At 42.7% G+C, this 72,089-nt stretch overlaps 1 protein-coding gene across 3 annotated transcripts; it reads left to right on the top strand.

The window, feature by feature from the left end:
• The first annotated feature begins 33,144 nt into the window (after positions 1–33,144).
• OPRK1 (opioid receptor kappa 1) lies at positions 33,145–63,768 on the top strand. 3 transcript variants are annotated; one of them, XM_023248439.2, is made up of 4 exons: positions 33,145–33,293; positions 33,606–33,895; positions 48,875–49,227; positions 60,021–63,768. In XM_023248439.2, exons 2-4 carry the CDS (start codon positions 33,639–33,641, stop codon positions 60,551–60,553), a joined length of 1,143 nt encoding a protein of 380 aa, XP_023104207.1. In that variant the 5' UTR covers positions 33,145–33,293; positions 33,606–33,638; the 3' UTR covers positions 60,554–63,768. The 3 variants fall into 3 exon arrangements, with proteins under 3 accessions (XP_023104207.1, XP_044905809.1, XP_019678219.1); XM_045049874.1 differs by lacking the exon at positions 33,145–33,293 and having other exon boundaries at positions 33,566–33,895; XM_019822660.3 differs by lacking the exons at positions 33,145–33,293; positions 33,606–33,895 and adding an exon at positions 42,180–43,602.
• The last annotated feature ends 8,321 nt before the right edge of the window (positions 63,769–72,089 follow it).

Below are 72,089 nucleotides of genomic sequence, written 5' to 3'. Positions count from 1 at the left end.
CAGAGTCAGCTCTTAATGTGTATGAGACATTATGCCAAAGTCTAAAGATAGAGGAACAAGGCCTAGATGGTCTTTTCAGGACATCATATTCTAGATCAGAGGCCATAGAATTGGCACAGATTTGACCGAAGATGAACATTATGTTAGCCCACACAGAGTTGGACTCCCAAATTTTAAATGTGGCAAATCGTTTCACATGAAGCTAACGTATAGTTTCCAGCCTTAAAAAGTCAGAATATACAGCAACTCTAAGCCCACATTATACATGATGACCATCAGCTGGGTAGTGCTGCTCCTTTAGAAGGTATGAACCCTCACTTAATTCTACTTGGCTCACACAGTCATGCTGTGTGTGACACTGAAGTCTGAGACATGTGGTCAAGTTGAAAGAGGAAAAAATGTAGACCCGTTGGTAATTACACTGTGTGAGAAAGACTGTAATAGATGCATTTACACAGAGCCATGGAATATGGTGTGCGTGTGGACAGGTGGGGGGTGTTTTGGAGGAGTATTTCTGTAAACATTTTAATGACATCTTATGTTAAGTGGCGTTTGTTTATGAGATTGATTTCCTGGTCATCTACAATATCTTAAGAATAAAACCTCATAGCAGACTATGAACTCGATCAAGCAGGATTTAGGCACCTGCCCCTTCAGGTTGCCAACCTATAGTTCCATTCACTGTCTACTGAGTATGTACCAGGCCCCATCCACTCATTTACACACTGGATTCTGAGTTTATCCTGGGGATTGGCTTCAGTGGCCTTCTCCTCTCCGCCCAAGTATCTCTCCATGGCCTTACTTAGGTCTTACTTAGGCTCACTCTTTAAGTTCAGGTAATGATTTTACCTGTTGTTACCTTCTCAGAGTTCTACAAAGTATTCACAGGGGGCCCTCCAAGTCTGAAATGCCTGCATGACTGAAAAGAATAGAGTCTTACCCATAAAATGCTCTTCATTATGACTAGTTGATATTTGAGAGCAGGTGCCCATTAAGTTATGTCCCACGGACTTGGATGTTCATCTTACTTTTGAGATAAGCCTTGACTGAGTACTTGGGAAGCATGATAGATGAATTGAGGAAGAGAGAAAGGAAAGAAGTCGAATAACTAGACTACACAGTGCTCTAGGTTGCTCCGGGTCACCCTGGGGCAGGGGGACAGCAAGACACATGTGACTGTGCAGCTGTGATCACGAGGAAAGGAACATGTGGGAAGAAGGAATTCCCAATTTCTTTTTTTTTTAATTTTTTTTCAACGTTTATTTATTTTTTTTGGGACAGAGAGAGACAGAGCATGAATGGGGGAGGGGCAGAGACAGAGGGAGACACAGAATCGGAAACAGGCTCCAGGCTCCGAGCCATCAGCCCAGAGCCCGACGCCGGGCTCGAACTCCCGGACCGCGAGATCGTGACCTGGCTGAAGTCGGACGCTTAACCGACTGCGCCACCCAGGCGCCCCAGGAATTCCCAATTTCTAATGGAACTCTAACTGCCGTGGCTCCGCTCTCCTTGCATTTAACAGAAGTGATCGTCTGCACATCCGAGAAATACGGTGGCGTGCAAGGTGACAGAGCCAATGGCTCCGTGTGTTTCTGTGTCCTCAAAAAACCTGAAATAATGAACTCTGAGGCTTCAATCCAGAAATACAAAAGGTCCCAGGAAAACAAAAGCCAAAGCATTTTCTTATTTTCCTTTAACACCAACCAGATTAAGCAAAACAAATGAATTTTGGAAATAATGGTCTATACTGTCTAAATTTATTTTGATTAAAGAAAAACGCATTGCCTCAGAAACCTGAGGGCTCTAGATGGATTGTCCATATTGGTTAAAATCATTATATTGTTGCCGATCCTTCATTTCATCATGCCTGGTTGAAAAAAGCCATGTCACACACAGCTACCTATTTAGTCCCGTTTCCCTTTTCTTTGGGATTTAGAACTTTTCTGCAATGAGTCTATTTTATGCCACCATTAAAAGAAGAAAAAAAATCACAGTCAAGGAAAGGACAGTACTTAATTTCCTGCATAGGCAGGTGGTGTTAAATGCCAAAGATGAAGGGCCCGGCAGGAATCAGCTTTAGACTTGAAATTTAATATCTCTATCAATTTATTAGTTACCTTGAAAAGCTGGTATATTACCTCCCAATTCAAAAATTGCAATGACAAAGGATACTCAATTGGCAATGGGACAACCAGTTTGAAAGCAAAAGTGGCAAAAATTGGTAGGCGTATCCAGAGAGGGAAAAAAGGTTTACACAGCATAAAGAGGTGAGAATGAATTCTAGATCCCCACTGTTTAGAAAAGTTAAAGACAAACATATGAGTTTACAACTTCACTCATTGTAATGTCCCCAAATAATGATGAATAAATATATTTTTTTCAAGAAGATAGGGAGGTAAGCATCCTGAGATGTGGGTTCTTTCTACTGCCCCTGATCCACCCAATGAATAATTGGGATGCTTTAGTTACCGGTCCTGAATTCCATCCTAGAAAGTCACTACTCTTGGGGCCCCGGCGCTGGCTCAGTTGACAGAGCATGAGACTCTTGATCTTGGAGTCATGAGTTTGAGCCTCACATTGAGGGTAGAGCTTACTTGCAAAAAATAAGAATGGACAAGCCTTAAAAAAAAAAAAAGTAATTACTCTCTCGTTTGTTATGATGATTGCTGTGCCAGAGATATTGTAACTGAAACCTTAAGAAATATTGCTGAGGGACGCCTGGTGGCTCAGTCGGTTAAGCATCCGACTTCGGCTCAGGTCTGATCTCACCGTTTGTGAGTTCGAGCTCCCGCTCGCTCTGCCCCTCCCTCCCTCGCACTTCGTGTCTCTCTCTCTCTTGGAAATAAACAAACGTGAAAAAAAAATTTTTTTTAAAGAAATATTGCTGAAAGTGAATGATCACCAAACCCCGCAATGCACATCACTCGGGATGGGGGGGAGGGGAATGGAAGAGAGAGAGAGAGAGAGAGAGAGAGAGAGAGAATTCATGGCAACAGCCTTAGCTCAGGTTATTTCCCCAAAGCCAAGCCCGGGACAAGGGCTTGTATCTTTGGAAGCTTGCACCCAGCCCTTGAGGAATGGATTTGTGCTGCGCAGTTTTATCAGTAAGCGTGTTCTCCAGATCAACAGGCGTGAGGGAGCGGCCGTAGTGGATTTGGACCAAGGGAGAAATTGAACTGTGATGTCCCGCCAACAGAGGCCTCGGCCAATCCCCCGGGGGGCTCTGAACCTGAGATGGCCTTGCTCCAAATCAGGGAAGGGCTCTAGACCCTCGTACTCCAATACTGACCAGTCACTGGGGGGTGAACGCACCCCAGGAGCGCGGTCCAGCCTGGAGTAATGCAGCTGGTAATGTCGGTGAAGAACAATTCTCAGAGAGCCAACGGCAAACAGTGCTTCCGAGGCCTGCGACCTGCCTTCACCCTCACGGGAGGGCTGGGCAGAGCTCCGCAGCGATGACAGCTTGCTTGAAGGTAGACTGCTCTGGAAAGTGATCACGAGGAGAGAGACGGGGGTGGGAGCTGGGAAGAATAAAGCGCGGAGGAGGCATTAGGGCATCATGGGGCCGGTCACGGCTGTGGGCGACTAAGGCTCCTGCTCAGAACACCCCCAGAGAACCTCGTGGGACGCACAGAAATGTCCACCTGAGACATGAAACATGCACATTTCTCTCCATGGGCTTCATTCCCCACTGGACGAGCTGCTGCACACTATTAACGGCCTCCCACTTCTGGATTTGTGCTTGTGCCGGAGTCGCTGAACAGACTCCTGCTGGACTCCCCCATCACAGTAGCTAAAACTTGATGGTGGAAGGCAAGGGCCACGGGGCGTAATTGGGGTGACGTGCTCTCAGGCCACACCTGATGGCAGCTGGTGGCCAGAGCGGGAGCCAGAGGGAAAGGATGGGCTGAGAACGGTATCCGATTGAGAGTAAATCATAGTCTTTCCCCTTCCCAATAGCTACCTGACGTGGGATCTTCAGTCTTCCTGGCTTATTTGGCAAACTCCTAACTGGGAATCGATGCTTCCTGGCTTTATGTCTGGCTGCATTTTGCCACGTGTCACCACCGGGAGTAATGTGCCATATTTGGGCGAGCGGGATAAAAACCTTCGTAACTCTGTCGAACCACAATCTGAGAGCTTTAAGCGGTTTTCTCTTTAGAGCAAAGCCGAACGTATTAAGGTTTTTAGGTTGGTTTTTATACTAAAGAGTTTGTTAGTACGTGTGTCCTCATTTAGTCAGCATCCTCAAGGAAGTATGCAGTACACGCACGTGGATGTTCCAAGTAATTCCTAGCAATTTCTAGAACCTGAAGAAGGCATGTCATATTAGAGAACGTAATGAAATTTACCTTGTTTATAGTAGAGTGAACTAATGCCCACACGGAATCAGTCACCCTGATGATGGCACGCTGTTCATTTGCGGCTGGACCGAGTGGAAGCCAAGTTCATGACTGCAGTTTAGGACCTCTTCCGCCTAGTACTTCACTCCCTCCCATACTACATGTTTCCCACAGTTTTACTCCTAACCACGGCAAAGCAAATTACTTGGTTCCTAGACTTTTAAAGCAGAATATACTGAACATAATCTATCTGTTATGTACAACGTTAATCTCGTTGCAAGGCGGTGAACTAAGTATGAGCTGCTCTTTCCTCTCTAAACGAAATCCTAGAAATGATGCTTGTTTTGTAGAAAGTAAATACAAAGCTTTGCTCAGAAATGGGAGTTTTTATCCGAAAGACAGAAGGAGACTTTTGTCTCTGAAAGACGACTGTGGGTAGGGCTAGCCGTGGAGGGAGACAGCGGCCGAGGATGTGTAAGAGAACAGAGTCTAACCACAGGGATGGAGTGTCACTGAGCGAGGGTCAGGCCCGGGGTCCACAGAACAGAGAGTGGACTAAGGCCATCGACCCTCTGAGGCAGGCGATTAGTCAGGGCACCAAAACGAGAGCCGGTGGATTATTCAACACCAGCCCACTCACTCAGCCCAGCTTCCCAATCGGCTGCAACAGAACTGTTACCTCCAAGAAGCAACAGAATTTAAGGCAGAGGGACAGGGCAGTGCCTCGGGCCAGAAGAAAGCCGCCAGTGGGCAAATAAAGGAGCTCACAGACCAATTTGCCAAATGGGTTGCCCGTAGCTCTGGACTGAGAAATACTTTCTTTTTTCTGGAGACTTTGTACCCCGGAACATGCCCGGATATATCTTTGGGATTTAAATTATGTACTTTTGAGGTGCAGACAGTCGCAAGCTAAAGGTGAAATTAAACCACGCTTAGAAGGGTAGTATCCAGGTTACGTGTAGAAGAAAAAGCTTGCGTGGTGAAAATACTCTCCGTTCAGTCTTCTTCAAGATTCTCCTCAGCTAAGTTCCGCTGGGAGAGCCCCGCGGTCAAAATTGCAGAATTTTGCCAAATTTGCAAAATTGCAGGACCATAGGTTCTAAGGAGCGCAGGCATTGGAATTATCAGGTAGAGAGCGCTGGAAAAAGGAGTGCTTAAACTGCTTAACGCACTGGAGGAAGAAATACGAATATTAGCAAGAAAAGATACTGTCAAAGAAGAAAAGGCAGATTTGGAAAATGACAGGACAAAAACTTTACAAGGGAAAAAAACCATCCTGGAAATTAAATACTCAGTGGTTACAATTGAATACTCAGTGGTTCGTTAAACAGATTAGATATAACTTAAAGATAAAGAAGTGATTTGAAAGTACTTATAATAAGAGAGAAGGAACTTAGAAGAAGAGATGAGGAGGTGGAAAATGTGTCTGAGAAGATATGAGACAGAATAACAAAATGCGTTCTCATCGACACTCAACATTCCAAGAGGGGGAAAAAAAAGAGAGAAAGTGAAGAGGGGACATTTATGGCTGAGAAGTTTAAAAACTTGAGGGAAGGCCTACAAACTGATTGTCAAGGGGGGCACAGAATATTCTCAGTGGGGTAAATTTTTCTTCCCCACGAATAAAAGCCTCAGACAGTTGTCTTTACAGAGCTGAAAGAGGAAAGACGGATCTGACAAGGGCCTAAAGAGGAAAGGCAGACTGCCCCAGAGGAATGATGTTTAGACCAGGGAAATGGAGTCAGAAACAAGTAATAACACTTGCAAGGGGCTCAGAGAAGACAGCCGTCACTCTACAGCTATGAGGTCGGCCTAACTTTTGTTGCCGAATTAGTACAAAATAAAGATGTTTTCAAGTAAACAAAAGTTGGAGGCATTCATAACCAGTAGCCTCAGTGAAGAGAACTTTTGAAGGAATTTGAGGAAGAAAGACAATGGTCCACAAGAGAAGGTCTGGCGTACCAAAAGATTCCTTCCAGTGTAGACAATATAATCAATAATATTCCATATGGTGACAGGTACTAACCAGACTTACTGCGGGGGGCTATTTCATAATGTATAAAATATCAAATCACCATGATGTACCCCCCCCCCCCAATGAATAGGATACTGCATGCCAGTCATACTTCAATTAAAAACAAGATACCTTTGGAACCAATAAATGGTTACCAAAGAAAGTGATGATGTTTTCTTTGGGGTGATTAACATACAACTAGAATGCTGAGGGTAACTTACATAAGTTACAATGGCGTGGCCATATTGAATGGGATCTAGTCTGTTTCCCCATCTGAGCTGAGAGAGAGAGGTGGATTTACTCTAGAATTCAAATGGCCACTTAGCCCTCTCACCATCATCCTACTCTGTGCCTGGGAAGGGGACCCGCGTGGACTGATCTACGGGCTCCCTCACCCGTTAGATTTCAGTTAGTGTGAAGGTGACAGAGGAGTGAAGTAGGAGTATCTGTTTCCTCCTCCGAGTTGGGTCACGAGTGGGCTGTATCCCTTTTCCAAAGACAGAGTCTGTTGGACAGACTTCTTTTAACACTCTTATAGCCACACCTACTGTTTCCTGGAAATGAGTCTGGAAACCGCTCTCCCTGCCTTGCCCTTTGAAGCCCACTTGTGCTAACGACCACTCGCTGTTCCTTGCAAAACCCCGCTAAACCCTACTATACCTAGGGAAAAATCCCTTGAGTCGCCCTGAAATGATTAATTCCCTGCAAGCACCCTTTATATAGCATGCTAACATTATATGAGTGACTGCTGAGTAAGTACGAAAACAGGATATAACTTGCGAAAGAATAGAAAAATAAAATTTTAGTGACCGAGTCAATCTAAAAGAAGAAACAAGACAGAAGAAAATATTTTAAAATCTGGAACTATAGAAAGACAAATAAAATGATAGCATTAAATTCAAATATATCAATAATCACAAACGTATAAATAGACTAACCTCAAAATGAGAAGACATAGAATGTTGTATTGGATAGAAAAATAAAATACAACCCAATATATTCTTACAAGACATACACCTATAATTCTTACAAGACATACACCTGTGGATACAACCACCCAGGCTTGCATCCCGGGGACATACTTCCTGGCCATCATTAAGGGAAAATGAGCCCAAGAAGGAAGCCGTGGCCTTTGGGTGAAGTGACACAGAAGAGTGCAAGGTACCAAGGTGACTGAGATTGGGGAGGGGGAGGCGCAGATTGATGAGGGTGAGCCACGGAGAAGAAGCCACAAAATATGAGTGGAAACTCATCTCAGGTCCTTGGGTAACTTGTAGCTGTGTGAGAACACAGGAGAAAGCAGCTGCTGGGAGGCCGAGAGCTAAGTGGAGGCTCTGAAGGGCATGTGTTCCTGGGAAGACATTGAGACATTCAGCTGAGAGTGGAGAGATTTTGGGGGGAGATATCCCAGACCTTCAGAACCCCCGGGAAGAGACGACACCGTATGGGAAAGGATAGCATACTAGGAGTAAGGGCTACACCTTAGGAATAAGCACAAAACTACATTTAAAAAGATTCTTTTAGGGGCGCCTGGGTGGCACAGTCGGTTAAGCGTCCAACTTCAGCCAGGTCACGATCTCGCGGTCCGGGAGTTCGAGCCCTGCGTCGGGCTCTGGGCTGATGGCTCAGAGCCTGGAGCCTGTTTCCGATTCTGTGTCTCCCTCTCTCTCTGCCCCTCCCCCGTTCATGCTGTCTCTCTCTGTCCCCAAAATAAATAAATGTTGAAAAAAAAATTAAAAAAAATTAAAAAGATTCTTTTAAATTTGAGGATTTAACGTTGGCATAACGTTACATTAGTTTCAGGTGTACAAGTCAGTGGTTGGATAAGTTTATACGTGACACTATGTTCACCACGGGCATAGCTACCATCTGTCCCATTACATCGACATTACGATATCACTGACTATATTCTTGATGCTGTGCCTTTTATTCCTGTGACTCACTCATTCCACATGTGGAGGCCTGTCTCTTCCACTCCCCATCACCCTTTCAGACCATCCCTTCACTTCCCTCCACTCTGGAAACCACCAGCTTGCTCTCTGTATTTATACGTCTCATTCTGTTTTTTTGTCTATTCCCTTTTTTTGGTTTGTTTTTTGGTTCCAATTACCAATGGAATCATATGGGATTTGTCTTCTCAGTGTGACTGATTTCACTTAGCATAATACCCTGATCGTAAGTATACTCACTGGGCTGAAGAAAAGAGTTGGCGAACTCAGTGAGACCTTCAACATGAAACAACATTTGAACTATCTTAGCCTGACAGGATATAGATAATCTGCCAGCAACTGACCTGCCTGTCGGAACAGAACCCACACTCTTTAGGAGACGATAGCATAATCCCCGGCTTCCACAATGTCTCATCTGAAATGCCCAACATTCAATTATTAGATATTTAAATAAGCAGGAAAAGGATCAATAATCAGAATAGAATTCTGTCAGTAGAAGGATACAAGATATGATCTAGATTTTTGAAATAACAGATGGGCTCTAATATAACAATTATTACTATGTTAAAGGGGAAAAAAAGCTGAACCAAAACAGTGGATTAAAGAGGAGTATTTCAACAAGGAATTAGAAATCATAAGTAAATCCAATGAGCTTGACAGAACAATAGCAGACTGGATGCAGCAGAAGATAGCATCAGTAAACAGGAAGAGAGCTTATTGATATATCCAAAAGGAAGCAAAAAAGAAGGCAAACAAACCAACAAAGAAACCAAAAAACAGGGCAGAGTACGCAGAAGAGATAGTGGGGTATGATCTAAAGGTGTAACGTCTGTGTAATTGAAGTCCTAGAAGGAGGGGCAGGAAAAATGGAGGAGAAGAACATTTGAAGAAATAATGGCTGGAAAATTTCTAAATCTCATGAAAAGTCCAGAGAAACACAGAAAGTCCTGAAAATAGAGCAGGAAGAAGAGTCTAAGCAGTAAGTTTCTAGTGTAGTGTTTCATGTTACAAATGCTCAATGTCTATTCGATGTACCCATAGAAAAGAGCTCAGACATGGGAATATCTCCATGAATCACCCAACCAAAACATTTTCCATGAACCAGCCAACCAAAACATTCTCCGTGAATCACCCAACCAAAACGTTCTCCATGAATCACCCAACCAAAACGTTCTTCGTGAATTACCCAACCAAAACATTCTGCATGAATCACCCAACCAAAAGGATTTTATGTGGAATTTTTCCTAGAAGCCAATCACGCTCCTGCCAGAGTGACACAAGCTCTATGCACACCTTCTCTTGTGTCTAATCCTATGGTTCTGCATTACCATTTAAATGTCAACAAGTCCTAAATGTATCTCTCTAGTTGCTCCCTTCAGTGATTAATAGAATTTTGTTTCTAACCGAATAAAACACTTTCATCTGGATGCTGACGAGTAATCTGTAAGTTAACATGTCCAAAGCATCATTAATGACAGTTCAGCTCTGAAGCTTCCCCACATTAGTCAATGGCACCCCAGGCATTCAAAACAAAAATCTAGAAACTACTCTTGATGTCTTCCTTTCCCTCATCCCCCACCATTTGTTCCATTAGCATTTTTTGTGAAGTTGTAAATAATCTTCAAATTCCTTCATTGTCTGTTTCCACCACTAGCCCACAGTCCTTACCACCATCATCTCCCCCTGGACCACTAAAATGTCTTCTCGGTTTGCCTCCTTACATCACTCTTGTTTCCCCGTATCCAGAATGTATTGCAAATGCAGCAATATGAGTGATACGTTTGGAATAAAAATGTCAGCTCATGCCACCCCCTGGATGTCAGTGTCATGCTTTCGCTCCATGCTACAAGTTGTTTATGTGGAATTTCTCCTGTGCAAGACGTTCTACCTTCTCAGGAATCAAGCACGCACTTGAGAAGTTTCACGTATTTGAAAGAGAAACTAAAATAAATCCTGAATTTATAGCTAAATTTATATTGATGTCTCTTCCAGAAAAACAAGTGCCAAGATGGGAAGAAAATGACTAAAATGAGTGTCTGCCATGTGAATCTCAAAAGTTGAGCTGGACGTGTTCCAAGCAACATTGGCGTCTGTGTCTTCAGACGAGCCTTTTCCAGGAAGCTGTGCACTTCACGACAGGCTTGTCGAGGCCCAGAGACACTGAGAGTCCCACTGTAACTCTTGTTGGGATAACATTAATTTACAGGCAATACAATTCTCATAATTGAATTCTGGTATGAGTGACGTAATGTTTAACTTGCCTTTATAAAAGAAACTATTCATCAGATCAGAATTTGACACAGCGTCATTCGTAATTTCTATAAAAATGTAAAACAAACCATTGTGACTATGGTTTGTTACCTGTCACCCCCTGGGTGGCATAAACGAACTGAAACGCAGTCTTACGTTTCAGAGCGAAACAGTGCTGCCTTGGCGGAGGGAATCTCTGAACTTGGATGTGAAATGTTATTATCCAGGTTCTGTAGACATCAGATAAGTGTGCTAGCATCTGAGAGACGATAAATTCTGAGTACATGAGAGCCCAAGGGCTTGTTCTGTGAGACGGTGGCCCTAGAATTGTAAAATCTGAACTTCTGGCGATAGGAAAACCCCCGACGGAGCTGTAGGGGGAACAACATTCTGGAATTTCTTTTTCTTTCATAACAATAAAAGCACACAAGTAACGGACTTCCTGAGAAGTATTTAACAGAATGATTTTCACAACCTGATTCGTAATTGAGAGAAATAATTGGACAAATTTAGATGGATGTCAGAAAAATGGCTACCTTTCAACGTACCTTTGATGCTTCTAATCTCTTGAATGCCTGGTATGGTTACAAGTTGAAGCACAGTTTCTTGAAGACAAACGTGGTTCAAGGGTTTAAGTTAAGTGGTTGCATGGTCCCTACGCCTAAATGTTTATTAGTAGCAGGACCCATTTTTCAGGATAGGTGAAGAATGTTCTGTTACTTAACGCAGATTGTTATTTTTAAGTACTTTGTCAGCGCATGTAACTGTTGCGGTTTGATTGAAATACCAAAATGGAAAGAGTGTCAGTCATCTAGGTGGGGTTCCAGAAACTTCACATTTGTGACCCACAATCCGGCACTCAGCTTTGAGATTCCAGAAACATATTCTTGAGGATTCAGTCTCAGACACCCACTCATAACCAAACTCATAGGACACTGGCCAATAAAAAATTAAATGGACTGTTTTATAATAAGATATTCAATTGTAATGTGGATGGTACTTTTCTTCTAAGTTATCTGTGTCTGTGTTTCCTATATAATGAGAAAGTTTGCTCAGTGCATAGAAAACAAATCCAAAGGATGTGGCTGCTTATGCTATGATGGCCTAATGCGCTCTAATCCACAATAGGGACGTACATCCAAGCTGACGAGGTATTGCGTTAACTAACTAGCATGTGCTAACACCTGAAAGTTTTGTCTCTTTTGTTCCTGATTTTTCCGTTATCCCATACAAACTACTCCTAGCCTTTTGAGACTTTCTTCCTTTAACTATTGGAGATAACCTCACCGTGAAGCCCCTCTGTTACAGAGATCGTCATAGTCATAAGATACAGTATACCTTCTTCTAGGGAAGACGTTGGAGATATTCTGTCTCTTTTCATCATGGTACTTTTGTTTTAAAAATACTTTAATTTAGATGTAACTCACATTAACATAAAATTCAATCATTCAATATGTGCAATGCAATGTTTTCAGTCTATTTCCCGAGTTGTGCAACCATAACCACAATGTTAGAACATCTTCATGACCTCAGAAAGAAACCCCATTTCACTGACAGTCATTCATTATTACCCCCTGCCCCCAGGCCTAGGCAACCACTGACATACTTTCTGTCTATAGATTTGCCTATTCTGGACATTTCATATAGATGGAACCATGCAATATGTGGTCTTTTGTAATGGGCTTCTTTTATTTAGCATAATCTTTTCAGAGCTCATCTATAGTATTACGTTTCCTTTTCTCTGAATATTGCTTCATAGTGTAAATCTATGACATGTTATTCATCAACTCATCTGTTGGTGGATATTATGATTGCTTCCATTTGGCGGCTATTATGAATAATACTGCCATGAACATTCTTATGTTTTGGTGTGAACATATGCTTTTATTTCTCCGGGAAATACCCAGGAGTGGAATGTCTGGGTTATATGGTAGCTCTGTGTCCAATATTTTAAGGAATTCTTAAAATGTTATCCAAAGTGGATGCACCATTTTACATTCCCACCAGCAATGTATGAGGAGTCCAACTTCTCTCCATCTCCTCCAATACTTGTTGTTGGCTAATTTTTTAACTATAGCCATTCTAGTGAGCATAAAATACTATTTCCTTACCATTTTGATTTGCATTTTCTTGATCATTAATGAAGTTGAGCATCTTTTCATGTGTGTTTTGGTCATTTGTTTATCTTCTTTGGAGACTTGCCTACTTAGATCTTATGTCCATTTTATAACTGGTTGATGGTGGTGACAATGATTATTATTGAGTTGTAAGAGTTCTTTATATAGTCTGGGTACGTCTCTTATCAAATATATAATTTGCAAATAGTTTCTCCAGTTTTTTGGCTTCTTTGTTTCGCTTTCTTGATGATATCATTGCAGGACAAATGTTTATAGTTTTGATGAAGTGTAATTATTCTATTTTTTCTTTAGTCACTCGTGTTTTTGGTTTCATGTCTAGGACATCATTGCTTCACCCAAGGTCGTGAAGATCTACTCCTATATTTTCTTCTAAGATATGTATAATCTTTGTTCTTATATTTGGCGGTCTGAGCAACTTTAAGTTAATTTTTGGTACATGGGGCAGAGGCCCAACTTCATGCTTTGGCATGTAGATATCTAGCTGTTAGAGCACCATTTGTTGAAAGGACTATTCATTCTCCCCTGACTAATGACTGGTCTTTGTACCTTTGTTGCAAATGAAATGACCATAGATGCACGGGTTTGTTTCCATTTTCTTATTCTATTTCATTGGTCTGTATGTCTACCCTTATGTCAGCACTACACTGTCTTGATTACTGCAGAGTTATAGTAAACTTTTAAATTGGGAAGTGTGAGTTCTCCAATTTGATCTTTTTTCACGTTGTTTTGATTATTTTGCGTCCATTGTATTTCTTTATGAATTTTTCAGATCAACTTGTCACTTTTTTTCAAAAAAGTTAGCTGAGATTTTGATAAAGATTGCCTTGAATCTGGAGATCAACTTATGGAGTGTTAGTATTTCCATGTTAAGTCTTCTGATCCATAAATATGAGATACCTTTACACTTATCAAATATCCTTTAATCTTAATTTTCTACAATGTTCCATAGTTTTCAGAATACAAGTCTTGCATTTCTTTTGTAAAATTTATTCTCAAATCTTTATTCTTTTTGATGCCATTGTAAGTGGATACAGATGCAAAAATCCTCAAGGAAATATTAGCAAACCAAATCCAACAATACATTAAAAAAATCATTCGCCATAGTCAAATGGAATTTATTCCTGGGGTGCAAGAGTCATTCAATATTTGCAAATCAATCAGTGTGATTCAGCACATCAACAAGAGAAAGGATAAAAACCAAGTGATCATTTCAATAGGTTCAGAAAAACATTTGACAAAGTACAGCATCCACTCATGATAAAAATCATCAACCCAGTAGGTTTAGAGGGAACACACGTGAACACAATAAAGGCCATATATGAAAACCCCACATCTAACGTCATCCTCAATGGGGAAAAAACTGAGATCCTTTCCCTTAAGGTCAGGAACAAGACAAGGATGTCCACTCTCACCATTTTTATTCAACATAGTACTGGAAGTCCTAGCCACAATCAAACAATCGGACAAGAAGAAGGAATAAAAGGCATACAAATCATTAAGAAGAAGTAGAACTTTCACTAATTGCAGATGACATAGTACTACCTATAGAATACCCTAAATACTCCAGCAAAAAATCTACCAGAACTGATAAATAAATTCAGTAAGGTCATAGTATACAAAACCAACGTACAGAAATTGGTAGCATTTGTACACACTAATAACGAAGCAGCCTTAAGAGAAATTCACAAAAGAATCTTATTTATAATTGCACCAAAAATAATTACATGCCAGGAATAAACTTGCCCAAGGACGTGAAAAACCTGTACTCGGAAAAAACTATAAAACATTGATGAAAGAAATTGAAGGCCACACAAAGAGATGGGAAGGTAGTTCATACTCATGGATTGGGAGAACACATAGTGTTAAAATGTCCATCCTACCCAAAGCAATCTACAGATATAATGCAATTCCTATCAAGATACCACAGCGTTTTTCACAGAACCAGAGCAAACAATCCGACAATTTGTAAATGGAATTGCTTTCTCAATTTTATTTTATGATTATTCAATAGTATTTATATTGCGCTTGTATTCCGCAACTTTGCTGAACTCATTTATTAGTTCCAGCATTTCTTTTTTTTTCGTGGACGTTATGGAGTTTTCTGTGTACTTGATATCATCTTCAAATAGAGATTATTTTACCTCTTCCAGTCTGGAAATATTTTATTTCATTTCTATGCTTATGGCTTTGACCACTGCCTCTGATACAATATTATCTGGAAGTGGTAAGCATGCGTCTCCATTTTCTGTTCCTGATCTTACAGGGAAAGCACTCCGTCTTTCAATATTAAATTCGGTGCAAGCAATCAGTTTTCCACTGATGAATGGTATCAGTTGAGGAGGTTCCTCTATTCTTACTCTGTTGGACGTTTTTGTCATGATAGGGTGTTGGATTTTGTCAAATGTTTTTCTACATCTTATGAAATAATCATATAACTTTGCAATTATTCTACTTACATGGTGAATTACATTGGCTGGTTTTTGAATGTTAAAACAACCTTGTATTCTTGCGATAAATCCCACCTGGTTGTGGTACACAATTCTTTTTTATATGTTGCTGGATTCTGTTAGGGTTTTTTTTTTTTGAAGCTTTTTGCCTCTACATTCATAGGGGATACTGACTGTGGTTTTCTTTTCTTGTGATGTCCTCATCAACTTTGCTTTAGTTACTACTGGCCTTATAGAAGAGTTTGGTTTTCCCTCCTCAAGTATTTTTGAAAGATTTTGTAAAGAATTGGTGTTTCTTCTTTGTTAAACGTTTCATAGAATTCACCAGCAAAGCCATCTGGGTGTGGGGCTTTCCTTTGAGGACGTTTTTAACTTACTGATTCATTTTCTATGTTATAGATATATGCTAATGTTCTATTTTGTCTTGAGTCAGTTTTGGTCAAATGTGCCTTTTTATACATTTATTCATATCATTTAAGTTATCTTATTTGTTGTAATACACTTTTACTAGTACTCTCTTCAATCTTTTTCATTTCTATAAGACCATTAATGATATTCTCTCTTTTATTTCTGATTAGGTGTTTTGAATTTTCTTTTCTTGGCCTGACAGTTTCAAGGTTTGTCAGTTTTCATCTTTTCGAAGAACCAACTTTCTTGACTTTCTCTATGGTTTTTAAAGTATCTATTTCACTTATTTTATCTCTAATCTTTATTATTTCTTTCCTTCTGCTAATTTGGGGTGTAGTTTGCTCTTCTTTTTCTAATTCCAAAGGTGCGTGTTTGGACTATCGATTTGAGATTTTCTTCTTTTTCAACAAATACCTTTAGAGGGATGTAATTTACTTCCATTTTTGTTGGAGACCTACTTTGTATGATTCAACTATGGTGGGGAGTTGAGGAATGGACTCCACTGCCTGGCTTCTTCCATCTTCACGATAAAGTATTTATGCAAGAAGGAGCCATAGAAAATGGGACCTGTTGAGTTTTGCGGGATGCTCAACCAGTTACAGCTAGCTCGCTGCAAGCACCCGGATCTGGGAGACCTAGGACCTGCCACTCAACTGCCACGTGTGCTGGGCCAGCCCTTTCACAAGGCAGACCCTGTGTATGTGTGTGCAAAGAAGGTCGGAGAAAAGGAGTACATGAAGAGGAAGGGGGGCGGCATCTCTAGTCCGATTGCTGGAGCTTCCTGATGTTTCAGAAAATGTTTTCTGGTTTATATCTTTAAACTATCCCATAAGATTGTTTTGTTTTTCTTCTTCAGTTAATTATACATTTTTACGTTTCTTCTCTGTTTGTTATTTCCTCCCAATCTCCTTTCAAATATATTTTCTTTTCATTTTTCCCTTATTGATTATTCACTATGACTGATTTTTATTTTTCTAGAGTTGTAGGAAGGACTTATGATGAAAGGCTGACATTCTCTGCTCCCAAATTCAGAGTCTCTACCAAGAGACAGACTTGTACAATCTGGAATGATGATATCCTTTGGTCTGAAGTGATCAATATAGGAAAATATCTAGGTAAATTTTTTGGACTTAAAAAAATAATGAAAAATTCTGTGGGGAGTTGGGACAAATGATCAAGTCTTTATAGGAGTTAACACAATTAAGCTGACTTCGCCTCTCCCTGGCAATAGTTAAAGGCATAGACAGTGAAATAATATTTACAAAATATTCAAGGAAAGAAAGTGTGAAGCAAGAATATTATATGTAGTCAAACTGCCTTTCATATGTAATGGCAAAGACAAATTTATTTGAATATTTAAAGCTTATAGAATAAAATTTTATAAAATCGTAATCATAAACACAACCACTTGGTTTTTAGAAACATTGTTAAGGATTGAACTGTGTCCCCACAAATTTATGTGTAGAAGCTATAATCCTCAAAGTGATTGTATTTGAAGATGGGTTTTTTAAGCAGAAAAAAGTTGAACGAGGTCATAAGTGTGGGACCCAATTCCAGTAGGACTGGTGTCCTTATAGGAAGAGGAAAAGGCACCAGAGCTTTCTCTCTCTGTACACATGCTCACAGAAAAGGTCATGTGAGGACATGGCAATAAGGCAGCCATCTGTGAACCAAGAGAGTTCTTCCCAGAACCCAACCCTGCTGTACCTTGACCCTGCATGCCCAGCCTCCAGAACTGTGAGAAAATAAATTTCTATTGTTTACACTCCCCGGTCTGTGGTATACTGTTATGGCATCTCTAGCTAATACAAACACATAATCCACTCTAAGTAATAGAAGAATTACACATAAAAAACAAGGACACATTTCTCAAGATCCACATATGAATGAAAACATGATATCTGTCCTTCTCTGACTTATTTTGCTCACATAATACCTTCTGATTCCATCCATGTTGCTGCAAATGGCAGGATTTCATTCTTTCTCATTGCCAAGTAGTATTCCATTGTATATATAAACCACATCTTCTTTATCCATTCATCAGTCGATGGACATTTAGGCTCTTTCCATAATTTGGCTATTGTTGAGAGTGCTGCTATAAACATTGGGATACACATGCCCCTATGCATCAGCACTCCAGTATCCCTTGGGTAAACTCATGCAGAGAACAAACTGAGGGTGGATGGGGGAGGGGTAGGGGAGAGGTGAAATGGGTGATGGGCATTGAGGAGGGCACTCGTTGGGATGAGCACTCGATGTTGTATGTAAGCCGATTTGACAATAAATTATATTAAAAAAATAAAAAATAAACAAAATGACCTCAACAACAACAGCAAACAAACAAAGACAAGAAAAAGAAAGAAGCCTATGCTATGAAAAGTTATAAGAAAAAACTACAGAAAGCAAAAAATTTAACACAAAATAATCTGAGATAATTAAGGCCAAACATATCTGTGAAGTGAATAAACATACATGAGCTGAATTCACTTATAAATGTACAAAAGATTTTCAAATTGACTTAAAAGTCAAACCTCAGGTCTGTGTGATGTGTAAGGGACATTCCTAAACTGAAGTGATTCAGAAGAGTTACAAATAAAATGATGAAAAATTACACTGGACAAAGGCAAAGGAAAAAAAGAAACCAGGGGTAGTGATGTGCTAACACATAGGATTCAATCATCAAATCAGTTACATGAATCCAACAATTGACCCCGTGTCGAATAGACTAGTGATTTTAAAGAGATGAGCCATCAAATATCACAGTTGTAGCATCGAGGTGTCCAGGAGATTAGCACACTCTCCAGATCCCTCCTTCTTATCCCGGACATACTCTATGGTCTGCTCAAAAGATAAAATCTCTAAGTAGGCATGTGATCACCTTACGCGCATAGGAGGGAGCACTTAAGTTCCGAAACACCTTCCCTTTCAGATGTACCCAATTTGTGTGTCATTTTCCAGGAAGCCATGGCTCATGCATCCAAAGATTCTGCATTTATCTGCCACAAACAATCCTAGGCCAGGAACATCGTGCTGAAAGCATTTAATAAACAAGGGTGTTTACCCAAGCTGTTTCCATTAGTTTATTTTCTACGGCATCTATTATGGCACGGTTACAAGTACTTAGATGGCCATCTGACTCCATATGACACAGGGGAGTCCTCCAAATCCTATAACTGAAGAGACATGAATTACAGGCCAACTGCTTAACTTCTTCTTTCCTGGATGTTAATGTCAGACAACATGAAATACAGGACAGAAAGAACAACATTAATGTTAGTAAGTTAAATTTGCAAGGAAGGCAGAATAGTGGTAAATAGCCATGAATAGCAGCACATCAGAAATACGGAAGTAACGTCCATGAAACAGAAATTACAAAAACACAAGGAGAAAAAGAAAGAAACACACTTGTGGCAAGGAAGTTTAATTCACCTTTCACATAATACATCAGGATGATAGTGAAGAAATCAGACTATAAAAGACAAAAACCACACGGTTATTAAGCACCTCTGATTGACTTTTTAAAGCCTGTATTTTTAAATTGGAGAATTTTTTTTGTTTCAAAAGTTCGAGGAACATTCACATTTACCTTCCACTAAGTCACAGAAACAAATTACAATATATTCCAACAAGGAGAAAAAGGAAGAAAGAAGAAAAAGTTCAGACAACCCTTATTCAACTTTTTACATTTTTTTTTAATTTTTTTAAACTTTTTTTAAATTTATTTTTGAGACAGAGAGAGACAGAGCATGAACGGGGGAGGGGCAGAGAGAGAGGGAGACACAGAATCGGAAACAGGCTCCAGACTCTGAGCCATCAGCCCAGAGCCCGACCTGGGGCTCGAACTCATAGACCGCGAGATCGTGACCTGAGCCGAAGTCGGACGCTCAACCGACGGAGCCACCCAGGCGCCCCTCAACTTTTTACATTTTAATGATGGCAATACGTAACAATTATTTAGGTAAGTAGTAAAATTTCTTTGAATTCCACCTTGATATGTGTCACCAAAAAATCAAATAAGTTTCTGGAGCAAAGTCATTTTACATAATACTTGTACATTCCTTAAATTTTATTCCTGATATAGCTAGGCAGATCCATTTAAGTTGGGCAAAGAGTAGGAGACAAAAGTGAATCCTACACTGCATGTTTTCTGGGATTCTTTTGGCAATCCTTTGGATGCAAGGAGACTGTAGTTTTAAATTTAGTTATTTTCTATTAAGGTAGAATTGACAAGTAAAATTTTAAGCTATTTAAAATACAGTTGGATAATTTGATATACATAGACAGGGTGCCTGGTGGCTCAGTGGGGGTTAAGTGTCTGACTTTGGCTCAGGTCATGATCTCACAGTTCCTGAGTTTGAGCCTTGCATCGGGCTCTGTGCCAGTAGCTTAGAGCCTGGATCTGGCTTTGGATTCTGTCTCCCTCTCTCTCTGCTCTCTCTCTCTCTCTCTCTCTCTCTCTCTCAAAAATAAGCATTAAAAAAATTGGGTATTGGGGTGCCCGGGTGGATCAGTCGGTTGAGTGTTCAAATTCGGCTCAGGTCATGATTTCGTGGCTCCTGGGTTCAAGCCCTGAGTCGGGCTCTGTGCTGACAGCTCGGAGCCTGCCGATTCTGTGTCTTCCTCTCTCTCTGCCCCTCCCCCGCTCACGCTCTGCCTCTCTCTCTTTCAAAAATAAATCAACGTTAAAAAAATAAAAAAAAAATTGGGTATACGCATGCATTGTGCAAGGACCCCACCACATCGATTTAACACATCCATCACCTCTTTGTGTGTAGAAACATTTAAGTTCTCTCTTTGCAAGTTGCAGTTCTAAATTCAGTTAACCATATAGTCTTCACGTTCCATCCTCAGATCTCATTCATCTCATAACTGAAAATGTGTACCTGTTGCCAAAACTCCCTACTTCCCCATCTCTCAGCATTTGGCAACTGCTTTTCTACTCTCTGTTTCCATGAAGTCAACTTTTTTTTTTTCTTCTAAACTTTACACTTTAGTGTCACTATAGAGTGTTTGGCTTTTATGTCTGGCTTATTTCACTTAGCACCATGCTTCCACACTGTCATAAATGGCAGGGCTTCCTTCTTTCTTTAAAAAAAATTTTTTTTTAACGTTTATTTATTTTTGAGACAGACACAGAGCATGAACAGGGGAGGGGCAGAGAGAGAGGGAGACACAGAATCGGAAACAGGCTCCAGGCTCTGAGCGGTCAGCACAGAGCCCGACGCGGGGCTCGAACCCACGGACCGCGAGATCGTGACCTGAGCCGAAGTCGGGCACTTAACCGACTGAGCCACCCAGGCGCCCCTAGGGCTTCCTTCTTTCTTAAGGCTGAATAATATTTCACATTTTCTGTATTCCTTTATCCACTAATGGACACTAAAAGTTATTTCTATTCTTTGCCTATTGTAAGTAATGCTGCCTTGAACTTATCAGTACATATATCTCTTCAAGATGATGGTTTTGTTTCTTTGGATATATACCCAGAACTGGGATTTCTGGATCATACGGAAGTTCTATTTTTAATTTCTTGAAGAACCTCCATACTGTTTACCACAGAGTTTACCAGAAACAAATTACTCTCCTTGTAGATATTTTTAAGTTTTGTCCTTTAACCTTCACACTAGAGTTATAGACCATTTACCTACCTCCAGTACAATATTAGAGGGCTCTGAATTTAACTATATATTTAGCTTTATCATAAGTGAGATTTATACTTTCATAATATGTTTTCATAATATGTCCTTGCATTTCAGCACGAAGAACTACCTTTAACAGTTTTTTGTGATGCTAATGGATTCTTTTAGCTTTCTTTGAAGCTAAAAGACTATTCCTTTTAGCTTAATTTAATTTTAATTTGTCTTAATTTAAAAGACAATCCCTTCAGCAATTGAAGGACAACTTTGCCAGGTGGAGCATTCTTGGATGGCAGGTTTTTTGGTTTTGGGTTTTTGGTTTTCGTTTTTTCCTTTCAGCACTTTGAATACATTATCCCACTTCTGCTGGTCTGCAAAGTTTCTGCTAAAAAATCTTATAGTCTTACGGGCCTTCCCTTGTTTGTAAAAGTTGCGTTTTCTCTTGCTGCTTTTAAGATTCTCTCCTTGCCTTTAATTTTTGACAATTTAATTATAATGTGTTTTGATGTGAGTGTCTCCAGAGTCATCTTGTTTAAAACTTTCTGGAATTTCTTTAGCTGGGTGCTTGTTCCCATCCCCAGGTTAGAAAAATTTTCTTTCATTATTTCTTTGAATAAGCTTTCTGCCCTTTTTCTCTCTTTTTGCCTTCTTATAATGTGTATTTGACCACTTCATATTATCCCTTTATCTTTATTCTTTTTTAATTTTTGCTTTTTTAATTGGATGAATGCCACTGCCCTGTCTTCATGTTGGCTGACCCTTTCTTCATTAGATCTAGTCTGATATTTAACTTCTATATTGCATTTTTCAGTTTAATTGCTGTATTCTTTAGCTTTGTGGTTTTTGTTTGGTATGTTTTAATATTTTTTATCTCTGTTGAAATTCCCACTTTGTTCATGCCTTGTTCACACTCTGGGGTGTCTGCGTAGCCTTTCTTGGGGCATCCAATGGTAAGGCAGAAAGCACCTGTTCAGAGATCAAAGAGCCCCTCCGTTCCTGGGAAACCAGTTGTCTTCCAAAGTAACAGCTGGTCAATTCCTCAATGGACAGTGCCTTGGTAAATTTGCCCTCATATCCTTGCTTGCTAAGTTGTGCATAATTAGTTACGGTTATCCTGAATTAAAAGCTCCTGGCCTTCTTGCTGTCCCTTGAAACTCATGTTTTTATACATCAAGTGAAGCCACAAGATCCTTATTGAGCTTATTCAAATAATTATATGGCCATGAAAGGTAGGGAGTCTCAAAAATAAATGAATTCAGTGGCAGGTGAGAATCAGCTATAAGTTAAATTATTTCATCTCAGTTGACCAAAGTAAGGTCTACAAAACTGTTACGGATTGCAATCAGATTAAAGTCATCAATAAGAGGGATGCAAGTTAACGTTTAACAGCCGGCTCTCTGGTAAACACTACCAAAACCCTCATTTGTAACATTTGCCAGGTTCTGAGGTGTAACTATTCCTATCATTGTTGATTTCAGCTAAAAATGTGAAGCTACTAGAAAAATAAAAAAAATAAAAAATAAATAAAAAGAAAAATGTGATGCTACTGAACATGAAGTTGGGAATAGCTAGGCAGCAGTGACCCATTATACAGTCCCCCCCCCCTACTGATACAACAGCCATAGCCTCCAAAGCATACATCATAGTGAAACATAATTACATAATAGGAAATGCTTCCTTTTGAAGTATGTACCACCCTCATTTCTAATGTATTTGACTGTCAGTTGAAGTAATATACCTTTTAGAAGTGTCAGTTTTTAACAGCTGATCAAATATTCCGAAAATGTCAACAGCTGTTTGCAGTATAACTCTGTCTACCTTCTGATCAAATCGTGCAACCTCTGGGAACATAACCTACCTGCATACATGCACAGGCATACAAACACACTCGCAGTATTGTTTCTGGAAGCGGGAGATGAAACGAATCCAAGTTTATATGTGTGAGGGCCTTGTTGCTATACCCAAACTGGAATGCTCCGGAGAAGGTAAGCGATCTTGAGAAGAATGAGAAAACTATGTCTTGATAGAGAAATGTCTTCCGTGTGTATGCTACATGGAAATCACATGGTGCAGGACGATGAATATTTTCGGTGTAAAAATGGAGAGAAGGCGATTTAATTGCATTTGCATAAAGGAATACAAAAAAAAAAAGAACACAAAGAAAACTCAAAAAGTAGCTTACCTGTATGCATGGGTATAGAAGAGGGGAGAAAGAGATAACATGGGCAGGAGCAAAACTTCTCAATACCTTTGTAAGTAGTTTGGACATTTGGTTCATATTACCAAAGCAAGTAACAATCTTTCTAAGCCAATAAAAAGAAATCTTTGTCTATCTTAAACTATAAATGATATTTTCTGCTTTTTAAACATTTATTTATTTATTTTGAGAGAGAGAAGGGGCGCAGAAGGAGGAGAGAGAGAGAGAGAGAGAGAGAGAGAGAGAGAGAGAGAATCCCAGGCAGGCTCCTCACTGGCAGCACGGAGCCTGACACAAGGCTTGAACTCATGTGCCTTGAGATCATGATCTGAGCCAAAATCAAGAGCCAGTCACTTAACGGACTGAGCCACCCAGGCACCCCGATAAACGACATTTTCTTACTTACCACCTAAACTTGATACATCGCACTCTATTTTTAACTATATTACTTCCACGTGCATGATGTAATCCTGTTGTATCAATTACTTTTCTTCAAATAAACATATTTTCGGTATTCACGTAGTCAGTGTCTTTCATTGACTTTACTGTGGAATTGACCAGTCTTTCCTTGTACTTCCTTTAGTTGTCTAAATATACTTCTTTTTTAGGGGAGTTTAACATACTAACGTTGATGAAATTTTTCAAAGTAATTTCAGTCGTAACCATTTGCCTGTTTCACAATACATAACTACCTACCTCTTGCACAATAGACAACGAGGCCACAGTTCACGCTTCGATGTCAAGGCAAAGACTTGCCATTCCTCTCACATTTTAATTTTACTCCTACGACTCATCTCTGCTTTCATTCAAACCAAAATTTTTGTGCATCCTGAGAAGGTGAAAAGATCACTGGGTGGGATTCAAAAGAATGATTCTATTTTCTGGTTCCTCCACTTACTAAATGATCACAGTTATGTGGCTTAAACCCTCAGAGCTTGTATTTTGATTATAAAACAGGGACAGGGTTATTCTGCATAAAGTACACGGAAGTTATCACAACCTGATGAAATATCATCGTGTGAAGTACTTTGACCAAATCAAAGCTTCGTACAAATTTATGACACGGTTACTGCCATCAGTACAAGGAGATGCTTTGATATACTGCAAAGATTTTGAAATCCGCAAAAAATAGGTCCTTTGAAGCAAAAACTAGGTTCCAATCTTGCAGTATTGTTGAAAATTTTTGTATGGGAATTCTATTTTTATTTACTTTTATCTTTTTACCCAAAGTACTATTTTATAGCACCTACTCCCTCTGCTGTTCAAATGTTTTTGTTTTCACTTTCTGTTAAACTGGGGTCGAGGGAACGGAGAAGAAGAAATCAGGAATAAAAGCAGACAAAATTCACTGCTGTGTCACCTGAAATATTATTGCAATTATCCCTTTCTTTCTTAGGGTATTCAAATATTCTGTACCCTTTTTCTGGTAGTTTGTAGAACTAGGCTTTGATCTTCTTTTTAAATATCACTCTTTGAGTGGAGTCCGCAGCCTTTAAATTGAATGGCATATGCTGTGAAAAATGCTAGAAAATGGAGATCTTTTTCTTAAAAGACAAAGGATTCAGTCAGAGATAGTATTATTAGATGTCATGAGTTATTGTGGCTTCCCCACTCAGGGGATTTTGTTTCTAGACTCTGAGTGCTAACTGAATAATTGTAAAACTTACTGCAAAATATGTGACATTTTTGGCAAGCACTGCCTTCAATTACAAAGCTAATTCTGCATCTGAATCTTTTAGAGTCATGAACTTCTAAATTCTGTTAAGCTCTGTGAGTTTATTGATCTTAATAAATGTACACACGCTGCCTAAGATTCAAAGGAAGCTACCAGCTTGTTTTTTCCAAATTGATTAACCTTTGAGTTCTATCACTTTGCTCATAATTTTCCTTTAAGGAGTATGTAAGAAAAAGGGAGGGAAAATGCTATTATAGGAGGTAAATCAAATGTAACCGTTGTCTTGAGTTAATGCTACCATTCAAACACATGTTGAGATTATATCAACCCCTTTTCTGGTCTCAAGCCTATCCAACCACTTTTGTGTCGTCACTGTGAAATGTAACATGTAACCTGCCATTATTTATTTTAAATTTTTTAATGTTTATTTATTTTTGAGAGAGAGAGAGAGAGAGAGAGAGGGCACGAGTAGGGGAGGGGCAGAGACAGAGGGAGACACAGAATCCAAAGCAGGTTCCAGGCTCTGAGCCGGCAGCACAGAGCCCAATGCGGGGCTGAAACTCCTGGACTGCGAGATCATGACCTGAGCCGAAGTCCGACGCTTAACTGACTGAGCCACCCAGGCGCCCCAAACCTGTGACTCTCCTTAATTCTTGCAGTCAATATATGTTTTTATAGATGCCAGACACTATTGGGAATGTGAGTACTAATATTATCACAAATATTTATTCAATCAAAATACTTTCCACTCTTTGCATATGGTAGTGAGTTTGGTGGAGTTGAGTGATCCGGATGAGTGGGGAGGAGGAGGGTTTGTGTTCGTGACATGCCCCGGCTACACTCTGGGGTGTCTGTTCAGCTTCTCCTGAGCCATTCAAGGGGAAGGCAGAAAGCGGCTATTCTGGGATCAACGATTTCCTCAGTTCTTGGGAAACCAGTTATCTTTCAAACTAGTTGTTGGCCAATTCCTCAATCGACAGGCTTTTGGAAACCTGCTCTACATGTCCTTGCTGCATCAGTAGTTATGATTATCTCTAAATAAAAATCTCCTGACCTTGCTCTCCCTTGAAACTCATGTTTTTATGCATAAAGTGAAATCATACGATAATTGTACGAACCATGAACCACACCAGTAATGTGCTCATGTTTTTAAAACGGCTCTTCCCATTCAGCTCTCGGAAGTTTAAGATCTGAAGTGCCTTCAGCTATACTCCAGAGCACGGTTTTCAAGTAGAGAGGGGGCAGTGAAGGTGGAAGTGGAGGGATGCCCTCCTCTTCTCTAGACCCATTTGGGGTAGATTGCATCAGAGATGAAGAGACAGTTCAGGAGATATCCATGAAAAGGGTCCCCTGCGAGGACTCCCTTTTTACTGTGTGCCTTCTAAGTCAAATGAGGAGCATGCAAACACTGAACATAATTCCCAGAATAGCAGGCCCGGTGACAATTAACGTAAGGTGTTAATTGGGCGGTGCTGGAGATCGGCAATCCTATTAGTTTGACAGAAAACACACCGACCAAAGTAAGAAAAAAGAAAGAATCCCTTAAGTTCTAACATGTTTCTGTAAGAACCTTGAGGCAAAATTATATGAGATATGATGTTACTGGGAACCACATAAAAATGTTCTAATTTCTCCAGATAATTCACATAGCGTCTAATCAGCTGAGCCACAATGTGGCTTCAACACGTGTGGCCCCATGGCCTGTCAGCGTTGGATCAGTTGGCCACGTCTCTCCACAACAGCCAGTGAGGACACCCTTTGGCCAACCCCCAGTTTGGTCGGGACCTACAGGGTGTGGAGCCGGACTATGTTTTAACCTCAATGGAAACACGTCCAATGTTGATGGTTACAAGGGAGAGGAAATCTCTCGCTTGGGGGGCCTCCGTGTTGATGGCGTTTCGTGGCATTAATGCGCTGGCTCTTCCATTCTAAGACAACTCAGAAGGTGAGCTCTTCCCAAGAAAGTCAAGGCTGGGCCAGACGGTATCTTTTCGGGTCCATGAGAGCCTGAGGGAAGACAGATCATCAAACACAAAAAGTGTCCTCTTCCAACATGAGCTGAAAGAAAGGCAACCAACTCCTTCTCTCTGGGTGAGGGTGGGTCAAGTGTGATGGGGTGCCTCTGCCCGGCTCCTTACAGCAGGGTGCCTGTGACCAGCAAAGACCTTGCACGAATTGGGGCATGTGGGTCCTACGAGTTACCTTAAACTTAAGAACTGAGAGAATTTATTTATTTAGTTTTTGTTTTTGTTTGAATTCCAGTTGGTTAACATACAGTGTTACATTAGTTTCGGCTGCACGATACAGTCATTTGACACTTCCACACGTCACCCTGTGCTCACTACCACAAGTGCCCTCCCAACGAAAAGAGATCTATAAGGTGTGGAAAGAGCTGAGGGAACCGAGAGGAAGATGAATTGAGTACTGCAGTGGGAGAAGCAGGAGGGGGAGGTTCTTCTACCTTTTGGCCGAAGCAGCAAAAAGAAGGAGGACTTCTTGCCAGGACTTCACTTTCCGCCCACCCTGTGATCTCTTACCGGGGTACCTTCCATACCCGGACTTGACCAGTACTTTCCGGACACAGAGCAGGGTGAGGAAGACAGAGAGTGGAGGTATGGGGCAAACAGAGGTTATCCACCTGGTTCTGGGAGACAGGAAGGCTGGTATTCTCGTGCCTCAGAGCTGGGTCCTTGACTCCTAAAGACCACACAAGATGGCAGCCTGGGACCTCGTCCAATACAGAGAGGGCAGCCCTCACCATGCAGTGTGCACAGTTCTCCCTCCTGGTGGCTGGCCCAGCAGGTGGGTCTTTCTGTGTCCACAGTGAGATACAAAGTGAGGAACGGCCGTGGGCAGGGCAGAGGCAGGTGCCTTTTCCACAAGCCAGGTGACATAGTCCTCTTCTCCAGACTAAGCGTTCTTTCAACAGAGAACCCTAACATCGAGTGGCTCCTCAGACCGTCATTATGTCTTATTGTCTGTTCCCTTCCGTTCCAATGCACAGACAGCGAGCACAATTTTAATGACACATCATGCCAGGCCCCCAGTGACTTTTTTTCTTTGTCAGGTATCTTTTTTTTTTTTTTCAACGTTTATTTTTTTGGGGACAGAGAGAGACAGAGCATGAACGGGGGAGGGGCAGAGAGAGAGGGAGACACAGAATCGGAAACAGGCTCCAGGATCCAAGCCACCAGCCCAGAGCCCGACGCGGGGCTCGAACTCAGGGACCGCGAGATCGTGACCTGGCTGAAGTCGGACACTTAACCGACTGCGCCACCCAGGCGCCCCATCTTTGTCAGGTATCTTATGTCACGTTCTCTGTCATGCGGACACTCATCACCTCTCCTTGAAGTGCTCCCTTCCCTAGATCTCCCTGACTCTGTTTCTCTTTCTCCTCCTTCATTCATGCCCGTTTTATCAGTCCTCTTTGTGAGATCCCTGTGAAACGGTGTGGCTTCTCGGCACTGTCTCATCAGCTCGACTTCCTTTCCATCCTTACCCTTGGCACCCGTATTCCCTCCTTGGTTCTAACTGCCCTCCATCTCTCCAGCACTGACTCTCCCCAGCGTTAGAGACTCCCCCCTGCACCACATACGCAAACGCCTCCCTGGGGCCTCAAACGCAGCTTTGCCGACTCCGGGCTCATTACGTTCTCCTCCAAGCTTGCTGCGACTTCTCCTGTATTTCCTATTTCAGTTAATGGTGTCGTCCTCCACTTGGTCACCCAAGCGTAAGCCTAAAGTAGTTCTAGGCTCTTCCTCCCCCCTAACTTCCATATTCATTCAAACTACAAGTCTTGCCAATTTAATTTCCTAAATGGTTCTCCAAACCATCATGTTCCCTATTTGCTCAGCAATTACCTTGCTGTAGGGTCGGATCCTCTCTCCCCTCGACCATCACAATAGTTTTACGACTGCTTTCTCTCCAAACGCTCCCTCCTCAAACCCATCAGCCACCACCTCGACCTTGCGATCCACTCATAACCCCGCAGACTGTGCCTTCTTCACTTACGTCTCCCTCCATCCTCCACCCTACCCTCACCGCCGCACCCCCGCACCTCCTGCGAACACTGCAAACGTGCCATAACGCGCCCTTTATTGCCTTGTGTTGCCCCAATCTCTCTCCCTCCCCATCCTAGCGCCCGTCGTGGGACCAGCACTGAATTTTCAAAGCGGTGGACTCAAGTCAATCAAGTTGTTCAGGGTCAGAAGTTTCAGACTTAAGCCTCAGCTCCAGGACCATGAGAAAGTCCTCAGTTTACCCTTCATGTATATACCGTGCAGGTATGCAGCACACTAAGATGACTTGTAGGGGCAACAGTCCATGATGCGGATTCACTCAGGAGCTTCTCACATCTGCTCGTGTCTCCTCCACTACGGCCTACAAATGAAAGATAAGTGAGGTTTCGAAAATCCCATGTCCGAGCGTGCTCTTCTGCCTGAGATTCTTCACGCGTCTTACGCCGAGATGCAAAACCTTCACCATCTGTCTCTTAGGGCTCAGTGTAATCTTGACCCTGACTGCCATTTTATCTTGGACCACACTTCCCTGGGCCCCAGGCTCGGGTTCCTTGGACTCCCCTTAGTTCCACAAATGTGCCCCACTCCTGCTCGTGTATGTTCTTTGCATATGCTGTTCCCTGCCTGGAAGGGTCCCTTTTTCCCTTTTCACCTGGAGAACTACCACGGTCTTTAAGCGTCAGCTTCAATACCACTTGGTCCTGGTCCTGAGGGGCTTCCCTGATGCTTTTGTAGTAACTAAGGTTCCCTGACATCTGGGCTGAGGGCCCTCAAAACACACACAGGTGCAGGTTGTATGCCTACAATAACTCACGGGATGCCTTTGCGACAGAGACATGAAGAGGGCTTAAATCTTTATAATGGCAACTTGCAGATAGGTGTTAGTCAAGTGTCTCGAAGAAGGGGGGCCCTTTTTCATTGTGCACAAACTTGTTGCCTTGGCTGCTGGCTACCTTGTTTCCTTGAACATGTTTCCTATAAAACCCCTGCCAGGGTTCACGGTACTTGTTAGTAATTTTTCATAACATTTGAAAAAAAACATTAGATTCTCTCACACTAGATTGCACAACCCGTTCGGGAAAGGACTGCCTTTGTCTTGTTCACTGTTACTCCCTCAAGTCCGGCCTGCTCACCTGCCACTTGGGGACACACGTGACAACATCCGATGCGCGAAGAGCGAAGTGACTCGAGGGAACGTAATTTCCCTCCAACTACATGCTCACTGTAGGTTGTTAGAGTCACGAAAAAGCGAGCTGATCACAGGGTACCGGTGGGTTCCCCAGTCTACACAACAGAAGTGCCAAAGCACCCGTCACCCAAGACGCTTGGTGGCATTAAGCCACAAGAATGCCTGAAAACCCATTTTCAGCCTTAAAAGGGCTTTCTGTGCGGTTGCAGGCACAGTGTTTGCATTGAGCAGAGTGGAGGGTAGGATAAAGCTGTAGTCAGTTATAGCCCAGGCTGCATGTCAGTGCATAATAGTTTACAGCATTTGAGCAGTTTATTTTGTCCTCACTATTTTCTAAGCCCTTCTCCGACATTATGATAAAATCTCATACGCCTGACAACCTGAGCACGCATAAGAAGCCTTCCCCACTGTATTCAGAGACACCGGCCACGTTCCCCCGGCAACCGCCGCTGCCTGAAGGTTTCTTAATGCTCGGCCCATTTGGGGTTCACTTTATTTGGGCCATTAGTTCGGTAAAAAAAAGGGCAAAAAAAAAACCCATAGGAGTATTCAAATGAAACACAACTGCTTTTACCATAATTAGCAATCCTTTGCCTTCAAAACACTGTCCCACCTATCAGAGGTTTCTTATTAATGATCAGAATGAGAACATCATCTTATTAGAAGTCCCAGAATGAGTTCTGCTTTCATTTTAGAAGGGCCCAGCAAACCTCTCCACACACACGTAACTGTGTATATTTATGAGACACGCGGGGAAGTCAGAAGTTCAAATCATTGGAATTAATTGTACCACCTAAATCTTTTCAAGTAATAACCTTTCTTTTTTTTTTTTTTTTTTTTGGTCCTTGACAAATAACCCCTCCTCTCTACGTTTTGTTTTGTCTTTTGGGCAAGAGGGGCTCCGCATTTGCTCCCTTACATGAGGTCATTCTGTGTCATCAGCTTGTTTACAAGGGCCAGAAATACCTGTGTTTGAGCCCAACGCAGAACAGCTACCAGTTGTGTGAGCCACCTGTGTGCTAAATACAACAGCAAAAACTAACCAAGTGGTGAGCGCAAGACGAAGATTAAGTATTGTAAATACCCTTTCAAAAGTGTGTTGTACAGAAACAGTTGTATATATCTTTAATGCATGAAGTCATAGATAGCTAGATAGATAGATAAATTCTGCCTTTCCCAGCTAATTTTCCTTTAACATACGTCTTTTACTTTCTTTCTTACTTAGACTCTGCTTACTTTTCAAACAAAACGTCTTCCTGGGTTGCTTTGGTGGTAGTCTGGGATCCCTGTGGCAAGAAGTGAGCCCCCAGACATCTGGAAAAGACCGGCCGCCATCTTCCTAACAGAGACGGACCCTCAGACACACGGAGAGCCCACGGTTCTGATGTTCTGTGAAAGCAGGTGTCATTTTCTAGTGACTCTCTGCAACCAAACCCCCAAACCCGTAAGATTTGGTAATTTTCAAAACTCCTATGGTGCCCGCCCGGGGTTGGAGGGATTCTGCTGGGCAAAAGAGAGCTTCCTTGTGCTTCTTTTGAAGCACACTCCTCAAAGAGCTCTGCGTTTCGAGGCTGTGATGAGACCCTGGTGATCAAATCCCTCTTTAGGGGGTCACCATATCTTGAACCAGGTTGCAGCTCTCTTCGGCTGTCAGCTGATGAATGGAATGACTGTATGCGCCATTATGGTGCTCTGAGCTGGGGGGGAAGCCGTGGAGGGTCATGTTTGTCTCCAGAAGTCAGTCAGCCTTGGAGGAGGAATCTACTTAGGAAACTCAGGCACCCTGGGCTCCTGGCGTCCTGGCTCCCATATCCCGTTGGGAAAGGGGAACTTCCCCACTCTTGCTTCGGGACCTTCACTTCCGAGCTGAGTCCTGGCTCCCTTGCTGCAGCCCACCCTAGTCTGCCTTCCTCTTCCTCGCTGTCCCCTGGGTCCCATTGCCCGAGGGCCTCTTTCCCCCAGCGGAATCCGACCGCCATCCTTGGACTGGCAGCGTGATGCACCGAAATGATGATGACCGAATTTCCCTATGGGGGTTCAGGTTCTTGGGGGTTTCCTAGAGAAGGCACCCTAGTGATGGAAAGGTGAGGAGAATGTGATGGTTGCCGGGATTCATAAAAGAGGCGGAGACAGTTTGTCAACTCCTGGACCAACACTGAGGCCTGCGTAAGGGGAGTTACTCATCCGCAGGTAAGTAACACCTGTCACGTGTCGTCCGTGTCATCTCAGAGAAGACTAGAAGGAACCAAATGCACAGAAATATTCTATTGATGTATTTTTTTTAACATTTATTTATTTTTGAGAGAGACAGAGCATGAACAGGGAGGGGCAGAGAGAGGGGGACACAGAATCTGAAGCAGGCTCCAGGCTCTGAGCTGTCAGCACAGAGCCCGACGCGGGGCTCGAACTCGCGGACCGAGAGATCATGACCTGAGCTGAAGCCGGACGCTCAACCCAGTGAGCCATCCAGGCGCCCCTCTATTGATGTATTTTTAAGTCATCAGTATTTTACGATCTGGCCTAACTGGATTACTTTGCTATTTGGATGGGTCATCCAAATACACAGAAGTACACTTTTTGTCCCCGGGAACGAAGGCGACAGTGGTTCGAGACTCTTCTGAATACTCCAGATGCGTACTCGCCCTGAGGGGGCAGCCCCTTCCTTGCCACTAAAGCTCAGTGGCACAGCGGCTCGGTCCTAGGGGCATCCAAGAGCGGCTGAGACCCGGGGCGAGCCTCGGTGGGGGGGGGCCCGGGGCTGGGCCCGCCCCCGCCTAGTGGGCGGGGCCGGGGGCGGGGCGGAGCGCCCCCGCGCGCTCGGTGCGCCCCCGGGCCCGCGAGCCAGCCGGGTCCAGGCCGCGTCCTCCCGGCTGAGCCGCCGCGCGTCGCGGGAGCCGCGGGGACGACGCTGGGCTGAGCGCGGGGCTGCGGGTGCGCGGCGACCGCGAGCGCCGAGCCGGCCCCGGGAGCGCGCCGTGCGCCCCGGCCAGGACCTGCCCCGGACCGCCGCGCGCGCCTCCGGGACCCGGGGGTGAGCTTTGGGCTTCCGACTTCCGAAGAGCGGGGCCGGCGAGCGCGGGCTGTGTGCTCCAGGGCTCTCTGGTCCCTGGGGGCGCAGAGCGGCCGGGTGGGGACCGTGCCGCCGCGGGGGGGCGGGGGAGGGGAGGAGGGGGCGTGCCCAGGAAGGGTTGGGGCGGGTTTCGGGAGCCGGGGACCGGGAGCGAGCGCGGGACGAGCGCCGGGGGCGGGTGGGGGGCCTTCGGCGGGGCCCGGGCTCCCCGCGCTGGCCCGTGGGCGGCAAAGTTTGCCTCTCCGGGTCCAGCCGGTTCTCGCGCTCCCGCAGCCCCGCAGGTGCCGCCCCTCCTCGCCGCCAGCCATGGAGCCCCCGGTCCAGATCTTCCGCGGGGAGCCGGGTCCCACCTGCCCCCCGAGCACCTGCCTGCCCCCCAACGGCAGCGGCTGGCCGCCGGGCTGGGCCGAGAGCGACGGCAACAGCAGCGGGGGCTCCGGGGGCGCGCCGCTGGAGCCCGCGCACATCTCTCCCGCCATCCCGGTCATCATCACCGCGGTCTACTCGGTGGTGTTCGTCGTGGGCTTGGTGGGCAACTCCCTGGTCATGTTCGTGATCATCCGGTGAGTGCGGGGTCTGGGCGCCGTCGCGGCTGGAGTGGGAGGCGGGGTGGGGGCGGGGGGAGTGAGGCTCCCGGGGGTGGGTGGGGGTGGTCCAGTCACCCGGACGCCGGGTGGGGCGCCAAGCGGGTGGCGGGGATTCTAACCCGTCCTTGCCGGGCTCCGGAGAGTCTCAGAGCGTGGCCTCCTTGAAGTAAGGGATCTCCTGGAAGAGTTTTTGGTGGGGGACTGCGAGGGTCGCACTGCGCAGATCGGGCCGCCGGCGGTGTTTTGAGGATTTGAGTGACAGTCCTCTTGCCCCCCAAGCCCCTGCTGAAAACTGTGGTCAGGGAAAGTACTAGGGTGCGCAGCAAGGTCAGCGTCTCCTGGAAAGGGAGCTAAGTTCCTTTGCCCGGCCTTTTTGCCTGGTTGCCTGCCCCAGTTTGGAGCGCTTGGTTTTGTCCTCCGTGAATATTTCTTAAGGTAAGATTCAGGCCCATCGAATGCACTGGAGATAGTTCAGAATTTCCTGTGACTCATCAGATTGGTGTTACGGTTTATGAAGCAAAAGCCAATATACTATTTAGGGTTGTTGGTATCCACACATGAGCCCTTTTAGTACTGAAATGTCATCTCATTTATTAAGAATATCAGTGATTTTTTGTAAATAAGCCATCTGATATTTATCCTCTGAAGTGTGGGTTGTGGAGGTTTTCAAAAATTGCCTTCCTTTTTATTTTCCACTGAGGGAAACTGAAGGTTCTATTACGTTGTTCTTTGGTAGAATTACATGGAAGTCGGTTTCTAGTAATGAATACCCAAATACCCACGTATATAGGCTAGTTTTCTGGTAAGTGAAATGGTTCTTATTTTGGTCTCTTTCAACAAAGAAAACAAGAAAAGAAAAAAAAATCTCAACTTTGACCTGGAGGCCCTTTGAAATATGTGTGTTTTACTTGCTGGAAGATGTAATGCTTTGGAAATGCACCTTGGAGAGTGGATAAGGGGTTTCCATTCCTTTGAGATAAAGGACAAAGTCACTCTTTTCAGGGATGCTGAAGGATGAAGAAAAACTACTTTAAAAAAATTCTCACTTTAGCTCCTTATTTATTATGAACCTTAAGAACATTATCTCTAGTAGCATGAGTCTTGAGATATCATCATCATAATAAAATGCCCATGTATTTATCTGTGTATCTAGTCTTCACAGTTTCAGGTTTTTTATCTTCATCTGTGCTCTGGACCTAAAACCCATCATTTAAGCCTCCAAATATTATAAAGCTCACTTCACCTACAATTAGCGTTTGTACCTTGGTACCCTGGGTTTCCATAATTGTGTATTGTGTTTTACAGGAATTCTATCAGTGAGGAGTAAAGGCTACAGAGGGAGGGGAGATTTGAAAAGCACATCGTTTTTTCAAGTCATTAGTAATTTCAGGGCTGTTCTCCATTAGAAAGACGATTATGGCAACTGAAAGCAAAGACAAGACAGCTGTGTTCTCAATTTCAATTAAAATTTTTAGGAGATCTTTGGTTCAGAGGCTGCGGTTTTGTGACAAAACCTCGTTACAAAAGAAGAAGATGCTAGGAACAAAACCAACTCTGTTCCTACTTATGTCATATGTAAGCGCACCGGTAAAACAGAAACATCTTCTTGATATTTGAATGAGCACCTTAAGTTTTGAGTTTGAGAAGAGCTTCTTAGTTGCTTAACAACTATTTATATAGCCCTGCAGAGTAGGATAAAAAGGAATGAAGAATCTTAAAATGTGTGCAAAGACAACTCCGTGGGAGAACAGTAGACAAGAAATAGAAGTAGAAATGAAACAAATACATTTAACAATTAATTACATGTAATTGTATATAATTAATAATCACCTTTATAAATAGTAATATAGTATACTTATTAATTATTCATATATTTATGTAACATGTGATATGTAATTGTCTATATGTACGTGTGTGTGTGTGTATGTATACACACATCTCCAAAAGATATCCAGGAATAAAATTTGCTAGAAGGGAATACATCCAGCTAAACATACACGAAAAGTTAGCTGGTTCACGTAACACCATTCGTCTTCTCACCCCAGCCCCAACTACTTGGAGATGAAGTGTGAAAGGTGAGGGGTTATGCTATCGTCCTGGAATGCCAGCGTACCGAAACATTGGTTTGCTTGCCATCTATAGCTAAGAGGACTAAGGAGTGTTTAGAATCAGTTCAGACTGGGGGAGGGTCAAAGAATTGCAAAATAAAACTTCAGAAGAAAAGTTGGTGGCCTCGGGTTTATTTCGCTCCGAAGAAGCAGCAGAAGGTTTGAAAGGGGGGCGCTGTGGTGTTCACAGGGGAACTGAGAGCCCAGGCGGAGTGCAGATTCAAACGTGGCTTTCATCTTCCGTGCTGAGGACTGAGCGACGCTGTTTGAAAAGATTGAGGATCACTTTGGAGAACGACGCTTTAAAAATATTATACATTGGAAAGGGTCATGGTTCAGTCATCTGGGACATCGTTCTAGAGACGGGGTTTAGATGCTTGGATGTCAGGACAGGTACGGGTCTGAAATGGCCAGCTCAGACCTGGGGAGAAAGTTAGGGTTGTGGAAAAAGGCTTGGATTGTTTTTTAGACCCGTCTGACAAATAGCTTTCCCACCTTGGGTACCTGAACTGTTGCCCAGTATCCTCTGAATGTATCGGAAGCTTCGAGGTTTTCGTCATGTCTTAGTACCAACTGCCTTAACTGCTTCATGTGAGGGCACGGTAACTTGTCACCGTGAGCACCTTAAAACGAAGCACCCCAGCCTCCCTTCTCGCCAGGCTTTCTGGTTTGTGGCCCTGGGGTGGGAGGTTCTTACCTTGGCCCTGGATCTACGTCTTTGGCTTCTGCTGACCCTTTGGGTGTGCCCACGGGCGTGGCGCTTGGGATCCTAACCCTGTGTGCTCTCCCCCGCCTCCTGTGTCCCTCACCTGCAGGGCACGCCCCGATGCCCACCCACACCCGGGTCTCGCCAGGCGGTCTCACCTGGGACATCTTAAACTGCCATCCTCCCACAACTTCCACGCATACGGCTGTCTCCCCCCGTAGCAGACAGGACCAAAACTTAAGGGTCTGCCAGGCCGGTAAAGCTGCCTACTTCGTGTGCGTTATTTCGTTTAATCTTGATGAAATAAGCTGACTGAAGTGGCACCTTGCTAACTGTGGAGCCAGCCTGACCCAGGTCCTTCCTGCGCTTTATTTAGTCCGCTGCTCAGCTCAGTTCCTGCTGTACCATCCTGGAAACCCGTGGATGCCTTCTGGCCCGGCAGCCCTTCGTTTGCTCCCAGACTCTTTCTTCTGGCCTCACCCGGACCTTGTGAGGCATCAGTCCAACCTCCCTTGCCAATACACTCAACTGCCTTGCCTTCTTGTCCTGCCTCTGTCTTCCACCAAAGCTTCACCCTGGATCAAGCCACGACCTTGTCTTCCTGATTCCTCTACACAGCTAATTGAATTCTGCTGAATAAAGTCACTGTTACCTTTGCCAAGGCCAGGTCGCCACCTTCAAGTGTATCTGACCCCAAGTCTGCCTGGTTTTTCTGTGTCTCTTTCCTCTTTCCAGAAAGAGCCAATTCCCTTTCCCATTTCTCACTTAAAAAAAAAAAAACCCAAAAAAACACCCAACCCTAATTTAATTAATACTAATGCCTAAGCCCTCTCCCCGACCATAATTCTTCGTGGTCAAGGGAATGGTCTGATCCAGTTGTGCACCGTGACTCTAGAATCCAGCTTCTGGGAGCACTTTTCCTACGTATGTGTTTCGGCAGCCGCCCTCCCCTCATTCCTTGCCATCTCAGTGGAGACGTTTCCTGCTTTCTGTCCAGGGTAATTCCCTGCCCCTGTGAGCTGAATCTCCTCACCTCCTGCTCTTCTGGAGTCTCTGCTGTGTCAGGGATCTCCTTCCTACGCTATCTGTAATCTCTCCACTGATTTTGTCTCCTAAGCATCGGGACATCCTCAAACCTCTGTCATCTTACAGGTAATCAATGTCCATGACCCTCCTACTTTTCTGGGCTCCCTTAGCTAATGGCTTCTCATCTCCTGTGTGTTGTAGGTAAGCTTCTTGGAGGGATAATCCCTCTTGCTCATTTCTTTGTCTGCCATCCATTCCTCAGCCCAGGACACTCGGGTTCCCTCCCTGACGCTCTTTTACCAAAGTTAGAGCATCATCATGTTTCCGATGCTCATTTTAGGCTGGCTGTCCCCTAACTTCTGTGGAGTTTTTTTTTTAAGTTTATTTATTTGTTTGGAGAGAGAGAGAGAGGGAGAGAGAGAGTGAGGGCACAAGCACACTGGGGAGGGGCAGAGAGAAAGGGAGAGAGAGAATCCCAAGCAGGCTCTGTGCTGACAACTGTGGGGCTCCATCCCATGAACGGTGAGATCATGACCTGAACTGAAATTGAGAGTCGGACACGTAACCAACTGAGCCACCCAGGCACGCCATTCTGGGGAGATTTGGCCCCTATGCCCGTCGCGTTCTCAGATAGCACCCTGTCCTTGACTCCCTGCCACGCCTTCTGGGTTTCTCTTGTCTGCATCACGGACCCCTCTTCCTCTCAATTGGTCGTATTTTCCAGAGCCTTCTCGGAGCTTCTGTCCTCACTTTGCATACTCTCTGTATTAGTCAGGAATCAACCAGAACAGCAGAACCAGTAGGAGAGTACATGTGAAGAGATTCGTTGTAAGGAATTGGGTTACGTGACTGTGGGGCTGGCTGGCTGAGCAAGTCTGGAACCCGTAGGGCAGGTGTCAGGAGAGGCAGGCTGCTGGCCCCAGGTGGAACTTCCTTCTCAGGGCACTAGGACCTTCATGACAAAGTGCCACCCATGACTGGGTGGTTTAAACAATAGAACTTGTTTTCTCACAGGGAGGACAGAAGTCTGAGGTCAAGGTGCTGGCCGGGCTGATTTCTTTGGAGACCTCTCTCCTTGGCTTGTACATGGCCCTTTTCTCCCTGTGTCCTCACAGGGTCTTATGTCATGTGTATCTGTGTCCTAATCTCCTCTGATACAGACGCTAGCCATATTGGATTAGTGCCCACCCTCACATCCCATTTTTACCTTGATTTTACCTCACTTTGCCTCTTTAAAGGCCCTGTCTTCAAATACAGTCACATTCTTAGGTACCGGGGTTAAGACTTGACTGCGTATATCTGAGGGGACACGGTTCCACCTTAAACACTGCCTGTCCCCTCTCCGTGCCCCTTAAGAAAACACCCTCCTCAAGCTTCGATTTCTATGATAGTTTTGTATATACGTTCTCTTTTGTTGAATTTAAAGAAAAGTTTTACTCTTGCGAAGGTCTGCATCTTGCTGAGTAAAACGTAAGGACAAACAAGGGAAAAAGTATTAGGGCAAAAATAGAAGGAATCAAAATTGCTTGTTCCTTGGTCTTAAGGTTTGCCTTTTTCTTTTCTCATGAGTTTTCCTTGCTTCATTGCTACCACAATAAAGACCTGTAGGGTGTCAATCCTCTGCTACCTTTGCCCCGAGAGTAGAAGACTTTTGCGTCCCTACGGTTCAACCTGGGCAGTGTTGAAGTGTCCTAAAAGGACATTTGTAAGGGCTTGGGAAAACAAAACAAAACAAAACAAAACAAAAACCAAATCAAAACAACCAACCAAACAACAACAACCAACAACAACAACCAGAACCACAAAAATATTCTGGAGATGGTTCTATTTCCTGAACTCAAATTTCTTCTCCAAAGGCAGCCAACCCACCCAAGCTTGCTGGGCACACAGGTTGTTCTTTTTACAAAGGCACCTGTTTTCTTGCTCATAACTTGGGGGACATAGTGTTTCCTCCCCAAGCCACTGACAGGAGTCCCACTGCGCCGAGACCGTCTTAGGTTACGTGGCATATGCTGACTCAGGTCACCCCTGAGTTCATCTGGGCCCCATGGTTGAACTTGGGTCAGTCCCAGAAAAGGGTGTGGCTGTCACCAAAGTGGGGAGGTATGAGAAGTGAGGCGACCCAGTCAGAGTGCTGCCGTGCCTGCCTCTTTTCCATCCATCGCTGCAGTTATATGTACACATATTCCAGATTTTCTCAGATGTCACCATAGCCTACCTTGGATAATATCGCCAGACTACACCTGGAGAGGCGTTGAAGACAAGGCAGAGACTTGTGGGTATAATTAACCTTGTGCTGCCCCCTGTCTGACATCAGCCTTACCTCAGGCTTTGATTGAAAAATATGTTCTAGTTTATCCTGAGCCCTCTCTTGGAATCAGCATTAAACGTTTCCTTTCAAGTAAGCCTAGTAAAGATCGGTCCAGAAGTCATTTTCAAAAGTGCCCATCTTGCATTTCTCGGAGTAATTATTACGTGACAACCTCTTAAAAGAGAGAATCGGTTTCGTTGCAATTGGTGATATGGATTAGCAAAATGGAATTAGTTTCTTCCCTGTGGAACGTGATTGTAGCCGAAATCCGAATCCCTGTGGACGGCGGCAGGGATCAGAGACTAACCAGCTGCCCCTCCTCCCGAATACAAAAGAAAAAGAAAGAAAGAAAACCAAGCTGGTCATCAGCTATCCAGGTCCTAACGTTTAGCAGACTCCAGGCACAATTGTACTCTTCAAAATCACTTCCTGTTTCTGTTGACTTTATGAGTCTTTACAATTTTCCGTGGTGACAGTCTTATAGTTGGTTTTAGGAGGGACTTCTTTCTGGCTGGGAGGTGTTTGCTCCTCTCCATTAATCACTCGGCTGTATCTCTTGAGCAGCAGTATCTCGGTGGGAACTGTGCAGCTGGCACCTTCTTTACTGCAGGTTAACTTCCAGAAGCACTCAATTCCTCTTGCCCCCGGGGGATGCGGGTGGGGGGCTCCGGCCTCAGTGCAAAAATGTTAAAATTGTGTGGCTGCAGGGCAGTCTTCTCTCCTTTTCTCTAAGGTTCGGCTTATGTGGTTTGAGTGGTGCAAATAATGCCGGCTCAAAACTGTATTAACAAAAGATTTATTTATCCCCCCACAGAAAATCAGCCAATTTCTGTTTCTTTCTTTGGAGGGGATGCCAGCTTATGTCTGAGATAAAGAAAATTTACGTAAGAGAGTAGATTATAGGAGTAGGGATAATATCGTAAAAGGCTTGTGTGTGTGTGTGTGTGTGTGTGTGTGTACGTGTGTGCGTATTTTTATTTAAATGCTTACCTCCTTCCCTGGTCCAGCAGGCCAGACTTTAGATGAAAGAGGAGAAAAGCAGAAAGCATGTGATGACTATGTGATGAATTCAGAGATCCCAAAGGAACTGATCCAAAGGTGGGGAGGGAAGCTTTCAGATTAACAATGGCTAGAGTTCTGAGCGAGCATTTTCTTTAACAATGGGAACGATTTTCTCAGTATTAACTCGTTTAACTTCACCAGGTGCTAAACTCTCTTCACCTAGTGAAGGGGGTGTTTCCTTCTGGTAGAGGACAGAGCGGGAGGGTAGTCTTCTCTCCTTTCTACCAGCATCCTGTGGCTTACTTTAGCTATGTCAGTTTTCCGTATATATAAAATTGGAAAAAGTCATTTGAGATATCTGTATACTTCTGAGTATCCAGAGAGCTGACGATTGGTACACGTCAGTCGTCTGAGGTTTGTAGTTTTCTACTGGACATTGTTAGGCATGGTAGTGCACAGCTGGATACACTAGACCATTCGTTCTGGGAGTCAAGGCCATGCCAACAGAGAATGAGCAGGTCCAGGGCACCAGCTATTGTAGTGAAATCACCACTCTGCATTCTCCCACCACCCGCATGGACAGCCTTGCCGGCCATGCAACATGACAGATGCCCACCATTCCAGCTGTATCTCACTGCCAGCGTGGTCACTGAGGTGGTGACAGTCGTGGGACGCAGGGACACAGTCTGCTCCACTGTACTCCCTATAGCTTTTGCTCTTTGCACATGGGTGAGTAATTCTGGGGAACTGAAGGGGCGTGACCATCTACATGAATCCGTGTGAGTCTATGAATTCACATAGCGAATTCACATAGTGACTATGTCAATATCGTGAGTATATTCAATTGCAGAGTCAGATCATCGGAGCAAGTGACTGAATTTCCCTTCCTTCCCTTAAATATCAATAGGCTGTTACCCCTGAGGAAAGAACCATAATTTCAATAGTAAGTAATCCAAAAAGATGTCGGGTAGCCAATTAATTTCATCGGGATGAACTGAAAGTCATCTGGAGAATTCACGGGGCAAACTCCTTGTGTTTTCAAATTAACTCTTCTGAAAATTCACATTGGTAAAGCCATCATTTGTGATCATTTAAAACATAAAATCTGGAATGCTCTAAATCTGGAAAACGAATAAGTCATGCTCGTTGGCCACATAGAGAAGAGAGTGTCAAAACACGTCTCTCATTGTGCTAGTCTTCCGCTGTTGGTTTCACAGGACTGTCCAGAGAAATGTCCTTCTCCTGAGCCTGGTGTGTTGGGGGTCTTGAGACCCTAGTGCCTACAGCCCCAGGGTTGTAATATGGCGGCCAGCTTCCTGTGGGTCAGGAGCCATTGGTTCACCAGACCAAACAGCCATTCTTCAAGTGCATTCTGTTGGCCCTTAGGTGTCTGCCGTAGTAAAGGGGTCTATTCAGAAAAATGACCACTCGGGTGTTTGTTTCATTCTGTTGGCGCTGTGGTTTCATGGCTACTCAGAAGGCTCAGCTCTTACTTCCCACTGTCTCACTCGTTTGTGGTCTGAGGCAAGCCATTTACATCCTCTTTACTGTTTCCTCACCCAAACAATGGGTATTGCTTGTGGAAAAAGTCCAACACGATAAAGTACCCCACAGCCTTTGTCCAGAGGGGGGCATGCTAATGTTCTGTATTCATGTCGCCTGAATCATGCCCCATTTGCTCATCTCAAAGGTTTTTATTATTATTATTATTATTATTATTATTATTATTTTTACCCTCATGATGCTTACTTAACCACACTTACCAGAATGTTTTCCAATCTTGAGCTGCTGGAAGAAGCAGAATTCACAGAACCACATGATTTCTCTGATAAAATCTCTGCCTCCTGGAGAAACTTTGGAATGACAGCTCCGGCTTCCTTTACTCATGAGGTGTGCACTCCACGAACCCCTGAGAAACAGCGAAGCGCAAGATCCTGTCCAGGTCTTCTCTTCTTTAAAATGTGCCCCGATCTCTTCCCCACACACTGATCCTTCCCTTCCGTCTGTCCCTCTAGTGCCTGTGGTAATTTTTGACTCCATTGGTTGAAAACCTCCCCGGGGGCGCGGTCTGTATATTGAGTCTTTCAGTCACGCTCAATGGCCAGTATGTTGCTGGGTATGGAGCACTTAAAAATGTGTTGAAATAATGAAACGATAAAGACAGGGGAGGAAGCTTGACTCTAACAAGAGAGAAGAGAGGGTGTGTGTATTGTCAGCGTGGGGGGCAATTGTAGGTAAGAGCTAAAAATGCCTGGAATCCACAAAATGGAAAACCTGTGTGTGTATTTAAAGATGGATGATGATTACCCATCAAGATCCTGGATGTATTATGCTGTCGCAAAGCTAAAAAAAGAGCTCCTGATTGAAGAAGCATCATTTAAATTTCAATTCAAACAGCACTTGGGCAGTGTACCTCAACAGGAAGGGATGCTGCTTAACCCAAATATGGGCTCTTCTGCCCGTATATTGTCAGAGCACAGGAGGCGCATGGGAAGGACGAGGAACCGTCCTATGACTGCTGTGTTGCAAGGTCAGTGTTCCTCCCGCTCGTGCCTCATTTTTCTCACGGCAGGTGCCGCGCTCTCCCAGAACCCCCGCCTGGTGACGCTGCTTCCTGATGGCTCAGCACAAAACCCTGTTCGTGTATGACTGCCAATCTAAGAGCACCTCCCCCCCCCAATTCTCTGTAGGGCACTACGGTAGGAAGGTCTTGAGTTAATGTGTGCTGGGGAGCATTTCTTACTCCCGGAGACACGTTGTGCCGCTTTGCCAGGCGATGGCTTTCTTCATGGCCCGACCCGTGTCCCTTATCGTCATCTCCAGGCTTGTAACATTGGCAAGTGTCGCAGGGACAGCCCACAGACTTTGCTCGTTTCGTGCCATATGCTCCTGTGGGGCGTAAGCTAAAAAGTGCAACCGCTCACCGCCAGCCCCCCTCCAGCTTCTCCAGACGAGCCAAAAACTTCCCACCCAGATGGTGCCATTTTACTCGAAATACTCGCAAATTTTTGTAAAGCAGTGTGGAGGAAATGGAACATAATTTCATATCTTCTCATAGTAAGAAAGCTTACTCAACCCCCCCCCCCCGCCCCGCCCCTCCCAGGGACATCTGATTGAAAGGACTAACTACTCTCTCCATTTGATGAAACACAAACAATCCCCGAGTCCTCAACCAGACCGCCTTTGACCACGAGGGTCTTATCGCGCTGTCCCAGGATCCAGTCGGGTAACGTGCCTGAAGGACCATCAGCAAATCCTCGTTGAACTCGTAGTTTATTCGCTACTCAGAATTATACCTGTCAGTTCTCCCTTTCGGTGTGGTAAATGAGATCATGACCTGAGCCGAAATCAAGAGTCCTACAGCTCAACCAGCTGAGCCACCCAGGCGCCCCTTGCAATACCTTTTACAACCATATGACCTTGAGAAATGCACGGAAGTCTGGTGATTCTCAGTGGCCTCAGCTGTAGAATAGGGTTACTGATGCCTGCCACGTGGAGCTGGGGTGAGGACTGAGTGGGGTGCATCTGTGGGACGTACAGCAGAGTCTGATGCAGGGAGTGTTTGAAATAAGTGGGTATCGAGACTGTCATCGTTAACATGAACCAGTTGGAAACCAGAGTGATGCGGTGACATCAGCATGCTGGCAGATACGGGGTTGTCCATGGCAGGAGGGCACAGGACCTTCTCTAGGTCTCTGGTAGGTGTCACCCCCGGGGGTGACAGTGGTAGCTCCCACGTCAATGGTCTGAGAAAAGCTTGTTTCTCAGGGAGCAAGGACTTTTGCTTCGACGAGTCTAGTTAAAATTTTGTGTAATTTGTAGACATTTCTGTTATAGGTGCTCATCTCTCTTCTTCTGAGATCTGATGACCAGATCTGAATTCTTTAGAAGCTCAAGGCTTAAGCAATTTCATACATTTACTCGTTGAAAGTCTTTTTGGAAGACTTAAGAGCAAATCACTCATCTTTTGTGATTTCGTGATTGCTTAAAGGTGCACGTTATATTTTCTGTGTCGGCTTTTTGTTTACATTCTAGGTAGTTAGCATATAGTATAATGTTAGTTTCAGGAGCAGCATTTAGTGATTCATCGCTTATGTACATCACTCATTGCTCATCACAACAAGTGCCCTCTTTAATACCCACCACCCATCCAGCCCAACCCCCACCCACCTCGCCTCCAGCAGCCCTCAGTTTGTTCTCTATAGTTACGAGTCTCTTATGGTTTGCCCCCCTCTCTCATGTTTTTCCTCCGCCTGTATTCATCTGTTTTGTTTCTTAAATTCCACATATGAGTGGAATCATATGGCGTCTGTCTTTCTCTGACTTACCTCACTTAGCATAATGCATTCTGGTTCCATCCATGTCAGTGCAAATGGCAGGGTTTCGTTCTTTTTGATGGCTGAGTAATATTCCACCGTGTCTTCCACTTCTTTATCCACTCATCAGTCAGTGGACATTTGGGCCCTTTCCATAATTTGGTGGTTACTGGTAAGGACATGTTACATTTTTATCATAACTCCTTTTTCATTCCATTCATACTCTTCCAGCGTATAAGGTCACAGGCATCATTTTTACTATTATCTTTTGTGTTCAAGCTAAACCATGGCTCTGACGAAAAACTAGGCTCCTCTCTTCTGGTCGTAACTGGTGGCTTCCACATGCGTAAAAGAGGGAGAGGAGGTGAAGACCATGGAGTAAATTAGACATATTCTCCGGAGCAGGGGCAGTCCGTAGTTATCTCAGGAGCTCTTTAAGATAAGCATTATATTCCTCATTTTAGAGTTGAGAATCCAAAGCCCAGGTTTTAGTGACATGTCCAAAATCTAACAGTTGGAGGGAAACATAAGGACCAGAACCCAGGTCGACCCAACTGTGTAAGGCAGGGGACGTCCGTCTAACTTCATAAAGTAAGAGGAGAGTATCAAGGTCACTAAATCCGAGAGCAGAAGTTAAAGGCACTGCTTGCTAAAATCTTTGTTCATATCAGGGATTTGTGGGGGGGAAAATGGAAAGAATAGGAGGTCGGCCTGTAAGATGCGCTTTTCAAACATAAAACCGCATCTTAAAGAAGACAGTATTTGAACAGATACTATTTCCGTCTTGCTCCCTTGAAACATTTGTTCTGTCTCAGCAAGTGGACCTTCCCTAGTTACCTGTGCCTTTATGAAGCCTAAGCCCTGAGCATTGGTCATACACATTTAATCACTTTCTAGAACTTACAGGCCACTTAGTAATATTTGAGTGAAAACTGTAAAGGGAAAATATGACGTATTTTAAAGTAAACTCCTCGTTCTCCAGATTAAAGCACCGCTTAGATGGCAGAGCATGAAAATGGAAACCAACAGCTCCTGACTCTGGCCGTCTTGACCGTGCCTTCATCCAAGCACTGACAGGCCATTTCCTAGCAAGAAGAGGAGAGACCAGGGGAGGATTGGGGGGGGGGGGAGGGTGGGGGGACGATGAGAATGAAGTATGATCCTGTGTGTCACACGTTTTGAGCCAGGTCATCTACTGCCTTTATGGCCATTTGATTTTATTATCTTTATGTAACAGGAACTGAAACTCAGGAAAGTTTTACACTGAGCCCAGACGCAGGATGATCTGACTTCACAGAAGACCACTCTGCCTCCCAGGAGAGCCCCGGCTGTTCTGTCACTACACGTTAAAAGACATTTCTTATGTGGATATTTATGTGTTGAGAGACACCCTGGCAGTGATCAGTAACTGTTGATTTTGATTTTGTAGCCAAAGCAGTTCTCCATAAGACACCTCCTTACAAATGCCCTTCAATGAAAGCCAAAGCCATAACATTAAGAAAGTACATGGGGCATGGCTGAATTACTTATGATAAGGTCTGCAAATCGGACGTGTGTGGAAAGTAATTAACATGGATTTCCCCTATGTATCTTAGCCTTTGGCCTCTGAAAACCTGCCGATAGCATTTGGAACATTTCCTGCCCTGTAGATCCCCGAGGGAGTGTTCTCTAAGTAAAACAATCCTTTTAATTCCGTTTCAGTTGAAAATGGAGTTGTTCTAAACTTCGTGTTATGATGGAAAGAATCATTTGGGCTTAAAGGCAATCTTTCCGACCTGCTTTGAAAATTACTGTCCCCTCAGTTGGAAGAGGAAGCAACTTATGTGCTTTAAAAATCTCTCAAGATGAGAGTAAAGAAAAACTGAGTTATTTCTCACCTACTGTGCTAGATTACATCGAGTGCCATGATGTGTATAAAGAAGAGCTCAGTCTGCTTTATGTACATAATGCATTTAAGACGAAAAAACTAGTGGCACACTGGCAAACAAAATCAACAGACTTAGTTATGTTTTAGCCATTAAGATGGAAAGTATTTTATTTATTTATTTATTTATTTATGATTTAAATTTATTTATTTATTTATGATTTAAATCCAAGTTAGTTAATATATAGTGTAATAATGATTTCAGGAATAGAATTTAGTGATTCATCACTTACATATAACACTCAGTGCTCATCCCAAAATTGAATGTTATTTTCAAAGTGAAAACTGGAGAGAGGGTACTGTTGGTGGGAATGCACACTGGTGCAGCTCCTCTGGAAAACAGTGTGGAGGTTCCTCAAGAAACTAAAAATAGAACTATCCTACGATCCAGCAATTGCATAATTAAGTATCTACCCAAAGGGTACAAAAATACAGATTTGAAGGAGTACATGTACCCCAATGTTTATAGCAACATTATCAACAGTAACCAAACTATGGAAAGAGCCCAAATGTCCATCGACTGATGAATGGATAAAGAAGATGTGGTATATGTGTGTGTGTGTGTGTGTGTGTGTGTGTGTGTGTGTATATGTATATATATACATATATACATAAAATAGAATATATATAACTATATATAAATTTTTATTTATATTTATATAAAATAGAATATATATAATAGAATATATATATAAAATAGAATATATATATATATATATATATACACACACATACATAATAGAATATTACTCAGCCATCAAAAAGAATGAAATCTTGCCATTTGCAGTGATGTGGATGGAGCTAGAATGTATTCTGCTAGACGAAATAAGTCAATCAGAGGAAGACAAACACCATATATTTCACTCATATGTGGAATTTAAGAGACAAAACATACATGGGGGAAAAAGGGAAGAGAAGGAAACAAACCACAAGAGACTCTTAATGATAGCAAACTATGGGTTGACAGAGGGAGGTGGGTGGGAGATGGGCTAGATGGGTGAGGGGAGGGCACTTGGGATGAGCACTGAGTGTTGTATGTAAGTGATGAATCACTGAATTCTACAACTGAAACCAGTATTGTATTGTATGTTAACTAAAATTTAAATAAACTAAAATTAAATTTAAAAAAGAAGACCATTTTGGATTTTCAAGAGACATAATCACAATGACGGATTTCTCAAAATGACCCCGAGGAAAAGTTGAGTAAGTTTTATCTTTGTTTTATTCAGGGAAAGGGAAAAGATAAATTATGTAAAAAATGCTTAAGGCCAAGCAGCTCCAGGGTTAAAATGAATTGCCAGTCACAAAATAAAGACCTGGATTATACACAAGTCTGTCCAAAAGATCTATACGTGTATTCATCTATTTATGTATGCTATCCTTTGCCTTTTTTAAATTTAATTGTATTTTGAACACAGCACGAGAATAAAAGCTAGGTAAAGTCAGAGACTTTTGCCCATTGTTTTCTACTACTCCTAATGTCTAGAACAGTCCTTTTGCATATTAGACACCTGGATTTGACGTGAAGATGAAGAGAAATGACCTTGTTTCTTGTCTTTTAGATACACAAAGATGAAGACAGCAACCAACATTTATATATTTAACCTGGCGTTGGCAGATGCTTTAGTTACTACGACCATGCCCTTCCAGAGCACCGTCTATCTGATGAATTCCTGGCCATTTGGGGATGTGCTGTGCAAGATTGTCATTTCCATTGACTACTATAACATGTTTACCAGCATATTCACCTTGACCATGATGAGTGTGGACCGATACATTGCTGTGTGCCACCCCGTCAAGGCTTTGGACTTTCGCACACCCATGAAAGCAAAGATCATCAACATCTGTATTTGGCTCTTATCGTCGTCTGTCGGCATATCCGCGATAGTCCTTGGAGGGACCAAAGTCAGGGAAGGTAAGGACCATCATTGTCACCTCATTTGCAAAAACCTTACTTCTAATGATGTAAACTCCTGACGTGCAAGTGAGTAGGACACACAGCTAGGGGAAAAACCAAAAGCCAGTGGAAATACTATGCCTAAATCCACGGAAGATGAGAAACACAACCATGTGTGCTGTCCGTATCTACAGATAGGAGAGGATAAAGACATTACCCAGATACAGATGCCCAGCCTATCTGCTATTCTGGAAGTGCTTATCAGAATCTGGAGGAGTGGGGATGAAACAGGGAACCACAGGCATGTGGATTTTTAGAATACAATTACATTGCATCCTGGCGATTCTAAGATACACCTACTCACTCCTCTTCTCTCTCCCCAAAAGAGGACCCTAAATCATTAGACATCTATGCTGGCTCTTTACTCTTTTTCTTTAGGCGTTGATCTTCGCGTCCCTATCATAATAGCTTCATCTAGCTGTAAGCCATTCAAAATCGGGTTCACAGATGGAGGATAGCACACATCAGCAAAACTTAGATTTTGGACATTTTAGTTCTCACCCAATGCAAACAGGACACTTGATGTTTCCCCGGTATTTCTAAGATGGTGGTTCTAACGCCTGGGTACTTTAGAAAATACAGTTGATCCTTGAACCATGTTGGGGGGGGGGCACCAGCCCCATGCAGTTAAAAATCTATGTCTGACTTTTGATTCCCCAAAACTTAACTACTACTAATAGTCTACTATTGACCCAGAAGCCTTACTGATAACATAAATAGTCAACTAACATGTTTTGTTAACTGATAACATAACTGATAACATAAATAGTCAACTAACATGTTCCTATGCTATATTCTTAGGATAAAGTAAGCTAGAGAAAAGAAGATGTTATTAAGAAAATCATAAGGTGGAGAAAATACAATTATAGTACTGTACTGTATTTAGAAAAAAAAAATCTGTGTATAAGTGCACCTGTGCAGTTCAAACCCCTGTTGTTCAAGGGTCATCTGAACTAATGCCCGGGTCTCACCTCTGGAGGGTCTCTGGGTTAATTGACCTGAGGTACCGTCTGGGGGTCAAGATTTTTTAGATGGCCCCAGATGACTCTGACCTGTAGCCTGGGTGAGAATTGCTGCTGGGGAAGTTTTGCTTAGAGATTCCTTGGGAAGAAGGGAGCAGAACCATCACTTTGGACTTTATAAATGCTATTTACTGCTGTAGCAGTTCTCTAAATGTTCTAGTTTATTAGGGAGGCTCATGATACCTGGGGATACAGACAGTTGAATACGTGTAGTGGGGGGCTTGCCAGATCAAAGAAAGGGCAGGTGCTAAAATCATAGCTTACGTGGCATAGTCCACATTAAAAAAATTTTTTTTGAATGTTTATTTTTTGAGAGACAGAGAGAGAAAGAGCGTGAGTGGGGGAGGGGCAGAAAGAGAGAGAGAGAGAGAGAGAGAGAGAGAGAGAGAGGGAGACACAGAATCCAAAGCAGGTTCCAGGCTCTGAGCTGTCAGCACAGAGCCTGTCGTGGGGCTCGAACTCACGAACCGTGAGATCATGACCTGAGCCAAAGTCAGACATTCAACTGACCGAGCCCCCCAGGCGCCCCTGGCACAGTCCACATTTTTGATGAAATACAATCTTTTCCCTCTTAAACAATAAGATGAATTTCCAACTTCGCCATGGTGGATGTTAAGCTATAATACTTGGGTAAATTTTAAGACCTGTCAAACTTTCATCAGAGAAGCATTTTAAAACACGATTAATTACACACAGGGGTTTGTTTCTTCCTGCACACAACAAATGGAAATAAAGTTGCAAGAAACCGTTCTGAGCCTAGGGTGTTGATACTTAACAATTGGATTCAAGAAGAGAGGCCATGTAGACACCACCAGGACTAGAAGAATGGGCTAGATAGTCAAAGAAGATGGTGATTTTCCCCATGGTAAATAAAGAACTGATTTTGATATTTCATGACATGCTTGCAGACTTAACCACTACACTCCTCTAATCACTGTCAGAAAATGACGTCCTAGAAGCAACGGATTTCAGTTTGGCTTTTGAAAGAGAAAAATGAAGGTAGATCCTTCATTCATTAGGTTTTCCAGGAAGGAGCTGCTGTGGATGAATGTGTGCAGATGTGGTGGAAGAAGGGATCAACCAGTGTTGGGAGAAGATTAATTTGTGCAGGAAACAGAGGAGAAGTAGGGAGAGATAGAGGAGAAATAGAGGAGAAAATGGGAGCAAATTAAAGGAGTCTCGTCGGAGGGCTCTGTTCTTTCTTCGTTTCTTTTATTTTCTAAAGCAGATTTTTATGTGATGAAAGATTGTCTCTGGACTCATTTCGGAGTGCTGGATGACACTCCATGTCAGGACTCTTGGATCACGAAGAGGACTGTTTTACACAATCTCTATGCCCTGAATTAGAGCTGAATGGCATTGGTAGTTTATTGTGTTCTGTTTGCGGACAATGCTCACTGAAGGAAATCAGGTGTCAATTTCACGAGCCCAGGCTCATCTGGACAAGAAATCTCAGCTAATGTTCTGGGTTTCTTCCTGGCTTCTTTTTGGTTAAGAGCACAGATTCTGAAAGCAAATAGCCTGGAATCGAATCCTGATTTCCCCATTTATGGACAGTATCACTTTGGAGACATTACTCAGACTCCTGTACCTCAATGTCCTCATTGCAAAATAGGGGTAGATAACAGTGTCTCCCTCCTAGAGTGTTTTCCAGATCCATCGAGTCCGTGCATGGAAAGCTGGAAAGCAGTGCGTGTGTCTGGGAAGCACTTGATCAATGTTAGCTAGCATCTGACCTGACGTAATGATTTTAACAGGTCCTGCCTTCCTGCTATGTTTACCAACATCCAACAGGGTATTCATTCAATATCAAAGGCTCTTGTGTACAGCAAAATTTTCACTTTCTGGGCATAAGATGTTAAATATAACATTTTACATAGTATACATGTGCACACCATGTCTTTTGGGAATCATAGTCTGCCTATTATAACGACTAAATAATGAAGTTGTTGTAATGGCTACAAGCAGAAACAAAAATATTCTTAACAAACACCAGAAAAGCTTTAGTTTAGATACTAGAACTAACTCTATAATTACGACAGCCTGGAGACATTGGAACCCATACCAAAAAAGAAAGCCGCAGCCCTCTAATATAAATCTAAAAGCAGAAGAAAGACTATTTTGTAGAAAAATCACTTTATTACGGTTGATGTGCAAAAAGCTGTACGTATTTAATGTAAACAACCCAGTGCATTTGGAGATAGCTATATACCTGTGAAACCGTTATCCCCACAAGACGGCAGACCTTTGCCACCTCCCGAAGTTTCTTCTTGCCTTGTTTATTATGTTTCTTGTGTGATAAGAAAATTTAACCTAAGGTCTCCTCCCTCCTAGCAAATGTCAGGTATGTAGTTCAACATTGTCAGTTACAGAACCTGGGCTACATAGTAGATTCCCAGAACTTACTTACTTGCATGACTGAAACTTTGTACCCTTCCTTTGACTTATTGTCTCCCCTGTTCCTCCTGCCCCAAGCTCTTGGAAAGCACAATTCTTGTCTCTGCTTCTGTGAATTCGATTATTTTAGATTCCATATATAAGGGAGAGCATATAGGATTTGTATTTCTTTGTCTGGCTTATTTCACTTAGCACAATGTGTATCAGGTCTATCCCTGTCGCCACGATTGGCAAGATTTCTTTCTTTTAAAAGACTGAATAATATTCTGGGGTGTGTGTGTGTGTGTGTGTGTGTGTGTGTGTGTGTATCACCAGTTTGCATTCCCACCAACAGGATCCCTTTTCTGCACATCTTTGCTGACACATCTTTTTTTTTTTTTTTTAAATAATAGCCACCCTAACAGGTTTGAAGTGATTTTGATTTGCATTTCCCTGTTGATTAGTGGTGTTGAGCACCTTTTTATATACCTGTGGGCAATTTGTATGTCTTTTTTGGGGGAGACGTCTATTCAAGTTCTTTGCCCATTTTTAAATCAGATTATTTGCTTTTCCACTATTGAGTTGTATGATCTCCTATATTTTTTAGATATTAGCCCCTTATCAGATACATGATTTGCAGATATTTTCTTCCATTCCGCAGGCTGCCTTTTCAATTTGTTGATTGTGTCCTTGGCTATGCAGAAGAGGGTTTTTTTTTTCTTCTTTTTTTCTAGGTTGGATTAGTTTGATGCAATCTTGCTTGTTGATTTTTGGTTCTGTTACTTGTGCTTTGGCGTCGCATCCAAAAAAAATCATTGCCAAGACCGCTATCAAGAAGCTTTTCCCCTACGTTTTTTGTAAAAGTCTTATGGTTTTATTTACAGTTAAGTCCTTAATCCACTTTGAGTTGATTTTTGTGTATGGTATAAGGCCCCAAGTGCATTCTTTTGCACGTGGATACCCCATTTTCCCAGCACCATTTATTCAAGAGCCCATTCTTTCCCCATTTTCTATTTTTGGCACCCTTATTGGAAGATTACTTGACTGTATAGGCGTGGGTTTATTTCGGGGCTCTCGAATCCATTCCATTGGAATATGTGTCTGTTTTTTATGCCAGTACCAGACTATTTTGATTACTATGGCTTTGTAATATAATTCACAATCAGGCAGCGTGATACCTCCAGCTTTGTTCTTGCTCAAGATTGCTTTGACTCGGGGTGCCTGGGTGGCGCAGTCGGTGAAGCGTCCGACTTCAGCCAGGTCACGATCTCGCGGTCCGTGAGTTCGAGCCCCGCGTCGGGCTCTGGGCTGATGGCTCAGAGCCTGGAGCCTGTTTCCGATGCTGTGTCTCCCTCTCTCTCTGCCCCTCCCCCGTTCATGCTCTGTCTCTCTCTGTCCCAAAAATAAATAAACGTTGAAAAAAAATTAAAAAAAAAAAAGATTGCTCTGACTATTCGGGGTCCTTTGTAGTTCCGTAGGCATTTGAGGATCATTTTGGCTAAGGCTGTGAAAAATGCCATTGGGTTTTGATAAAGGTTGCACTGAATTCATAGATTGTTTTGCGTCGTGTAGACATTTTAACAATGTTAGTTCTTCTGATTCACGCACATAAGATATCTTTGCATTTATTTGTGTCTTCAATTTCTTTCATCAGTGTTTTACAGTAATCAGTATACAGATCTTTTAGGCTTATTTACAAATTGATTTGTTAGTACTTTATTCTTTTTTGATGGTAACGTAAATGGGATTGTTGTATTTACTTTTCAGATAGCTTATTGTTAGTGTACAGAAATGCAACTGATTTTTGTCCTATGTTGATTTTTGAATTCTGCAACTTTACCGAAAGTGGTTTAGTCGGGTCTTTAGGGTTTTCTCCACGTAAGATTGTGTCCTCCCCCAACAATTTTACTTCTTTCTTTCTGATTTGGATGCCTTTTATTTCTTTTCTTGCCTAAATGCCCTGGCTAGGACTGTCAATACTATGTTGAATAAAAGTGGTGAGAGTGAGCGTCTTTGCCTTGTTCCTGATCTTACAGGAAAAACGTTCAAATCCTTCACCATTGAATTCGATGTTAGCTGTGGGCTCGCCATACACGGTCTTTATTATGTTGAGCTACGTTCCTTCCATACTTAATATGTGGAGAGTTTTAATCATGAATGGATGTTGAATTTCTATCAGATATTTTTCTGCATCTATCGACATGACCGTGATTTTTATCTATCATTCTATTGATGTGATGTCACATTGTTGGATTTGGGGAATCCTCACAGGGATAAATCCTGCTTCCATCGCAGGCATAAATCCTGATATTGGCATATGATTTTTTTCATGTGCTGTTGAATTTGGTTTGCTAGTGTTTTATAGGATGTTTGCATTTCTGTTCATCAGAGATATTGTGGTGTCTTTGTCTGCGGTGTCCTTGTCTGCCTTTGGTATCAGGTTCATGGTGGCCTTGTAAAATGAGTTTGAAAAGTGGGCCCTCCTCTTCAACTTCTGAAAGAGTTTGAAATGGATTGGCATCCTTTTTTAAAAATTTTTTTAATGTTTACTTATTTTTGAGAGAGAGAGAGAGAGAGAGAGAGAGAGAGAGAGAGAGAAAGACAGTGTGAGTGGAGGAGGGGCAGAGAGAGGGAGACACAGAATCCGAAGACAGGCTCCAGGCCCTGAGCTGTCAGCATAGTGCGCGACGCAGGGCTGGAACTCATGAACCGTGAGATCATGACCTGAGCTGAGGTCAGATGCCTAACCGACTGAGTCACCCAGGAGCCCTTGGATCGGTACCCTTTTTTTTTTTTTAATTTTTTTTCAACGTTTTTATTTATTTTTGGGACAGAGAGAGACAGAGCATGAACGGGGGAGGGGCAGAGAGAGAGGGAGACACAGAATCGAAAACAGGCTCCAGGCTCCGAGCCATCAGCCCAGAGCCTGACGCGGGGCTCGAACTCATGGACCGCGAGATCGTGACCTGGCTGAAGTCCGACGCTTAACCGACTGCGCCACCCAGGCGCCCCGGTACCCTTTTTAAATGCTTGGTAGAACTTAACCAGTGAAACCACCTGGCGCTTGGCTTTTCTTTGTTAGGAGGTTTTTTGATGTAGTCTCAATCTACTTGTTATTGATCTGTCAGACTTTCTATTTCTTTATGATTCAGCCTGGTAGGTTGTATGTTTCTAGAAATGTATCCATTTCTTCTAGATTCTCCAATTTGTTGACACGTAATCGTTCATAGTAGTCTCTTATGATCTTTGTATTTCTGTGTTACCAGTTATAATGTCCTTCCTTTCGCCTAGTCTTCTGTCTCTTTCTGAGTCGAACTAAGGCTTTGATTTTGTTTATCTTTTCGAAAAGATTTTGTTTGTCGTTTTCTGTTTGTTGTCTGTTTCTATGTATTGTCTTGTTTTCCTGGTCTCAGTTGCATTTGTTTTTGCTTTTTTCTTCATTATTTCCTTCCTTCCACCAACTTTGGGCTTTGTCTGTTCTTCTTTTTCTAGTTCCTTAATACATAAAGGTAGGTTATTTATTTGAGATCTTTCTTTTTTCTTCACGCGAGGTGGTTATCACTGTGCACTTTCCCCTAAGAACTGCCTCTGCCACCATCCCCTAGTTTGGGTATGTTGTATTTGCATTGCCATTCATCTCAAGCATTTTGTATTTTACTTTGACTTTTTCTTTGACCCATTGGTGGTTCAGGAGCGTTATTTAGTTTCTACATATTTGTGAATTTTCCAGCTTTCCTCCCATTCGATTTCTATTTTGACACGGTCAGCAAAGACACTTAATATGATTTCAGTCCTCTTAAATTTGTGAAGACTTGCTTTGCGGCATAATGTGTGATCGATACTGGAGAAGATTTCATGTGCATTAATATTTAAAATATTTAATATTTTAATAAATTAAATATTAACATCAATTAATTAATATTGATTAAATACTGATGTGTTAAACATTATATTAATATTATAATTAAATATTAATATTAATTAAATGTTTAATATTTTAATGTGTATTCTGTTGCTCTTGAATGTTTTGTATGTGTCTGTTAAGTCCATTTTATTTATAGTGCTGTTCAAGTCTGCGGTTTCCTTCTTGATTTTATACCTGGAGGATCTATCTGTTGTTGAAAGCGGGATCTAGAAGTCCCCTATTATTACTATCTATGTCTCCCTTCAGTTCTCTTAATAGATGGTAGATATATTTAGGTCCTCCAGTGTCGGGTGCGTATATACTTACAATTATTGCATCCGCTTTGGTGACTTGGCCCTTGTATCATTATATAGTGACTTCCTTTGCCTCTCAAGACAGTTTCTAAGTTGAAGTCAGTTTTGTCTGATGTAAATACAGCTACTTCTGCTCTCTTTTGGTTTCCATTTGCATGGAATATACTTTTGTATCCTTCACTTTTGGCCTGTGTGCATCACGAAGGCTAAAGATGCATTCTTTTCCCCAAAAGAGAACATTTTGTAAAAATGGGGCCCTTGGACTTGAGTTTCCTTGTTGATTGCCTCTGTATTCTCCTTTCTCTTTGTTGGGATAAACTTAAATTCATTGACATTTCCGGAGGATGTTTCTAACTCTATCACTGGATGTTTCCCAAAGTCTTGTAAAAGCAGCTGTAGTCGACTCTTTCACCCATTTGGCAAATATTTATTGAGCCCCTACTACGTGCAAGATCATTTGTTCAAGAGGAGGCTGATACTCACAGTTAGAAGATGTATCCAAATTAAATATCAGCTCTTAGGCTGCCTGACTTGTCTTAGCAGATTGCTTTTCCATAATAACTACTGTGATCAGTCCCTATTTTCGAGGGTTTCCACGTGATATTCATTTATTCACTTATTTAACAATTTTTACTGCTTCAGCCCCTTATGTTCTTTAAAAAAATTTTTTTAACGTTTATTTGTTATTGAGAGACAGAGAGAGACAGAACATGAGCAGGGGAGGGGCAAAGAGAGAGGGAGACACAGAATCCGAAGCAGCTCCAGGCTCTGAGCGGTCAGCACAGAGCCCGACGCAGGGATCGAACTCGCAAACCTCGAGATCATGACCCGAGCCCAAGTCGGTCACTTAACCGGCTGAGCCACTGGGGCACCCCTCACTTTATGTTCTTATTTAACAATTTGTATTCCTTAAGCATCTTGTGGTTCTCACCACCCTATCTAGCAGGGATTAAATATTGAATAAAACACGCTGGGTATCTACCCTAAAGTAGTTTGCATTCTGGATGGAGAGAAAAACATCAAGAAAGGTAACATATTATTTATTACAGGAGGGCTTCTGTCTGGCTTCTGTCATTATATGATGATTAAAAATAGGGTGAGTATAATATGTAAACAGAATATAGATTGCAAGGGAGAGGACTGTGGCCTCTGTATAAATGTCTTTGATGTGACATTTAAGCTGAGGCCGACCTCAAGAAAGAGACAATCTTGGAATACACAAAAACTAAGCATGGAAAAAATAAAACAAAAAATTAGACACGTTCCCTACCTTTGAGGAGGCTAGATTCAATAGACAAATCACCTGCAATGTGTCACCTGTCAAAAGTTGTTTAACAAATACTTTTTTCAGTGATAATAGGGATGATTTTAAAAAATGATTTTAACTGTTAGTATTCCCATAAACACTAAAAGCAAAAATTAAAAGAGATGCTTATTTTTTTCTAATAGTCTTCATAGTAATAGTGGTTTAAACAATGACTTTTTTAGAGGATCAAAAATCCCAAGTTATTCTGGAAGTTTGCATTTACCAATGAAAGGTTTGATCTGGCATCTAGTTGATGAAAGACATATTTCTAAGAAAGTCATCTTTATTAATTGGCCAAAATAACTATATTCTTTGTATTTTAAAATATGTCTAATTGAAATTCTAAGACGATACCTTTTGTTTTCCCTAAGGGATATTTGATTAAGATCACACCCAAATGTTTTAGAAAACATAAATAGAACTGTCTCACCTCTCTAAAAATATTCTTTTGCCATTTTTGACGTAGAGATGCCCAATGTGGGAAGAAAATATTATCATTATGAAAATTACACTCTTATTGCTAATGATTACTTATCGGTAAGGAAGGATCAAGGCAAAGAGGTTTGCCTGCTCTGTGCTCAGTGACTGCTCAGACGGAAGAGGACAAAATGTGAACTCACTGATGCCTGGGGAGAAAGGGAGCCCCCCGAGGGGGGAGCAGGCCCCCCGCGGAAGCATCATCAAAGGGCTTATCCTGGGTCTCCGTTCTTTCTGGTCTCCGCTCTTTCCAATCGTAAGGCCATTGCAAAGAGAATGCTGTACAGCCACGGGAAGCAGAGCAAATAACTCCATTTTCCAAGTGGCCGTCTGAAATATTTGTTTTATCTGTTACATAGTCAATGTTGGTAAAACGAAAAATGTTTCTTGCTTACACATTTTCTTGATGGCAGTGTTCATGAGGTTTTCTTCTTCCTTCTTCTCCCCTTCCATCTTCCGTTTTCTTTTTCTTTTCTTCCTCCTTCTCTTTCTTTTCCAAAAGTTTACTCATGTTTCAACAGTGCCCTGAACCAATTGATGCCGTTAAGTCACAATTCCTGGTTCGTATTTGGACACACTTTTTTTTTTTTATGAATTTTTACTGACACACATAATGATTTCTTATAAATCACTTGATGCTTTCAGGCAAGTTGACTTTTGCTAAATTGAATGGCTAGACTCGAAATATTTCATCACTTATTACAAATAGATACTAGCTTTTATTGCCAGAGCCGTGGGTCTGGGAGAATTATTAATAAATGGAAATACAAGTAAAGACTTATGCTATAAATGATCAATTTAGCTCTTCTGAAAGTCGTCCACATTAAACTGGGCTCCACAACTGCATAATTCCTATTGCGAGCTTGTCTCATTTATTCCATACTATTGTGATGTCACCAATAAATGGCTTCATTGTAATAAGCACAAAGATAAGGTAGTTTTCATAATAGCATTCATTCCCAATTTGGTGATCTGCTTCAGGTAATATCATCTCACCATAATTGTACCTTTGCACCCAAATGTATTGAAACTCACTTTGAAATTTTTTTAATGTTTATTTAGTTTTGAAGGAGAGAGAGAGAGGTGGGGGGGGGGGACAGAGCACGAGCAGGGGAGGGGCAAGGAGAGAGGGAGACAGAATCGGAAGCAGACTCCAGGCTCTGAGCTGTCAGCACAGAGCCTGTGGGGCTCGAACTCACAGTCTGTGAGATCGTGACCTGAGCGAAGTCGGACGCCCAACCGACTGAGCCACCCAGCCGCCCCTGACACTCACTTTTAGAATACTCTGCAGCCACGGTCGTAAGAAAAGACGTTCTTCTGGTGTTTATGTTTGTTTTGTTCACCTTGTCCAGACGTGGATGTCATCGAGTGCTCCTTGCAGTTCCCGGATGACGAGTACTCCTGGTGGGACCTCTTCATGAAGATCTGTGTCTTCGTCTTCGCCTTCGTGATCCCTGTCCTCATTATCATCATCTGCTACACCCTGATGATCCTGCGCTTGAAGAGCGTCCGTCTCCTCTCTGGCTCCCGAGAGAAAGATCGTAACCTCCGTCGGATCACCAGGCTGGTCCTGGTGGTGGTGGCGGTCTTTATCATCTGTTGGACCCCCATTCACATCTTCATCCTTGTGGAGGCCCTGGGGAATGCCTCTCACAGCACCGCTGCCCTCTCTAGCTATTACTTCTGCATCGCCTTGGGTTATACCAACAGCAGCCTGAACCCCATTCTCTATGCGTTTCTGGATGAAAACTTCAAGCGGTGTTTCAGGGATTTCTGCTTTCCAGTTAACATGAGGACGGAGCGACAGAGCACCAGTAGAGTCCGCAACGCCGTTCAGGATCCTGCTTACATGAGGGATGTTGATGGGACAAATAAACCAGTATGACTAGTCGTGGAGATGTCTTCCTACAGTTCTTCGGGAAGAGAAGAGTTTAATGATCTAGGGTTAACTCAGATCAGCACCGAAGTCTGAGATGGAAAGGTGGAATCTTTAACAAACTTTTAGAAGTCTCGTGGTCTGAAGTCCTACGATGCTGGCTGGGTTAGCGACCCAGGTCAGCGGAAGCATCAAGGCTGTGGGGATGGAGTGGAGAAGACTTGAGTAAGCAGATCCAGCCCCTTTCTAGGGCAGGGAAGCACGGCTGATTCTGAGTTCCTTTGATGGACAAAGAAATAAGCCTTTTCTCTTCTGGTCACCTAAATTTAGTCCGGGCCCCACCTGCTGCGGCCTTCCCATGCAACGCGGTTCCAAAAGCTCTGTTGAGGAAAAAAGACAGGACAAGACAACACCTTGGTTTCAGAGCTCAGTGGGCCTCCAATCCAGATGCTTGACGTTGACGACGACCACCTGAATGCAAACAAGGACCGTTCCTAGGGCACGTGCCCCGCTCGCTTGATGCTCTGTGGACGCGCTTCACGTGGCTGTGCGGTGAGGATTCCGGCGGAGGCAGGGCTCAGACCCACACCTGAGGTGTCTGCTTACGTATAACAGGAAGTTACCTTGATACGTAGGAAGTTACTTTCAACAGACCAAAGGTGGTTTCCAACTGAGTTTAGTTTCTTAGAAGCCACAGTCGGTTTTTCAGCATGCCATTCAGCTAAATAATTTCATGACAACGCGTGTCTTCAAATACCACCAAGAATGTATATAACTACACCTGTAAATAATAGTAGATACATGCGAGTAAGAAATGGGCTTGCGTTCCAGCCAGCCACTCTCCCGAGGGCATATGAACACGAATCCCCTGAGTTAGAGCTGATGCTGAGACATTTGGGGACAACATAAGCTTCTTTCTGGGAGTTGGTCAGGTGCCGTCTTTTTCAGACCCGTGAGTACCATTTAGTCCTTCAACGGTACTCACAACGCACGTATTAATCAATTATGAAATATGGTACTCATTCCCCGGTTGTTGACTTGGCAGAATCTAATCTACATGCAGCGTCTCTTCGTGAATATATAGCTGCTACCAAATTCTCTCTCTCCAGGGAGGGAGGGGGTTTTGCCCGTGTTAATCTTGGGCTAGGATCATGTGGCCTTCAGCAGGAAGTAGAAACGTTCCGAAGTGTGGGCTGAACGAGGACGTGATGTCCCCCGTGGTGCATGGACACAACCTTGCACTGTGTTCTGTGACAAGTACACCAGCTGAGGATAATGCCGTGGGCAGCACATTTAGGATAATTTGGCCAAAACTTCCAGATGACATAGTCTCCTTTCTTTCCCCCTGAAACTTACGATTTCAGAGGTAATGGCTTGTTCTGTAATTTGGGCAGAAGAAATGGATAAGTTAGAAATAACACCCAATCTCTTCTATGTTCCTAGGGCAGCATCCCCTGGAATTTAGTGGGAAATCAAATGTATCAGCCTTCGTGCTCATAGGCACCATCACAGTAGTCATTTCCGTTCATGGTGTACTTTCTGTCTTGTGTATATACTCTCTCCTTTTGGAGACAAATCTTGCCCTGAGGGTTTTATATTATGGCTTCAGAATTCTACTACAATGATATTTGTGTATATTCCAGATTTCCATGGCATCTAATAGATGACATAAGGCAGAAAGGCAAGGTTCCTAATGAACACGAAGTACTCCTTTGAGCGTTTCTTAAATTTCATTGATTTTCTCAGGTGGCTTTGTATTCCTGTAACAAAATGTAGGTAGGAAGGGCTTAAATATTGATTGGCATTCGCCGCATGGTTAAAAATCGTGGCTATCATATGGGAGGGGTATTTATACAGAGAGTAGTTCCAGAAACAAACCCTACTGGTGTGAGAAATATAAAAATCTCTTTACGGAACACTAAGACCCGGGAGGGTTTCTTGAAGGATTCTTAAGTGGTGCAAAAATATAATAGAGACACAATCATGGAATGAAATTACAGTAATGGGTTTTCTTTCAATTAGCACCCCGTGTGCCCTTATGGCATCTATGGCCATTATTGGATGCTGAATTTTAGCCAGATTATCCTGCTCGTTTTTATATCTAAGTTTGCAGCCCAAGAAGTAGCTCTAAGTGCCCATGAGGGCTGTACAAATTTCTCTATTATTGTGGGCACCAATTTCTGCAAACTGGAAGAGGAGAGAGAGTGGCTTGTCATTTTAGGGCACTACTTTAAAGGATGAAAAAGTGAGTCATATATATTAGGAAGAATACCACTTACACAAAAGTATTTACTTGTCAAAAGTGTGTATGTGTGCACACGTGTGCATGCATGTGTGAGGAATTACATGGGCGTATGTGTCTTTGTGTGCATAAGTGTGTGCATGTGCTTGACAGTGTGTGTGTGCATATGTGAAAGTGTGAGTATATCTCTGCATGCCTGCCGGTGTGTGTGCATGTATGTGAATGTGTATATATGTTTGTGTATGTGAGTGTGTGTGAGTATATATGTGTGTGTGTGATCATGTGTGCATGTGTGTGCACATGCGTGTGTGTGTGACAATGTATGTTTGTGTCCTGCTGTCCCATCACAGCGAGGAGGGCACGCTGTCTGCTGTGTCTCTTTGAGACCAGAATTGTGTGTATCTAATCTCGAGGTCAGCTCTACATAAACTCCCATCTTCCCACCCTGGTGACTTCTGGAAGGTCAAATCTAGTGAGGGGTCATAAAAAAAATAGAGACGAATGGAACATCCATGCAGGATGCAGCAAGGAGGGTGAAAACGTAGAATTCTAACTGGAAGGAGACTGGAACCACCATTAATGTCTCAGAAATACTCCAGAATCTAAGGGCTCCCCTTTGCAAAGCACATAAGTCAAAACTCAAAGCATAATACTAAAAAAGAAGCAGTTTGGAAAGCTAGTTTTGAAAAACATGAGGGAACATTCACGTAAATCCTAAGAAAGTTGTTCCATTCTGTGATAAATTACCGAGAAATACAAGTTCTTGAGTCTGCAGACCCATTATGAGAACATTTACAGATGTTTCATCTAGTATTGGGACATAATAAGATAAATGGGCTGGAACAGAAGGAATACGTTGGAGGGCGCCTGGGTGGCTCAGTCGGTGAAGCGTCTGATTCTTGATTTTGGCTCAGGTCAGGATCTCACGGTTTGTGGGTTTGAGCCCTGTGTTGGGCTCTGCTCTGACAGCAAGGAGCCTGCTTAGGATTCTCTCTCTCTCCTTCTGCCCTTCCCCTGCTTGTGCTTTCTCTGTCTCTCTCAAAATAAATACACTTTAAAAAAAAGGAATACACTGGCTTTAAATGAGATGTTTTTAAGGAAAAACTATGACAAGGCTGGATGTCCATCCAATGAGATTTCTTCTCTCAACAAGAGCTGTTTGGCAGATTCAGCATAAATATGAAAATCCCACCCCTGAAGGACATAAACCTGTTTGTCTTAAGGCCGTTTTCTTCTCTGAAACAAAAGTATACTCATATATTCTTCAGTGTATATTATTTATATCTTGCAATTTTGGAAGGTGATAAGTATGCATTGTATATAAGATTGTGTGCTTTGTGGAAAAATAAAAATTGCACCTGCTCAAAACACAGTGGTCAATTACTGTGATATATCATTTATTCTTTAATGGCTTTGATGATGCGGTACTTCAGAACAATGTTAACTGTTTCTCAAAACTAAAAACAATCGCCTTGATTTTCCATCCATGACAATGTCGTGGATATTTAATGGAAAGGAACAGAATGTAAGAATCTAAACCGTGATCTTGAATTCCAAAACCTACCAATCCCTCAGAATTCATGGCTTTCCACAGTAATGCTGTCAAGATTCCAGAATCAGTGTCACACATGGCCTTCCTCATGGAAAACCACTTTTTCATTATGGAAAATATTCAGAATGAAACTGTCCCATCAATAAAAAAAAAAAAAAGAAATCAAACTCTCCTTCCTTGCTTCCAAAACAGTATGGCTGCACTACTATTGTGAATTACCTGTTTCTAAACCTCATGGCATTTGCACACATAAACAAAGGTTTGTGTGTGTGTGTGTGTGTGTGTAAGTGGAAACACACTTAGGGAAAGGGAGGTAAAAAAAAAAAAGGATGCCTCTAGCTAATTGAGGAGAACACACTAGCAAGTCCTCCTTTCATTTAAAATAGCCAATTTCGGGGCGCCTGGGTGGCGCAGTCGGTTGAGCGTCGGACTTCAGCCAGGTCACGATCTCGCGCTCTGGGAGTTTGAGCCCCGCGTCAGGCTCTGGGCTGATGGCTCAGAGCCTAGAGCCTGTTTCCGATTCTGTGTCTCCCTCTCTCTCTGCCCCTCCCCCATTCATGCTCTGTCTCTCTCTGTCCCAAAAATAAATAAACGTTGAAAAAAAAATTTTTTTAAATAAAATAGCCAATTTCTTTCTAGTATTTATCTTTGATTTGATAACACAATTTCCTTGGGGATTGGAGCTCAATATGCAGTAAGTTTCAGGCATTACGATACCTTCTCTCTGTAATTAATTTGCTGCATGGTACATTCCTATGGATAGTCACTAGGTTTGTGGGAACTAGTGATAACACGAAACAAACAAATATTAAAAAATTTTGCGAAAGCTGTTGCTTGAGAGGATGTTTGTATTTATGTCAGGAACTATGCCAGATTCTGCATAGGTATACAAAACAGATACACCTTTGATAACTTCCAGTCTAAGGAAAACACGTCATTAAGGAAATAATTGCAATGTATTGCAACAAGGGCACAAATCAATGAATGCAACCTTTTCTAAAAGGTTTATCCATTTACGTAGACATAGTTTTAAAGGTATTTTCTCTATGTCTCTATGTTATACTTGAAATTACTAGAATAGTTAGAATAGCAGTATTCTAGTATTTGAAGATCATTAAAATGGCAGCTAGTAAATACTGTAAGTGACTTTGTGAGTTTCAAATAGTCAGGGAAGGCTATATTTTGAAAGCCACATAATTTGGGAACAATATAGTCTTGGAATTATACCAGAGGATGCGACATTGAGAATTATGAGCTGTGCTAGAAAGGTGTATGTAAAACACAGACCAAACTACAGGGTCTAGTGTAGTTACTCACAACAATTGTCTACTGGACATTGGAACGAGGGAGGAGTTAGAACAGCTGGTTTGCAACCAATTCATTCTCCTTGTGCTCTTTACAGGTGGGACAGGAGCAAAGACAGGTGACTACGTAATAGCCTCCACTGGACCTCTGATAAATAATTTTTGGTTGGTGGAAGAGACCTTAGCAGGACAGACTACTAGACTACTAGGCTAGATTACGTGTAATAAACCTGTAATCTATATAGGTCTGTGCTTTGGGAGGGCATAAAATGGATACGTTTCAGAACTTAAATACTTTCCTTGCTGTTTGAGGTGGCCTACAACTTCATCAGAAACGTTTCCTCAACTGTTATTTAGGGGAAGAAACTCCACGTCAGATGTGGGAAAGAAGGACTAGTGACCACCTGTGAGCTCTCAGATGGCTCTCTAGTTCATCGAAGCCTTAGATTTTCCGTGTCCTTGAAGTTACAAGTACAACTTGGTATTTCTAATGTCATAATGTACCTCAACCGGAAATTCACACCCAAAATATGCCTTTCAAGGCTAAGAGTTATTTACTAAGAAAAGTATCAGCTAACTTTTGATGTAAAAACAACAGTGCTGCTATGGCTAGTACAAATCATTATAAAACCTCATGTTTATTGTTATACTGAGTGTTTTTATGTCCTGAGATCATACTCTCAATGAGCCTCTAAGTTAGTTGCATGAGATGGAAAAGTCAAGTTTGCCAGTGCCACTCACGACGTGGCAAGAAGTTGGGGGAAAATGTGATTATTACACGCAGAACGATGGAATTTCTCAGGATCGGTGTTCTGGGCGGTTGGGTGAGCAAAAGAAGCTATCAGGGGGACGAACACTAAGCAGAGACTTGGGAATTAGATGGATGAATTAGCTCCCAGTTCCAGTTGAGATTTGTGCGGTCCTGGGCAAGACGGGGACGTTTTCTGCATGACAGTATCCTCTGTAAAATATTGACGAAAAGAATGTCTATCACATAGAATCACTGGGCTCCTGTCACTGAAGTCCATACTCAACAAGTGTTAGTTAATATAATTACTATTATCCTCAATTGGCCGCACTGCAGAAACACTGGATTCCGTTATTTCCACGGTCTCTTCCACTTTTAAAATTGCATGACTCTCTATGAGATTCCCTGTGGGCTGCTTCCCACAGCCAGGTGACACATTATGGCCACGTGAGATCCAGCAGGTAGTAAAGACACAACTGTGGAAAGAGAAACCCAGTCAAACCTTCGCTCTTTCCTCAGTGGCTCCCTAAGAAGAAAGGGGGAAGAATCCGGTGAGAACAGAAAACTGGGCACAGCAGCTCTGAAAGGAGTGTGCATGTGAAAGGTATTCGTGGGTGGAGGTGGAGAATGAGGGGACGTGTGGGATGAGCAGAGAGTGAGAACAGCAGTGTCATGAACATGGGCTGCCACAGGGTTGGGGGACATGAAGTTCTGACAGCTGTGTCACTTCTCTCCCATTCTGGAAACGGGCCTCCAGATTTATGCAGAGCCAAGAGGAAAACCCACACTAAAGATATTTCTATTCTTGAGTATTGATTCTGGGTAGCAATTAATATTCAAATGTACAAATTTTATCTTAAGACAAGAATCATGACATGGTCTTACGCTTAGTAAAATGTAACGCATAAGCCACAGACTAAGTCATACTTTTGAAGAGTTCTAGCACTGAGAATATTTGATAAATAATACAAGGTGACATCTGTGAGCAAAAAAAGGAGTACTTGCAGATGTTAGAAATAACACTAAAAATGACACTGCTAATAACAACCACAGTGTACAATTGCTTACCACGATGACTGAATCCATCATTTTCATATACCCTCCATATCTTCGATATCTTCTACTTCCTTATGTCTTGTGTAATGGTGAGACTTGGTCACGTGGTGGCTATTTATACCCAAAATGTATCCTGGAACTCTCAGGGCTAAATTAGATATCATTTGCAGGATGACAGGCATTTCATTGGCATGGGGAAGAGATTATGATCCGGGAGCGATGAGGGGGAAAGCCATGAATAATGTATCTTCAGTCTGTGTACCTATGAATTATGCCATTCCTCTTTGTAACCCCACACAAGACCGTGATGTATGCCAGCTCGAGCATACTTCCATTCCAGTGAAAATTAAGAATGTTCATGTTTTGAAATAATTTGAAGAGTAGTACACGGTGAACACTGAATAGATTTTTTTGGCGGGGCGGGGGGGTGTGGAGCTTTTGGATATTTCCGTAGCCTGTTTTCATTTTGGAGTTCCACTTGGACACACTACTAAGATGACCCTCTCAAGGGTCTTTGCCAGTATGCTTTCTTTATTCTAGGATACTGACGCACTTCCAACTTTATTTGCAGATTAAGAAATAAATCTGTGTTTCTTTAAGTTACATTTTGAAATTGTTCCTCAGTACATAAGCGTCTGTTTCTTTTTTTTTTTTTTCAACTTTTTTTTATTTATTTATTTTTGGGACAGAGAGAGACAGAGCATGAACGGGGGAGGGGCAGAGAGAGAGGGAGACACAGAATCGGAAACAGGCTCCAGGCTCCGAGCCATCAGCCCAGAGCCCGACGCGGGGCTGGAACTCCCGGACCGCGAGATCGTGACCCGGCTGAAGTCGGACGCTTAACCGACTGCGCCACCCAGGCGCCCCTTTAAGCGTCTGTTTCTAAGGCCTACTTTTTAAGGAAAAGAGGGCGTTTGCATTGAGAGCTATATGCAGGCAAATTTGTTTCTGACTTGTGGAAATTTTCTTGATGATGTCATTCAACTATCAGTTCAACAGTAATGAAGGACTTAAACAATACCCCTGCATATGTGGGTGCACACAACCTCAAATATTTTGTCGGATAATAAAAAATAATCTGAAGGTCAACACTGTCTTCATTACTGAATTGTTTTGGTCAAGATTTTCAGCATTTCCTTTTTTGCGATCCAGCTGGTTTTCCAGGCAACGTCCACTTGAATGGGCTTCGTTACTGCCTTTCTTACCACTATCATGGAGCAGGTTAGGAAATGATTGGCAGTCGATGAGCATTAGCTGTCTTACGCCACACTTTCTAGATCATAGGAATACAGAAGGAGCAAAGATCCAGTCATCGAGAATGGGTATACAATCAACTTTCACTGGTCTCTAGTGAGTGGCCCAGGATATGGGTAGTTTAACTGGCAAATACTCCCAGACCATTGATTCTTTTCATATTTCCACTGTTGGGAAATCAGACAGCTTATAAAACAAAGCATAGGGGTGCCTGGGTGGCGCAGTCGGTTAAGCGTCAGACTTCAGCCAGGTCACGATCTCGCGGTCCGGGAGTTCGAGCCCCGCGTCGGGCTCTGGGCTGATGGCTCAGAGCCTGGAGCCTGTTTCCGATTCTGTGTCTCCCTCTCTCTCTGCCCCTCCCCCGTTCATGCTCTGTCTCTCTCTGTCCCAAAAATAAATAAACGTTGAAAAAAACCAAAAAACAAAAAACAAAGCATATATTAAGCTTTGACTCATTGTGGCAGACTGTATTTTCCAAAATGGCATGGCTGTATATCTTTCATTCCAAGTAATCTTCATGCAATGTGAATACGTTGACATTCTTCTTATCTCCTGTGAGGTTTGTGTCCCTGTTTTGAACCTGGATAAACCAGTGTTACTGTCTCAATCCACAGAATATGGTGGAAATGAAGCCATGCAATTTCTTTTTAAAAAATTTTTTTAACGTTTATTCATTTTTAAGAGACAGAGGGAGACAGAGTGTGAGCAGGGGAGGGGCAGAGAGAGAGGGAGACCCAGAATCCGAAGCGGGCTCTGGGCTCTGAGCTGTCATCGCAGAGCCCGATGCGGGGCTCAAACCCAGGAACTGTGAGATCGTGATCTGAGCCGAAGTCGGACGGCTAACCGACTGAGCCACCCAAGGCACCCTGACGCCATGTGATTTCTGAGATTAAATCATAAAACACCACGTAATTCTGCCTCTCTCTCAGGATGCTTGCTCGTGGGGCCAGCTGCCATGTTATAAGGAAGCCCAACAAGCCCCTGTAGAGAGGCCACGGGGAGAAGCTATGGGTAAGTGAAAGAGACCAGCTGAGGCCCCAGCCAACGGATGGCTTCAACTGGCAGACAAATGAAGACACCTCCCTGGGAGTCCGGTCGCTAGCTGTAAAGTCACTCCTGGCGAGAACCCAGTCTTTGTGAAGCAGAGCGAGCCATCCTCCCGTCTCCAGATTCCTCACCCGCAGAATCAGTGAGCATAACGAGGTGGTTGTTGTACAGCACTGTGTTCGGCAGGACTTTAGTTCTAAAATCACCGTAACACACACGGACAGAAGCAGATTTCACTACCTGCGTCCCCTCAAAACCTCCCTGCCCACCTCTCCATACAGCAGGAGGAAAAAAACTACTGCTCTTCACGATGAAAAGAATCATCCTGAGAAGTTCGTCTTTCTTCCAAACCTTGTTAACTCACCAATTCTATTCTATTCCTCCGGAATAGAAATATATAAATGCCAGGGCTTCTAAGAAACTCATATTAGATTTCCTTCCCTCCAGCTACCACTGGACCATGAACAGCAGAAAATGGACATAACTAAAAAGGCAGCTGTATACTGAGAGATAATACTGTAATGGATTCATTAATGATGCAAACAAGCAACGAGTGTAGACATTTTATAAGAAAACAGAAAATAAGTTTCTTTTAGGTATGGATGGTTTCCCCACCATAACAGTTTATAAAAATTAAATTAATCATTGCATATTATTTCCTATTTCTAAATGCTGTACCAAATAATACAAATGTTATTACCGACAATATGGTGGGAACGTTAAAAGGTCATGTTTTTGTGAGCCAGAGAAATGTGGTTTTGGAATCACTTTTATTTCCTGACTTTATGACTTTGAACACTACTTAACAGTTCTTTGTCTTGGTTTTTCTGTGCACGAAAAGAAGAAAGAGAAGATCTACTTTGATAATCCGTTATCAGATCAGGTTGTTTGAAAGATTTAATTTTGATTTAATTTAATTTTAATTTTAATTTTTAAGTTAATATTGAGTTAAAAATAAAAAAAACAAACAGATGTATGCACTTTGTTGGGACAATGTTGACTACATTTCCCTTGGCAAATGATATAAAGTTTAATAGGCCAAATAAAGCATCAAAGAGCCCATAATTATGTGCTCTCGGCATTATTTGTTTATTTTATTTGTAGTTTATTCTATTTGAATTAGTGGCAAGTGGGGTGTTAGATTACATGACTAGGTATAGGAGCAGGTTCGTTAAAGCTTTACAGAATAAAAACCCAGGAGAGCTTATAGTCAGCTCTTTAAAACTCTAAATGTTTGGACTCCAGTTTAAAGTGACTTTCATTCAAGACTTATAATATACGTTTAGACAGAAATATAAGGCAGAGGGGTTGGGGTGGGCAGAAGCTTCTATTTCCACTATTCTCCACAAACAAAAGACTGTAACTGAGTTAAATGCATAGGATCATTTATTTCGTTATCTAACGTACATAGGTATCTGTTATCTGTACACACACACACACACACACACACACTCAAACGGTGGCCCTGGTATAGAGGCACAAACTGCAAGTTCTTCCATACCATTTGGCAAAGAGCTTAAAAGGATGGCATATTCCCAGCAGAGGCCATGAGCTGGCGTGAAGGCACAGAGGGGAAAGGGTACCGGAAGCATTGAGGGTGACCGCCAACCCGGAAGGAGAACTGAAGGAGGAGGCAGGCTGGGCAGGAACACAGGGCCTGTGAGAGCCACTGCTACCCCAGAGCGGACCCTCACTCCCAGCCATTCCTTCACCATAGCTCAGTCTACACTGGACACCCAGTGATAAGCCAGCAGTACAATGGGCTACATGGAAAAGAAATTCTAAGACTCAATAAATGATTTGGAAATGATTGAAATGGCATGAACTTACATCATTTGGAAAGCAGTTTTACGCTACATACACACATACAGTTTTGTTTATGTAGAAAATAAAAAGAAATATAGTTTGAATTTTTTTAAACATTTATTTATTTTTGAGAGACAGAGAGAAATAGAAAGTGAGCGGGGGAGGGGCAGAGAGAAAGAGACACAGCATCCGAAGCAGGCTCCAGGCTCTGAGCTGTTAGCACAGAGCCCAACACGGGGCTCGAACTTGCGAACCGTGAGCTCATGACCTGAGCTGGAGTGGGAGGCTCAACCGACTGGGCCACCCAGACTCCCGGAAATGTAGTTTTAAATATTTTGCATTGGATGGTAAATTTTCATATTAATTTACGTGACTTTTATTAAATACTTCTCAATCACAACTCTCCATATATATGTACATATCCATACACAGATATATGAGAGAGCCAGAGAACAATTTCATAAAATACTAATACTATCATCTGAGTGGTAACATTGTCCAGTTGTTAAAAAACTGTCAAGAATTAATTTTAATAG

The sequence above is a fragment of the Felis catus genome, chromosome F2 (assembly GCF_018350175.1).
Source record: "Felis catus isolate Fca126 chromosome F2, F.catus_Fca126_mat1.0, whole genome shotgun sequence".
Lineage (NCBI taxonomy): Eukaryota > Metazoa > Chordata > Mammalia > Carnivora > Felidae > Felis > Felis catus.
This window is presented reverse-complemented; position numbering and strand designations above follow the sequence as displayed.

Coding starts and splice junctions, on each gene's coding strand:
- OPRK1 (XM_023248439.2), top strand. CDS start 33,639: ATGGAGCCCCCGGTCCAGATCTTCCGCGGGGAGCCGGGTCCCACCTGC. Junction 33,896..48,874: donor GTCATGTTCGTGATCATCCG/GTGAGTGCGGGG, acceptor CTTGTCTTTTAG/ATACACAAAGATGAAGACAG. Junction 49,228..60,020: donor AGGGACCAAAGTCAGGGAAG/GTAAGGACCATC, acceptor CACCTTGTCCAG/ACGTGGATGTCATCGAGTGC.